Below are 72,089 nucleotides of genomic sequence, written 5' to 3'. Positions count from 1 at the left end.
TCCTCCACCTTCCAAAAATTCCTGTGAAGCACTTGAAGGGTTAATAAACTTCTTGAATGTGGTTTTGAGCACCTTTAGGGGTGCAGTTTTTAGAATGGTGTCACTTTTGGGTATTTTCTGTCATAAAGACCCCTCAAAGTGACTTCATATGTGATGTGGTCCCTAAAAAAAATGGTTTTGTAAATTTTGTTGGAAAAATGAGAAATCGCTGGTCAACTTTTAACCCTTATGGCTCCCTAATAAAAAAAAAATTGTTCCAAAACTGTGCTGATGTAAAGTAGACATGTGGTAAATGTTATTTATGAAATATTTTGTGTGACATATCTCTCTGATTTAAGGGCATAAAAATCCAAAGTTTAAAAATTGCTAAATTTTTGCCAAATTTCCATTTTTTTCACAAATAAACGCAAGTGATATCGAATTATTTTTGCCACAATCATGAAGTACAATATGTCATGAAAAAACAATCTCAGAATCAGGGGGATCCGTTGAAGCGTTCCAGAGTAATTACCTCATAAATTGACAGTGGTCAGAATTGTAAAAATTGGCCTGGTCATTAACGTGCAAACCACCTTGGGTAGTAAAGGGGTTAAGTGTAGCAAGAAGAAAGACATTTTTAAAAGCAAGCCATAAGAAATCCTATTTGAAGTTTGCCAAAAGCCATGCAGGGGACAAAGCTGGCATGTGGGAGATGGTCTGGTCATATGAGATCAAAGTAGAGCTTTTGGGCAAAATGTAAACTACTATGTGGGGCAGTAAACTAAAACTGCACATCACCCTGAAAAAAACATCTCCATCTTCAAACACTTGGTAGTGCCAGCATCATGCTGTGTGGATGCTTTACTGAAGAAGGGACAGCAAAGCTAGTCAGACTTGATGAGAAAATGGATGGAGCTAAATACAGGGCAATCCTAGAGGAAAACATGTTAGAGGCTACAAAAGACTTAAAAGACTTGAGACCGGGGCATAGGTCCACCTTCTAGCATGACAAAGACCATACTGCCAGAGCTACAATGGAATTGTTTATATCAAAGCATATTTATGTATTTTAATGGCCCAGTCAAATTCCATAACTGAATCCCATTGAGAAACTATGGAAAGACTTGAAAATTTCTGTTCACAGACACTCTCCATCCAATCTCACTGAGCTAGAGCCAGTTTGCAAAGAAGCATGGGAATTTTTTTTAGCAGCAGCAGTAATTGCAGTGAAAGGAGGTCCTATAAAGTATTAACTAGGGGGACTGAATACAAATGCACGTGACAATTTTCATATTTATATTTTTTAAATATTTACTGTAGAAAACCACATATTCTTTCCTTTAGATTTCACAAATACTTGCTACTTTGTGTTTGTATATCACATAAAATCCAAATAAAAAATATTTAAGTTTGTGGGTGTAACATTAAAAAATGTGGAAAAGTTCATGGGGTATGAATACTTTTTCATGCACTACGTATATATTATTTAAATGTTCGAGTTCCTGTGCCTGCTCTGTACGAGCAGAGTGCAAATAAGCCATAAATGTTCAGTGAATGTCCCCAAGGAGTTAAAAATATCTTCTGTATGCTTTCCTGTATTGAAAGGATCTGAAAGCTGATGCTTTTGGCTTTGTGTTCAACTAGTACAAAAATACAGTATACTGTGTAATGCTAGAATATACATTTAAGGCAAATCTCCAAACATAAATAGCATCCTAATTACAATTATATTAATACACTTTCTGTCCCTGACTTCAAATCACAATCACTCATTGCGATGGCTGTCCACCAGCTTTCCAATTTGGCACTAATTCATAAGGGGTCTTGATACGCCACCCCTACCATTGTCTTCCCTATGCTGTCAAGTTCACTTTAAGATGATACTACACAGGGGCGGACACTAACAGTTTTGGGGTACCTGTGCAAGAAATGTGTCTGGGTCCCTCTCCTTTTACAGCAACAAAGATACAGATTACATATACTGTATTCAATATATACAGTGAAGGAAGTAAGTATTTGATCCCTTGCTGTTTTTGTAACTTTGCCCACTGACAAACACATGAGCAGTCTATAATTTTAAGGGTAGGTTAATTTTAACATTGAGAGATCAATGCTTTCATCAGAAAATCACATTGTATAAATTAGATACATTTATTTGCACTTTGCAGTGAGAAATAAGTATTTGATCCCCTACAAACCATAATGAGTTCTGGCTCCTACAGACCAGTTAGATGCTCCTAATCAACTCGTTACCTGCATTAAAGACAGCTGTCTTACATAGTCACCTGTATAAAAGACTACTGTCCACAGACTCAATTAATCAGTCAGACTCTAACCTCTACAACATCGGTAAGACCAAAGAGCTTTCTAAGGATGTCAGGGACAAGATCATAGACCTGCACAAAGCTGGAATGGGCTACAAAGCCGTAAGTAAGATGCTGGGTGAGAAGGAGACAACTGTTGGTGCAATAGTAAGAAAATGGAAGAAATACAAAATGATTGTCAATCTAAATCGATCTGGGGCAACCATGCAAAATCTCACCTCGTGGGATATCCATGATCATGAGGAAGGTGAGAGATCAGCCTAAAACTACATGGGGGAACTTGTTAGTGATCTCAAGGCAGTTGGGACCACATTCACCAAGAAAACCATTGGTAACACATTATGCCTTAAAGGTTTAAATATCTGCAATGTCCGCAAGGTTCCCCTGCTCAAGAAGGCACATGTACAAGCCCGTCTGAAGTTTGCCAATGAACACCTGGATAATTCTGTGAGTTATTTGAAGAAGGTGCTGTGTAGAGATGAGCGGTGTTCGACTCGAACTGTTCGCCAATCTCAAATTCGAGCTGTTTTGGGCGGTGTTCGAGCCGTTCGGCGAACACAAACAATTTGAAAAAAATTCGGCTGTTCGAGGTTATGTTCGATAACTGTTCGTGCACCAAAATCATGACTGGATTTTTTCTCAGTAATGCTGAAAATTAATGTTAATACGCAGTTTGAGTGTACAGCGGAGCGGGGGGAGGGGCAGGGGATGCAGAAATAATAAAGATCTCCATTTTTTTTTCTCTTTCCCGCATTTACAGTGGGGAGGTGCAATCTGTCAGCCTATCAGCAGCGCACACACGGAGTGAACTGCTTTTTTTCACACAAGCAAGGGCATGTGTCATTGGCAGTGTATGTCACATGTCCTTGCCCTATAAGATCCAGCCATTTTCCCCGTCGCCACCATTTTTCTCACTGCTGCAGCTGCGTGTTAGACGGCACCGCTGTTGCTGTGTGCGCTATACTTGGTTCATTTCAAGCCAATTTTCGCACAAATCTACAGATAGCTTGGGAGTAGGGAATAGTTGTGATTGCAGTCCTAGGACTAGGTTACATCATTTTCTACGACTTTGATCAGGCAGGTCTGTGCTCTTAAATAGATAGGTTGGGAGTAAAGACTAATTGTAATTGCAGTCCTTTTCATGGCTAGGTTACATCAGTTCCTATCACTTTTATCAGGCAGGTCTGTGCTCTTAAAAAGATAGGTTGGGAGTAAAGACTAATTGTAATTGCAGTCCTTTTGAGGGCTAGGTTACATCAGTTCCTATCACTTTTTGCCAGGCAGGTCTGTGCCAGTGCTGTGCAAGTTTTTTTCACAGCATTTGGCTAAATCTAGCAAAGCAAATCCTTTTTGGCCTCTTGCAGTGTGTGTTAGTCAGTGGAGTAGCCTATCTGTGTTGCAAGCTACACAACCTGTGTATAGAATACAATTTTTTTTACTGCACCTAGTGAAGTAAAACCTTTTGGGCATAGCATCATTCTAATAGTCCATCTATACTAACCTCCACCAGGTTGCAAATTCAATATAATTTTTATCTGCATCTAGCTCTGAAAAAATATTTTGGCTTGTAGCAGTGTGTGGGACTTGTTCTATTAGTCCATCTATACTAACCTTCACCAGGTTGCAAATTCAATATAATTTTTTTCTGCATCTAGCTCTGAAAAAATATTTCGGCTTGTAGCAGTGTGTGGGACTTGTTCTATTAGTCCATATATACTAACCTCCACCAGGTTGCAAATTCAATATAATTTTTATCTGCATCTAGCTCTGAAAAAATATTTTGGCTTGTAGCAGTGTGTGGGACTTGTTCTATTAGTCCATCTATACTAACCTCCACCAGGATGCAAATTCAATATAATTTTTTTCAGCATCTAGCTCTGAAAAAATATTTCGGCTTGTAGCAGTGTGTGGGACTTGTTCTATTAGTCCATCTATACTAACCTCCACCAGGTTGCAAATTCAATATAATTTTTTTCTGCATCTGGCTCTGAAAAAATATTTCGGCTTGTAGCAGTGTGTGGGACTTGTTCTATTAGTCCATCTATACTAACCTCCACCAGGTTGCAAATTCAATATAATTTTTTTCTGCATCTAGCTCTGAAAAAATATTTTGGCTAGTAGCAGTGTGTGGGACTTGTTCTATTAGTCCATCTATACTAACCTCCACCAGGATGCAAATTCAATATAATTTTTTTCTGCATCTAGCTCTGAAAAAATATTTCGGCTTGTAGCAGTGTATGGGACTTTTTCTATTAGTCCATCTATACTAACCTCCACCAGGTTGCAAATTCAATATAATTTTTTCTGCATCTAGCTCTGAAAAAATATTTCGGCTTGTAGCAGTGTGTGGGACTTGTTCTATTAATCCATCTATACTAACCTCCACCAGGTTGCAAATTCAATATAATTTTTTTCTGCATATAGCTCTGAAAAAATATTTTGGCTTGTAGCAGTGTGTGGGACTTGTTCTATTAGTCCATCTATACTAATCTCGTCCAGGTTGCAAATTCAATATAATTTTTTTCTGCATCTACCTCTGAAAAAATATTTCGGCTTGTAGCAGTGTGTGGGACTTGTTCTATTAGTCCATCTACACTAACCTCCACCAGGTTGCAAATTCAATATAATTTTTTTCTGCATCTAGCTCTGAAAAAATATTTCAGCTTGTAGCAGTGTGTGGGACTTGTTCTATTAGTCCATCTATACTAACCTCCTCCAGGTTGCAAATTCAATATAATTTTTATCTGCATCTAACCCAGCCAATACTTTTGGGCTAATACCACAGTTTGGCCTCTCAGCTCTGCTCGGTTCCCATCCATTGTTTTTTGTGCAAACAACTCCAGAGTTGTGAATTAGTTAACCACCAAAATGAATGGAAAAAGGCCTGCTGCTGGTGGAAAGGGGAATAGGCGTGTTGGGAAGGGAAAAAAATGTTGTGTCCGTGGGGTAGGTGTTAAAGCAACAGTAACATCTGCAGAAGAAAGATCATCTTCCAGCCAAACTAAGATGTCTACTTCTTTTAGCGGACAATGTGATAAGATCCCTTTCTTACGGCCACGCCAATCTCTACAAATTCCAGATGAGGCACAAAAACAGCAGGTGCTTCAACGGATATCAAGTGCTCCTTTAAGTGGGCTCTCCTCCACCTCAACTTCAACATCACAAATACTCCAGTCCTCAGAGGTGTCACCCCAATCGCACTTGCTTCCTCACAGCTCCCAAGTCTCCAGCTGCCCATCTGAGTATGGGGTAGAACAGATGGTTGAGTATGCAGAGCTGTTTACTCATACTATAGCCTGGGAATCAGAGGTCGGCTCTGAGCCCAGAGCTTCTGTGAATCCAGACGAGGAAATGATCTGCACTGATGCCCAGAATCTTTATGAGTCAGATCCAGGACCAGACGCAGAAGGTTCTGAGCATAATGTAGACCCTCATTCCCAAACTGTAACTCCTGTTGGTGGAGACAATGAGGAAGATGATGATGAGATTCAAATACCTGATTGGAGCGACAACTTTAGTTTTATGTCAGGGCAGGAAGAGGTTGGCTCTGAGGACGACGGGTGTGATAACACACAGGGTGATGATGACGAGGTTGGAGATCCCACTTACTGTCAACCCACAGTCAGCCAGTCGATGAGGTCAGCAGAGGAGGTGGAGGAGGATGCTAGTGATGACGAGGTCAGGTTGCGCGTTCCTGGACAGAGACGTTGTACTGGAAGCACGTCAACAACTGCATCCTCAAACACAACTCTGCCTCTGACCACAAGTCGTGGTGGCTCTTCAGGTCGCATGGGTCCTAAGCCTTGCATAGCCTGGGCATTTTTTCAGATCGATAAAGATGACCCAACTCGTGTTATCTGTAACATTTATCAGCAAAAGCTAAGTAGAGGCCAAAAAATACATCGTTTGAGTACTTCATGCATGAACCGGCACATGGATATGAAGCATAAGTTGCAGTGGGAAGCTCACTGTGCTACAATGCGGCCTAGCCGGCCGGGCCAACCACCGTCTGCCACATCTTGTGCATCCTTTGTGACTGGGGGGACAGCAGTCACACCTGTTTTGGGACGCAGACCTGCCACCTCTTTACCAGCAACAGCCAGCGTGGTTGACAGGTCATCATTTTCTTTGGAGGTGAAAACACCAGCTGGTGTTCAGCGCTGTCCGACATCGATAGCACCACCTTTGGATCAAGGCAACCTAACATGTCTGCCTGCATCTTCCTCACAGACCGGCAGTTTGCCGGGGCCACCCTTCTCATCCCCGTCTAAGCACAACAGCCAGCCCTCGGTCCCTCAGATGTGAACAAGTAAAAGACCATTTCCTTCTTGCCATGAGAAAGCTAAGAGGTTGAATTTCACCATCTGCAAGCTCTTGGCTACAGAAATGCTGCCTTTCCGCCTGGTGGACACAGAGGATTTTCGAGACCTTATGTCCGTCGCAGTGCCCCAGTGCCAGATGCCCAGTCGGCACTACTTCTCAAAGAAAGGTCTGCCTGCGCTCCACCAGCATGTTGCACAGAACATCACGGCTTCTTTGAGAAACTCTGCGTGTGACAGGGTGCATTTCACCACAGACACTTGGATGAGTAGGCATGGACAGGGGCGTTACATGTCGCTGACTGAGCACTGGGTAACTATGGTGACAGCAGGACAAGGGGCTGCTGTCCAAGTCTTGCCGTCCCCACGAGTTGTGCGTCAATCCTCTTTATCTAGAAGTTCCTCCACTGCTACTGCCTCCTCAACCTACTCTCGGTTCTCTACCTGCACCCAAAGCCTGTCTGGTCATGCCACAAGCTGTCTAACTGCGCAGAAGGGATCCTGCACACCTCCTTACTATGCTGGCAGCAGGGCTCAACGTCATCAGGCGGTTTTTACATTGAAATGTCTGGGAAATGTGAGTCACACAGCTGAGGAGTTGTGGTCAGCTCTGGAGAACCAGTTTCATGAATGGTTGTCTCCACTGGACCTGAAACCAGGGAAGGCCATGTGCGACAATGCTGCAAACCTGGGTGCGGCCCTTCGCCAGGGCAATGTCACACACGTGCCTTGTATGGCTCACGTGTTGAACCTGGTTGTCCAGCAATTTTTAGCCCACTATCCCGGACTAGATGGCCTTCTGCAGAGGGCACAGTCGCTGTGTGCTCACTTCCGCCGTTCGCATCCAGCAGCTCAGCGACTTACATCTCTACAGAAGTCGTTGGGCCTGCCACTGCAAGGGCTAAAATGCGATGTGCCTGCCTGGTGGAATTCAACTCTGCACATGTTGCAGCGACTGTGGCAGCACCGACAAGCACTGGTGCAATACGCTGTGACGTATAGCCTGGTCCAACGAGATCCAGAGGTGGAGAAAATCACGCTGGAGGAGTGGTCTCGGATCAGGGACCTATGCACCCTTCTGCACAGTTTTGAAATGGCGACGAAGATGTTTAGTGCTGACGATGCCATTATCAGCATGACTATTCCGGTGATTTACATGCTGGAGCACATGTTAAACAGAATTCGGAGTCAGGTGGTGGCACAAGAGGAGGTGGAGGAAATAGAGGAGGAGGAGTTGTATGCGGAAGGGCTAACATCTGCAAGGTCCAGACGGTCGGCAGCACCAAGGCGGCAGGCATGTGAGGTTGGGGGAGATGGTTTTACCAGGGCGCATGGAAAGCAGCCAAACTAGTGAGGAAGGTGCAGGAGCCCAGGAAGAAGTGGAGGACGAACTAATGGAAGACTCATCAGATGAGGGAGACCTTGATCACATTTCTATTGTGCGAGGTTGGGGGGAGAGGGCAGAGGAAGGAAGCATGATTGTTACCTCGCCACCAACACAACAGGGACTTGGTGCTCCTGGATGCGCAAGACACATGAGTGCCTTCTTGCTGCACTACCTGCAACATGACCCTCGAATTGGGAGAATTAGAAATAATCCTGACTACTGGGTTGACACACTGTTAGATCCGCTGTACAAAAGTAAATTTGCAGAAATTATTCCTGCCATAGAAAGAGATGCACGCATGCAGGAGTATCAGCAGAGACTGTTGCAGAATCTTACATGTGCTTTTCCACAAAACACTAGTGGTGCACGTAGTGAATCTCACAGTTCCAACTTGCCAACCGTGGGACTGTCGAGTGTTCAGCACTCAAAACGTAACAGAAACACAGTATCTGCTGGTAACATCAATTTTGCGGAATCATTTCACCACTTTTTTAGCCCATCCTTTGCAAGGCCACAGGAGACAAGAAGTCTGACACATAGTCAACGCCTAGAGACGATGGTACAGGAGTATCTCGAAGTAAACATTGAAGCCATGACTGTGTCACTGGACCCTTGCTCTTTTTTGGCTTCCAATCTGGATAAATGGCCGGAGCTCGCCACTTACGCCTTGGAGATCTTGTCATGACCCGCAGCCAGCGTTCTGTCTGAACGTGTGTTCAGCGCTGCTTTTGGTATGCTGACAGGTAAGTGCACGCGGCTCTCCACTGATAACGTAAACAGACTCACGTTCATAAAGATGAACAAATCATAGATCCAAAATGACTTTTCTACCCCTGTGTCATCCTGGGGAGAGTAAAAGCTTGATGATTTGTTAAAATCACCTCACTAACCGTTTTAAGCTTTCAAATTACTAATCATGTTTATCTGTATCTTGGCTGGAAAATAATTTGGGCCTTGTAGCAGTGTGCAGTACTGATTCTATTAGGCCATCTATACTAAACTCCACCAGATTTAAAATTACTAATCATGTTTATCTGTATCTTGGCAGGAAAATAATTTGGGCCTTGTAGCAGTTTGCAGTACTGATTCTATTAGGCCATCTATACTAAGCTCCACCAGCTTTCAAATTAAGAATAATTTTTAGCTGCATCTAGCCCGGAAAATAATTTTGGCGCTCCTAGATGCGCAAGACACATGAGTGCCTTCTTGCTGCACTACCTGCAACATGACCCTCAGATTGTCAGAATTTGAAATAATCATGACTACTGGGTTGCCACACTCTTAGATCCGCCACACTCTTCGATCAACCTTTTCATTTTAATAAAGAACAAAAAAATGGTCATTTTTGAAATTATAAGCATTAGCAGGTTATTAGAAACTGAAATCAAACAGTTTTCAACTCAAAACTTTATTCTAGGTGATGTTACATTTGCACATAGGACCCCTTGTTCGAAAGGAGTTTCTCAACTCTCTCGTCCATTGAAATTGTCAGGTTTTGGATGGTTTCTGCTTCAATTGTTTTGCATAAGGACAGAATACCCTCCCAGAGCTGTTGCTTAGATGTGAACTGCCTCCCGCCATCATAGACACTCCTTTTGATGATGCTCCAGAGGTTCTCAATGGGGTTGAGTTCAGGGGAGCATGGAGGTCACACAATAAGTTTGTCCCCTTTTATGTCCATATCAGCCAGAGATGCAGATGTGTTATGTGCAGCATGAGACGGTGCATTATCATGCATGAAAATGATCTTGCTGCGGAATACATGGTTCTTCTTCTTGAACCATGGCAGGAAGTGCTGTTTGAGAAATTCCATATACATTATGGAGTTCATCTTTACCCCTTCAGGGATCCTAAAGGGGCCGACAATCTCTCTCCCCATGATTCCAGCCCAAAACATTACTCCACCTCCTCCTTGTTGGCGCCATAGCCGTGTTTGCATGGGGTGTCCATTAAACAGCCATCCTCCACTCCATCCATCTGGACCATCGAGCGTGGAATGGCACTCATCGGTGAACAAAACAGTTTTGAAGTCAGTCTTCATGTATTGTTTGGCCCACTGGAGCCATTTCTGCTTGTGTACAGTGGATAGAGGAGGTCGACAGGATGGCTTACGCACAGCTGCAAACCTCTGAAGGACCCTGCATCTTGTTGTTCGAGGGACGTTGGAGGCACCAGCAGCTTCAAAAACTTGTCTGCTGCTATGACAAGACTCTTTTGCCGCTGCTCTTTTAGCCTGACGTAATTTCCTGTAGGAAAGAGTCCTCAATTTTCCCTTATCAGCACGCACACGTGTGTACTGTGAATCAGCTACATACTTCTTGATTGTGCGATGATCAGGATGAAGTGTATTGGCAATGTTGATTGTAGTCATGCCTTGACCTAAACACTCCACAATTTGTTGCGTCTCAGCAGCCGACACATCGTTTTTCTTTCCCATTTTGGCAGAAAATGTAGGCTGCTTGATAATGTGGGACAGCCTTCTTAAGTAGTCTTGCCTTTCATTGGACACACCTGCCAAACTAATTTGCACAGGTGTCTGCAATTGCTTACAGTGATATAAAGAGCCCTGACAAACATCACCATCAATGAGTTTAACTGACAGACCAAAAAATTCTTACCTTATCACTCCTAAACACTTTTTTCATAATAATTTGGAACACAGTGTACATGTGCTTTTCCACAAAACACCAGTGGTTCACGTAGTGAATCTTACAGTTCAAACTTGCCAACCGTGGTCTGTATGGAGTTGTTCAATAAAGGGCCCAAAATTAAGATAACATAGACGGGAGAGGTCTCTATGAATATGAATTCCTAAGTATTTGATACCCTGTGAGGGCCAGGCAAAGGGAAAGTTGGACTGGATGGAATCCTGTATGGATTTGGGGAGGGAGACATCGAGGGCCTCAGACTTCGCTGCATTGATTTTAAAATTTGACCATGTAACAAAGTGATCTATTTCAGCCATAACAGCAGGGATGGATATATGTCATTGAGTGATATATACTAGGACATCATCAGCAAATGCAGAGCATTTGTACTTGGTGCCTCCCACCTCAATCCACCTAATATTGGGGTTATGGCGAATTGATGGGAGCAAGTGCTCCGTCACTAGGATGTATAAGAGAGGGGACAGAGGACACCCCTGCCTTATCCCATTGGTGATTATGAAAGGTGATGAAAATGTTCCACTTATCTTCAGCCTAGGTGACGTATTGCGATACAGCGCCGTGATTTTGGCTATAAAAGGGTCCCCTAGACCCCTACCCCAAGCTTTTTGAGAGAATAATATATGGCGTGCAAGGAGACTCTATGGAATGCTTTCTCAGCATCCAACGAGAATAATCTAATTACAAATTTTTAACTGCATCTAGCCCAGGAAATACTTTGTGCCTAGTAGCAGTGTCTACTAGTCAGCGGATTATCCCAGCTGTTAAGCAAGCTACACCACCTGTAGTTTAGGCACTTAATTTTTTCAAAGGAAATGGTTCGGGCCCCCGGGACACTCAGTGAAGAGCATCAGGGACGCACCCCAAGGCATAGGGGCTGGGACTGGCGGTAGGACGACTTGTGGTGGACCGCCAAGCTCGATCCTTATAAAAGCTTTTTAACTGCAGCAGCTTTAGTGGATGCTACTGGAGCTGGAATTACCGCGGCTGCTGGCATGAGACTTGCCCTTCAATAGGTCCTGGTGAGAGGATTTAAAGTGTACTCATTCAAATTAGAGAGACAATTTAAATTAAAAAGATTAGACCTGCCTCCACCGCAGGGGGGCTCGTTCGACCCACCAGCGGACAGGCACTAGTATTGGGAGAGGGGGGCTGGCCGTCAGGGTCCACCGCGGCTCTGGCACAAACCCGGCGACACGGAGGTCGCACGGGCAGGAACGGACTGGCTGTGTCGGCTTCGCACTTTTTGGGTTTTAGAAGGGCATGACATGCCTATATCTGTGTCTCCCCCTCCTTTTACTCCTCCACCTCTTTTCTTTTTGCATGACTATATGTACTTGTCACTTTTAAATTTGTTAGTTGTGTCTTTTGAGCAGTTTGTCAGCTTTTGGACACCTTTGAAGGTGTTTTCTATGTATTTCTATGTGTTTTTGTTTGCCTGCCATTGGTTTTAACAGTGTTCGAAGGTGTTCGATGAACAGTACGACGAACAGTTCGTCGAACATACGGGTGTTCGACGAACCGAACCGAACTCAAACACTACGGGGGTGGCTCAACACTAGTGCTGTGGTCCGATGAGACAAAAATTGAGCTCTTTGGCATTAACTCAACTCGCCATGTTTGGAGGAAGAAGAAGGATGAGTACAACCCTAAGAACATGGTCCCAACCATGAAGCATGGTGAGGGAAACATTATACTTTGGGGGTGCTTTTCTGCAAAGGGTACATGACCACTGCACCGTACTGAAGGGAAGATGGATGGGGTCATGTATCGTGAGATTTTGGCCAACACCCTCCTTCCCTCAGTAAGAGCATTGAAGACAGGTCGTGACTGGCTCTTCAAGCAAGACAATGACCCAAAACATACAGCCACGGCAACAAAGGAGTGGCTCAAAATGAAGCACAGTAAGGTCATGGAGTGGCCTAGCCAGTCTCCAGACCTTAATCCCATAAAAAACTTATGGAGGGAGTTGAAGCTCCGAGTTGCTATGTGACAGCCTCAAAATTTAATGATTTAGAGATGATCTGCAAAGAGGAATGAACCAAAATTCCTCCTGACATGTGTGCAAACCTCATCATCATCTACAAAAAATGTCTGACTGCTGTGCTTGCCAACAAGGATTTTGCCACCAAGTATTAAGTGTTGTTTGCCAGAGGGATCAAATACTTATTTCTCACTGCAAAATACAAAAAAATTATCTAATTTATACAATGTGATTTTCTTGATTTTTTTTCAATATTCTAGCTCTCAAAGTTTAAATTACATACCCTTAAAATTATAGACTGTTCATGTCTTTGTAAGTGGGAAAACTTACAAAAACAGCAAGGGATCAAATACTTATTTCCCCCACTGTATATACAGTACAGACCAAAAGTTTGGACACAACTTCTCATTTAAAGATTTTTCTGTATTTTCGTGACTATGAAAATTGTACATTCACACTGAAGGCATCAAAACTATGAATTAACACATGTGGAATTAAATACTTAACAAAAAAGTGTGAAACAACTGAAAATATGTCTTATATTCTAGGTTCTTCAAAGTAGCCACCTTTTGCTTTGATGACTGCTTTGCACACTCTTGGCATTCTCTTGATGAGCTTCAAGAGGTAGTCACCGGAAATTGTCTTCCAACAATTTTGAAGGAGTTCCCAGAGATGCTTAGCACTTGTTGGACCTTTTGCCTTCACTCTGCATTCCAGCTCACCCCAAACCATCTCGATTGGGTTCAGGTCTGGTGACTGTAGAGGCCAGGTCAGTTGGCGTAGCACCCTATCACTCTCCTTCTTGGTCAAATAGCCCTTACACAGCCTGGAGGTGTGTTTGGCGTCATTGTCCTGTTGAAAAATAAATGATGGTCCAACTAAACGCAAACTAGATGGAATAGCATGCCGCTGCAAGATGCTGTGGTAGCCATGCTGGTTCAATATGCCTTCAATTTTGAATAAATCCCCAACAGTGTCACCAGCAAAGCACCCCCACACCATCACACCTCCTCCTCCATGCTTCATGGTGGGAACCAGGCATGTAGAGTCCATCCGTTCACCTTTTCTGCGTCGCACAAAGACATGGTGGTTGGAACCAAAGATCTCAAATTTGGACTCATGAGACCAAAGCACAGATTTCCACTGGTCTAATGTCCATTCCTTGTGTTCTTTAGCCCAAACAAGTTTCTTCTCCTTGTTGCCTGTCCTTAGCAGTGGTTTCCTAGCAGCTATTTTACCATGAAGGACTGCTGCACAAAGTCTCCTCTTTACAGTTTTTGAAGAGATGTGTCTGCTGCTCGAACTCTGTGTGGCATTGACCTGGTCTCTAATCTGAGCTGATGTTAACCTGCGATTTCTGAGGCTGGTGACTCGGATAAACTTATCCTCAGAAGCAGAGGTGACTCTTGGTCTTCCTTTCCTGGGGCGGTCCTCATGTGAGCCAGTTTCTTTGTAGTACTTGATGGTTTTTGCAACTGCACTTGGGGACACTTTCAAAGTTTGCCCAATTTTTTGCACTGACTGACCTTCGTTTCTTAAAGTAATGATGGCCACACGTTTTTCTTTACTTAGCTGCTTTTTTCTTGCCATAATACAAATTCTAATAGTCTATTCAGTAGGACTATCAGCTGTGTATCCACAAGACTTCTGCACAACACAACTGATGGTCCCAACCCCATTTATAAGGCAAGAAATCACACTTATTAAACCTGACAGGGCACACCTGTGAAGTGAAAACCATTTCCGGTGACTACCTCTTGACGCTCATCAAGAGAATGCCAAGAGTGTGCAAAGCAATCATCAAAGCAAAAGGTGGCTACTTTGAAGAACCTAGAATATAAGACATATTTTCAGTTGTTTCACACTTTTTTGTTAACTATATAATTCCACATGTGTTAATTCATAATTTTGATGCCTTCAGTGTGAATGTACAATCTTCATAGTCATGAAAATACAGAAAAATCTTTAGATGAGAAGGTGTGTCCAAACTTTTGGTCTGTATTGTATATATATATATATATATATATATTGTAGGGTCTCATGCTCTCAGGTAGACATTAGGTAGCGTTCACACAGAAAAAACAAACAGCATAGCCAGAACAATAAACAGAATTTTTTAAAATTCCAAGATCAAATTAGAAAACAGCAAAAAGGCAATGGTACTCACCAGCCAAGGGTACAAGAAAAATGTACACCAGGACGCAGCCGGCCCCCTTTTGTAAGAAGGAGGTAACACAGGTGCAGAATGCTGATAAACAATCACTCTCAACCTCTCACTGGAGGAGCGACTACCCAGCATTAAAACTGCACAAGATGAAACTTGCAATAGGGTGCAATTCACACACTCACGGCACCGTGCCTGGTCAGCATCCTATTACACGCCCCTCCTATTCGATTAGGCGGGATGCCCGGCACCCTATCCGTGCATCGCAGAGGTGCAAAGCCCCCATTCACAAGGTCACCATTAAATGGGCCTGGCTGCGCCCTGGCAGATAAAAAAGTGCAAAAATATCATATGAGGTATTAGTTGATATTTTGGCCAAAATACTTAAGCTCGCAACCCAAACGTCAAGGGTCCTCATGATTTTGTGAGTCCCTACTCTATCATTAAAAACAAACTGCATAGCCAGAACAAAAAACATATTTTTTAAAATTCCAAAATCAAATTAGAAAACAGCAAAAAGGCAATGGTACTCACCAGCCAAGGGTTCAAGAAAAATGCACACCAGGATGCAGCCGGCCCCTTTTTGTAAGAAGGAGGTAACACAGGTGCAGAATGCTGATAAACAATCACTCTCAACCTCTCACTGAAGGAGTGACTGCCCAGCATTAAAACTGCACAAGATGAAACTTGCAATAGGGTGCAATTCACACACTCGCGGCACCGTGCCTGGTTAGCATCCTATTACACGCCCCACGCCCCTCAAATACTTATTTCCCCACAGTATATATATATATATATATATATATATATATATATATATATATATTGTAGGGTCTCATGCTCTCAGGTAGACATTAGGTAGCGTTCACACAGGCAAAGCGGTTTGGACCAAACATGCAGTTTTATTGCTTTCATAAAACTTTAAGGGATTCAAAACCAAAAATAGCCTTTGGGCACAAAGGTCACACTGAAAAGGCTGCAGCTTCCACACAGTTCTCTGCAGCTCCAACACACTGACTGCTCAGCTTTCCTAGCTGACCGATGCAGTCTCCATTCAGAGAGAGACTTTGACATGTCTCTCTCTCAGTTACAGCTCACATTTTGGCTGGTCACTCACCAGCTGCAGCATACTTGACTTTGCTCACCATCCAGCAGACTGACACACCCAGTGAACGGCCCTGGTTCTTAGTCAAAACTAGGCAGGTGCATCTAATCAAGACCCTTAGTGCTAGGATTTAATCCTGACCTACCCGGCTTAGCTACATATCCTTGGCTACATATCCATGGCTGGTGTCTAGTCGAGGACCAAGTGAGTACCTCTGCAAGAACCCCAGGAAGTGAAAGAAGAAGAGAAAATGAGAAAACCCCTGAAAAGAGAGCAAAACCTAATGCTAGCACCAGTCACCACCAAGCACATAGGGAACCTCAAACTGCAATAAACAGCAAAGAACTGAGCAGGGAGCAAGGTCAAATAGCCTGCCTAATGATCAAGTGTTGATTACCTCCCAATCATCTCCAAACAGCCACTCCCTGCTAGTTTCAGCAGCAGACTGAACATAATCTCACCACTGCTCAATACCAGACACAACAGTGTCCTGCGTCCTCACACATCCCACAACATGAGAACGCTATGCTCCACAAGATTGGAACTGTTTCCCTGCACGCATAGTAGCTCTGCTTCCAGGGTCAGGACAATGGCGGCGCTTGCGATCAGAGTAGCATAGCACCGGACCTGCTCCATTTCCAGGTGGGAGCACAGAACCATGATTTGTGACAGTACACCACTCACCACCCACCTTGTCCAGAAACCTCTTATGGAACTCATCAATAAGACGATTGGCATATATATTACCTCTCGAGTGCCAGGACCTCTTCTCAGGACCGCACCACTTCCAGTAGATCAAATATTGAATGGAGTTCTGAACTCTACTTTCTATCTTAAATAGTGTTGAGTGGTACTCGCCCGAGCATCACGCTACTCAGGATGTTCGGCGAGCACCGAGCATTTCCGGGTTACTCGAGCGGGAGCTCGGGTCTCCGCCTTGCATGTTTGTCGCTCTTTACAGAGCCAATGAACATGCAGGGATTGCCAGCCAGTCACTGTAATGCCACAGCCATGTTGTTTGTGGGCATTACAGTGTTTGGCTGGCCGCACAGCGTCACCTCGAGTATTTAAAACCGGGCGCCGCCATCTTGGACACAGTCGCTCCAGATTAGACAATGTAGAGACCGCGCTGCTGAGCTAGGGAGAGATTTTTCCTGCGAAATAGTTAGTGTAGGGTCTGTAAAGGCTGCCGGATCAAACAAACAGTCCTTCTCAGGACTAATATCCATCCCAGATATCAGGCAGGCAGGCTGTATAGAAGACGCAGTGGTTATACCAGAAAACGCTGCATTACAGTCCTGTGTGCTCCTGTTTCTGAAATTGCTGGACTTAGCTGCAGGTCTCGAGGGCCAGTAAAAATCCCTTTTTTTTCATCTAAATCCTCTTTTTTTTTCCTCCTTCACACTGTACAAATACCCATCTTATTAACATATTGCTGTCCCCCCCCCTCAAAAAAGTGTGTCTCTGATTTTTCAGACACAAATATATCTGTTGAAAAGATTCTGGTATAGGCTACAGAAACAGAAGTGTGGTTTTGCATTTCCACGGGTCGAATCTCTGTTGTATCCATTTTTGGGCCTTTTATATCGAAAAAAAAACAGTTTGAGTGTGTCGCTCACTGTTCAGCCGCAAATATATACATTTAAAAAAGTCTGGTATACACCAGTAAATTATAACTGTGGGTTTGCTGTTCCACGGTAAAAAATCTCTATTATCCTGCTTTTCGCTTTTTTGCCTTTAAAAAAAACAGTAGTGTCTCCTGACTGTTCTGACTAGTGTTGAGCGATACCTTCCGATATCGGGAAATATCGGATGGGATTGGATCGGACCGATACCCAAAAAGTATCGGATATCGCCGATTCCGATACCGGAAACCAATTAAAGTCAATGGGACAGAAATATCGGACTGAAAATAAACCCTTTCTTTCCTTGTAGGTTAATTCTACATGAAGGAAAACAACTAAGAATAATGTAGAATGTATTGGGGGAGGTGGGGGAGACAATAAAGGCATAGAGGTTTAGCCCAATCAAATGGAATAGCAGGAATTAATATTTTTTTTAAGACGTTCTGAGTTACGGAAATATTGACTATGTTAAGTATTTTTAAATTTTGTCAGATATTTATATTTCACTACTTCCATGCTCTTCACCTTCTTTTTTACTTCTCCCACACTTTCTCCTTCATCATCCTCAGCATCAGCATCTTTTTCATCAACTTCTTCTTCACCTTCTTCATCTTCTTCTTCTTCACCTTCTTCGTATTATTCTTTTTTATTACATTCTTCATATTCTTCTTATTCAACTATTATTCTTCTTCATATTCTACTTCTTCATCTTCTTCATATTCTTCTTCTTCATCATATTCTTATTTGTGACAGGCATTCCTGTAGTTGTTATCTATAAAAGTTTGAACATTACACCTTTCGTTCTGCCCGTCACAAAAGATTTACACAGGATTTGTCTGCGTTCAGTTTGGCCTGCAGCAGCAGGTCTTTTCCAGGGGCACCACGAGGAGGAACGGACTCACCCCCATACACTGCTTAGTCATCTTCTGCTTATAATTTAGATATTATCTTTTGCTCTGATTTTTAGTCTTATGCTTAATGTTCTTCCGCTTTTTGTTCTGCAGCTTCTTGTACTTCTGCTTCTTGGTTTTCTGTCTTTTGTTCTTCTGCATCTTGGTGGTTGTCTTCTCTTCTTTGTCCTCTTGGTCAACTTCTTCAGGGTCATCTTCTTGGTCTTCTTCGGGGTGGTCTTCAGGGTCGTCATCTTCAGGGTCCTCGTCTTCAGGGTCGTCGTCTTCGGGGTCCTCGTCTTCTTCGGGGTGGTCTTCAGGGTCCTCGTGTTCAGGGTTGTCGTCTTCAGGGTCCTCGTCTTCTTCAGGGTGGTCTTCAGGGTCCTCGTCTTCAGGGTCGTTGTCTTCGGGGTCCTCGTCTTCTTCGGGTTGGTCTTCAGGGTCCTCGTCTTCAGGGTCCTCGTCTTCGGGGTCCTCGTCTTCTTCGGGTTGGTCTTCAGGGTCCTCGTCTTCAGGGTCCTCATCTTCGGGGTCCTCGTCTTCTTCGGGTTGGTCTTCAGGGTCCTCGTCTTCAGGGTCCTCGTCTTCGGGGTCCTCGTCTTCTTCGAGGTGGTCTTCAAGGCCGCGAGCCGGCCGCAGTTACCAAAACCCACAGTCCTACAGGGGGTGCTTGTCCTATTGGCACTATGGAACCAGCCTTCATTGGCAGATACCGCAGCCCACATTGGAGTCACCTAAACTGCAGGCACCATAAAGTCGGCTAACCCGACCGCAACACGACAGGACAACGCATTGGAGGCAAAGTGACGTTGACACTACCCGGAAACAGCTGGCATGCTGGAACCAGGCTGGGCAGGAGGGAGTACCCGTGCCAAAGACACTGCCGAGAATCAGCTGACGGTGCTGGAACCGAGGGTAAATACTAAAAACAGAGTGGAGCCAGAGGCGTAATTGGAGCAATTTTAAAATCTGTAGTAGTGTGAATGTGGACAGAGCTGGAGAAATTGCCAGACACACAACTGGGGATCAGCTGACGTTACTGAACCCCAATAACACGGCAGCAAGTGTTGACTGTGCAGACGGCACTTCCGAGCGCCAACTGGCAGTGTTGGAGCTCAGGGATAATACTGAAAACAGAGGAGCCAGAGGTGTAATTGGAGCAACTTTAAAATCTGTAGTAGTGAGAATGTGGACAGAGCAGGAGAAATTGCCGTCCGCACAGCAGGGGAACAGCTGACGTTACTGAACCCCAATAACATGGCAGCAAGTGTTGGCTGTGCAGACGGCACTTCCGAGTGCCAACTGGCGGTGTTGGAGCTCAGGGATAATACTGAAAACAGAGGAGCCAGAGGTGTAATTGGAGCAACTTTAAAATCTGTAGTAATGAGAATGTGGACAGAGCAGAAGAAATTGCCGTCCGCACAGCAGGGGAACAGCTGACGTCACTGAGCCCCAATAACACGGCAGCAAGTGTTGACTGTGCAGACGGCACTTCCGAGCGCCAACTGGCGGTGTTGGAGCACAGGGATAATACAGAAAACTGAGGAGCCAGAGGTGTAATTGGAGCAACTTTAAAATCTGTAGTAGTGTGAATGTGGACAGAGCAGGAGAAATTGCCATCCGCACAGCAGGGGAACAGCTGACGTTACTGAACCCCAATAACACGGCAGCAAGTGTTGACTGTGCAGACGGCACTTCCAAACGCCAACTGGCGGTGTTGGAGCTCAGGGATAATACGGAAAACAGAGGAGCCAGAGGTGTAATTGGAGCAACTTTAAAATCTGTAGTAGTGAGAATGTGGACAGAGCAGGAGAAATTGCCGTCCGCACAGCAGGGGAACAGCTGACGTTACTGAACCCCAATAACACGGCAGCAAGTATTAACTGTGCAGACAGCACTTCTGAGTGCCAACTGGCGGTGTTGGAGCTCAGGGATTACAGTTCAGGTGGTAGAAACATGAACACAACAGGAGACCTGGACACTGTTGCCAACCAATTATTTATTCTGGAAGAGGACTGGCAAATTCATGAGAGATCCAGGCCTTGTTCATTTTGAGAAAAGTAAGCCAGTCAACGTTATCGGAGGATAGTCGCATGCGACGGTCTGTTAGTACACCACCTGCGGCACTAAAGACGCGTTCCGATAATACACTAGCAGCAGGGCAAGCTAGCACCTCCAATGCATACTGACTAAGCTCTGGCCATGTAACCAGCTTACAGACCCAAAACTTGAAGGGAGAAGAGCCGTCTGGGAGTACACTAAGAGGGCAAGACATGTAGTCTGTCACCATCTGATGGAAACGTTGCTTCCTGCTGACTGGAGCCGTCTGTGATGGTGTAGACATTTGTGGCGGCGGGGACACAAAACTTTGCCACATTTCGGCCATACTGGTCTTGTCTTGTGCTGAGGCGCTGCTTCTGCTCCCTCTTTGTGCAGAGCTTCCTCCACTGCCTAGACGCACTGAGCTGCTTTGTAAAGCACTAGCAGCACTGCTCTCGGTTGGAATGGAGAACATGATGGAATGCACCAGTGCGTCTTGGTACTCCCGCATTTTACGCTCCCGGTTCAATGGTGTTATGAGGCTTTGTAAGTTGTCCCGGTAGCGAGGATCTAGGAGGGTGGACACCCAATAATCAGCCGTGTTGAGAATGTGGGCGATGTGGCGGTCATTTCTCAGGCACTGCAGCATGAAATCAACCATGTGCTGCAGACTGCCAACTGGCCATGAAACGCTGTCCCCTGCTTGAGGCGTGATCTCTGCCTGCTCTACATCACCCCACCCTCGCTCTTGATATTGACTACTAGAGCATTGTGTACCTCCCTTCTCTGGACAGATGTCTTCCTCATCCATTGACTCCTCCTCATCCTCCTCACAAAGTGTCCCCTGCCTAGGCCTTTGTGAGGAACCACGTTGCGCAGACTGTAGAGAAGCAGATGGCATTTGTGACTCCTCATCCTCCACCTCTTCCAAAACCTCGTCCCTTAGTGCTTGCAGTGTTTTTCCAAGCAGGCAGATAAGGGGGATAGTCATGCTGACTAGTGCATCATCTGCACTCGCCATCAACGTGGAATAATCGAAGGCACGCAAAACGTGGCAAATGTCCTTCATAGAGGCCCACTCAGTGGTGGTGAAGTGTGAACGGCGCGCACTGCGACTTGTTTGCGCCTGCTGCAGCTGGTACTCCATTACTGCTGCCTGCTGCTCACACAACCTCTCCAACATATGTAACATTGAATTCCACCTGGTGGGTAGGTCACATATGATGCGATGCTCCAGAAGACGTAATCGCGCTGCAGAGCTGCAATGCGTGATCCTGCGTTGCTGGAACGCCGCAAGTGAGCGCACTCTATGCGGACCTTGTGAAGCAGTGTATCAAGATCCGGATAGTCCCTCAAAAAACTCTGCACGACCAAGTTGAGCACATGTGCCAGACATGGGATGTGAGTGAGGTTGCCTAGGCCCAGAGCTGCCACCAGATTTCGGCCATTGTCACACACTACCATGCCTGGCTGGAGATTCGCTGGCACAAACCACACGTCGCTCTGCTGCTTGATGGCATTCCAGAGCTCCTGCGCTGTGTGGCTTCGATTCCCCAAAGAAATTAATTTTAATACGGCCTGTTGAAGTTTGGCCACGGCTGTGCTCATATCGGTCATCATAACAGGTAACCGTTCACGGGTCGATGTGGAGGTAGACCGTGACGGCTCCTGCAGCGCTGATTCAGAGGAACTGGAGTATGAAGAGGAGTCAATGTGTACAGACTGGATTCCTGCAATCCTTGGAGTTGGCAGAACATGTACAGCGCCACTCTCCAGATCTTTACCCGGCTCCACAACATTTACCCAATGGGCAGTGAGGGAAAGGTATCGTCCCTGTCCATGCTTACTGGTCCACGCATCGGAGGTCAGGTGGACCTTGTTACTGACGGCGTTTTGTAGCGCATGTTTAATTTTTCCCTCCACATGATGTTGCAGGGCAGGGACGGCTTGCCTGCTGAAATAAAAGCGGCTGGGCAAGTTGTATTGTGGGACTGCCAATGCCATAAAGTTACGGAAGGTGTCAGTCTCCACCAGCCTGAATGATAGCATTTCAAGGGCCAGTAGTTTAGCAATGCCAGCATTCAGAGCCTGTGCTCGGGGGTGGTTTGCCGAGTAAGGGCGCCTTTTCTCCCATGCCTGTGCTAACGATGGCTGTAGACTGGCCTGGGAGTGTGAGGATGACTGGGAAAGTGGTGCTGTGGGTGGAATTACACTGTGTCTCTGTACAACAGTGCCAGAGATTCTTCCATGGCGATCCTGTGAGGAAGCCGAACCAGCTGTTTGTAAGCTGGAGGAAGAGGCTACAACACGAGCTGAAGAGGTGGTAGGTGGCGCTGTAGGTTGGCCTAGGTCTTCAGTGTGTTTTTGTAACTCCACCACATGCTTGGTCCGCACATGTTTCCACATATTTGTGGTATTGAGGTTGCTGACACTTTTCCCTCTTTTCACCTTCTGATTACACAGCTTGCATTTGACAATGCAAATGTCATCTGCAACTGTGTCACAAAAGGACCAGGCACTGCAAGTCTTGGGAGCACCCGCTTTGGATTTTGGAAGAGCCATGCTCCTAATGGGTGCCGAAATGGAGGCAACAGGCAACCAAGTCTGCCCCCTCCCTCTCCCTCCTTTTTGGGCTGTTCGGGGAATCTCTTCCTCAGAGCTTCTCCCACGACCTTCCTGTCCCTCACGCCATGATGGGACAAGGACCTCATAATCTACACCACCCTCTTCAAACAACTGCTTCTCCTGGGTAGTCTCGACAGCACAGTATGCACCAGAAAGTGGCACCTGAGTCTCATCATCAGATGCGTACTGAGGTGTGCTGCTGACTATAGGCACTGGCCCACCCGCCTCTTCAGATTCAGAGAGACAAAACGGTTGCACATCACTGCATAACACCTCTTCTTCAAATTCTCGAATTCTGCTTGGCTGGCCCCCTCTTTCCAAGCCAAGAGATTCAGAGAACAGAAGTAGAAATGGCTCCTGTCCAGGGCTCTCTGACTGCCTGGGCAATTTGGCAGGTGGTGAAGAGACAGATGGGTGCTCTTCAGTGCTCAGGACCTGAGAGGATCTGTAACTAATTGAAGTCGATGCGTTAGCTGCCATCCATCCGACAACGGCTTCAATTTGGCCCTCCCGCAGCAGTGGGGTACGGCTAGCTCTAACAAAGCTGCGCATAAAGGACTGTTCCCTGGTAAAACTGGGGGATGCTGAGTCACTGGTGCCCGCAGCAGGCACAGAATCCCCACGTCCTCTCCCTGCAGGCACAGAATCCTCACGTCCTCTCCCTGCAGAAGCTCCACGCCCACGACCACGACCACGACCACATGCCTTACTCCCTGCCTTCTTCATCTTGGTAGACTGAGAAAGATAGGCAGAAAAGAACTAAAGGCCTAGTGTGCTTATTCCTGAACAGCTGCTAACAGGTATAAGAAACACTAATTTTATAAAGTGTGGACTAGACTTTAATATGAGCTAATGTGGCCTACACAACTGTAAAGTGGAGTGTTTGGTGAACTTTATTTAGGTTTTTTTTGTCACAAAAATACACTGGATGTGCCCAAAGATGTAATACCGATAGTATCACAAACTTTTTGTAGCTATTACAATGTAGGAAGGTAACCTACAATGCAATAGATGACGCTACAAAAAATAGGCTAATACTAATCTGGCTGGGGCTGCAGGGCACAATGCTGCAGAAAGGCTCCTCTAACTACTCCTGTATAGTGTGTTTGGAACCAATGTAGCTGAATACGGATGGAACCACCACACTAATAGGAGAAATCAGGAAAAATTATGAATTGGCAAAAAAGGACAATGTATGAGGCAGTGACACACACTGAGTGCACTACAACCAGACGTGGCTGAAGCACACACTACAGGGTGAGCTGCACTCACACACACAGACCTTGCAGACAGCGGTGAACAGTGCAGATGCAGAGCACTGTGCACTAACGCTGCAAGACAAAAAAGAATTCTCTATCTACTCCTATATAGTGTGTTTGGAACCAATTTAGCTGAATACGGATGGAACCACCACACTAATTGGAGATATCAGGAAAAATTATGAATTGGCAAAAAAGGACAATGTATGAGGTAGTGACACACACTGAGTGCACTACAACCAGACGTGGCTGAAGCACACACTACAGGGTGAGCTGCACTCGCACACACAGACCTTGCAGACAGCGGTGAACAGCACAGAGAACTGTGCACTAGCGCTGCAAGGCACAGCGATTTATAAAGTAGCTTGGGTAAAGCAGAATAGACCAAATAGGTAGCTAAAACTGTCCCTCAAAACAACAGTGTCCTATCCCTAACTGAATTCACAGCAGAGTGAGCTCAAAATGGCGGCGGCGGCTTTTATAGTGCATCATGACATCATTTCAGCAGCCAATCACAGCCATGCCATAAGTTAAGATGCCTACATGCCTAACAGGATGTGCCCACACTTCTTAGGATCCTCATTGGCTGAATAAAATTAAACTGGCTCATTGCATTATGGGAACTTCCGATTCCGGTATACGATATTGCAAAAGTATCGGAATTAAGTATCGGAATTCGGATACTGCGAATATCGGCCGATACCCTATATTTCAGTATCGGAATGCTCAACACTAGTTCTGACACAAAAATATATCTGTTGAAAATAGTTTGTTGTAGGCCCGACAAATCCCAGTGTGGTTTTGCATTTCCACGGGTCAAATCTCTGTAGTATCCAGTTGTGGGCCTTTTGTATCTAAAAACACCTGTTTGAGTGTGTCGCTCACTGTTCAGCCGCAAATCTATATATTTAAAAAAGTCTGGTATACGCCAGTAAATTATAACTGTGGGTTTGCTGTTTCACGGTAAAAAATCTCTACTATCCTGCTTTTCGCTATTTTTGGCTTAAAAAAAAACAGTAGTGTCTCCTGACTGTTCTGACACAAAAATATATCTGTTGAAAATAGTTTGCTGTAGGCCCTACAAATCCCAGTGTAGTTTTGCATTTCCACTGGTCAAATCTCTGTAGTATCCAGTTTTGGGCCTTTTGTATCTAAAAAAAAAACAGTTTGAGTGTGTCACTCACTGTTCAGCCGCAAATCTATATATTTAAAAAAGTCTGGTATACACCAGTAAATTATAACTGTGGTTTTGCCATTCCACGGTAAAAAATCTCTATTATTCAGGTTTTGGTATTTTTTCCGTAAAGAAAAACGGTAATACTTTATCCCTGATTGCTCTGTTTGTTTAAAAGAGTCGGGTGTACACCAGAGAAATAGAACTGTGGTTTTCCTCTTCCACGGTTCTAATCTCCTTTTTATTACCCTTTTTCCATTGATAGTGCAAGTGTAAACTATTTTACTTCCTTTACAATGGGCAAGTCGCGTGACAAGGGACATGGAAGTGGACGTTCTGGTGATGGTGCGTGCAGAGGACGGGGTCGTGGCCAAGGTGAAAATGTGCCACAACCAACAGCCACATCTTCTCGCTCCCACTTCTTGACCGAATTACTAGGGAAGCACAGAACAACACCAGTATTGCGAACTGATCAGTGTCAACAGGTTATTAATTGGATAGCAGATAATACTTCCAGTTACCTGAGCACCACCACCTCCGATCAGTCTTCCACACGGTCAAATGTTAGTAGCCGTGAGTCTCGGCCGCATACTCCTCCTCACCCTGATGCTACTTCCTCCCACCATGCCGAGTGTCGTCAGACAGCAACTGATCCCACACTTGGACACTCTGAAGAGCTGTTCACTGGTCCATTTTCATATTTGTGCCCCTCGCCTGCTCCGCTTGAAGTGGTGGAAGAGGAGAACCCATGTAGCGATGCTCAAATATTTGAACAGCCATGGCCACAGGAAGTCGACGCTGGCAATTTGTCACAAGAAGTGGATGATGACGAGACACAATTGCCAGGAAATGAGGAGGAGGATCGTGGTGCGCAAGTGGAAGAGGAGGAGGTGGTGGATGATCTAGTAACTGACCCAACGTGGCAGGAGGAAATGCAGAGTGAGGCCAGCAGCACACAGGGGGAGGGAGGCAGAGTACCCCAACAGGCAGGATGAAGCAGTGTGGTGGCCGCAGACAGAAGGCGGGCAACCGTTCCCTGTAACACCAACACGAGGGACGTTGCCAGTACAAGCGGTAGGTCTTCCAGAGTCTGGAATTTTTTTAAAGACTCTGCTGATAACCCCAAAAAAGGCCATTTGTACCACCTGCCATGCCAGCATCAGCAGGGTGACAAAACTACGAGCCTGACCACCACCAGCATGATCAGGCACATGGCAGCAAAGCACCCGACTTTGTCGGGCGAACCCCAGGGTCCACGACCAGTGTCAGCGGGTGTCACCACTGCTTCTTCCGCTGTTGTGCGTGCAATAGAACCCCCTGTTGTGTGTGCAAGGCAATCCCCTGTCCATACTGCATGTAAAGATGCCCCCTCCTCTCAGTCTTCACTTTTTATGGCAGTTTCTCAAGAACAAGCATCAACGTCCACGTCCACGTCCCACCGCAGCGCTCAATTGTCCATATCCGAGACCTTTGAACGAAAGCGGAAATTCGCAGCTAACGCCACACAGGCCACAGTCCTAAATTCGCACATTTCACGACTGCTTGCGTTGGAAATGCTGCCTTTTAGGCTGGTGGAGACGGAATCCTTCCGCAACCTTATGGCATGGCGGTGGCCGTCCCTCGGTACTCGGTCCATAGCCGACACTATTTTGCCCAGTGTGCCATCCCCGCACTACACAAGCACGTGTTCCAAAACATCTGCCATGCCCTCAACAACGCAGTTACTGGGAGAGTCCACCTGACAACGGACACGTGGACAAGTGCTTGTGGCCAGGGACGGTACATCTCCCTGATGGCACACTGGATAAACATAGTGGAAGCGGGGACCCAGTCGGACCTTGGGACGGAACACATCCTCCCCACACCGAGGATTGCGGGCCCTATGTCAGTCAGAGTTGCCCCCACAGTGTACAGCTCCTGCACATCATCCTCTTCCTCATGCTCAGCCTCCATTTCAGATATCACCACATCAGTTACAAGCTGGAAGCACTGCAGCACTGCCTCTGCCAAGCGGCAACAGGCTGTGCTGAAACTCATAAGCTTAGGTGATAAACCTCACACTGCTTGTGAGTTGTGGACAGCTGTGAAAGAGCAGGCAGATCTGTGGCTGAGACCGCTGAACCTCCATCCAGGCATGGTCGTGTGACAATATCCGTAACCTGGTGGCGGCTCTGAGGCGAGGCAAGATCACACACGTACCATGCCTGGCTCATGCGCTTAAGCTCATGGTTCAGCGGTTTCTTAAATCGTACCCCGAGTTGCCAGATCTGCTCGTGAAAGTATGCCACCTGTCAGCTCATTTTCGGAAGTCGGCTACAGCTTCTGCCGCCCTTGCTGTGTTGCAGCAGTGTTTGCAGCTTCCGGCACACTAACTGGTGTGTGATGTCCCCACACGTTGGAACTCTACCCTCCACATGTTGCTAAGGATTTGTGAGCAGAAGAGCAGGAAGAGGAGGTGGAGGAGAGCATGGTCTGTTGTCATCTTGGTGAGGACACGGAAGTCTTGCCTGTTACCAGTCTGGCACGCATGGCTGACTTTATGTTACGCTGCCTTAACCGTGACCCTCGCATTGTCAAAATGTTGGGTGACAGTCATTACTGGTCGGTGACACTTGTAGACCCCCGCTACAAGGAGAACTTTCACTCTCTTATTCCTGAGGTGGAGAGGTCTACAAAAATGGGGCAGTACCAGAAGGCCCTTGCTGCAGAACTGTTAAAAAATTCCCATCTGAACACGCTAGCGGCAGAGGTCACAGTTCGTTGCTGCTCAACCAAGGCGTACATGCGAGAGAGATGCAACTCCAATCCAGCAGAGGCAGGGGAACACTGTCAACATTCTGGGACAGTTTTCTCAGACCCTCCCTTCGGACAGACCCTGAGGCGCGGGTACTCTCACAAGGAGTGGAAAGTTTCAATAGATGGTGAGGGAGTACCTTGCCGACCGTACCAGCGTCCTCCGTGATTCCTCTGTGCCTTTTAATTATTGGGTATCCAAGCTGGACACTTGGAATGAACTCGATCTGTACGCCTTGGAGGTCCTGGCCTGCCCTGCTGCTAGCGTGTTATCGGAGCGTGTTTTTAGTGCCGCTGGGGGAATTATAACTGATAAGTGCACTCGCCTGTCAACTGACAATGCTGACAAGCTGACCCTTATCAAAATGAACAAGGGCTGGATTGGGCCAGACTTCTCATCACCACCAAATGTCAGCAGAGTAACATAAAGTCAAATCCACTGTGTTATTTCGGGAGGTGTATTCCCATGCATCCCTTCACACCCACACACGCTTCCTCATTTCGGCTGTTTTATGTTCTTCTCCTTATCCTCAGACTCCACCACCACTATACCACCAGGGTGACCGTGGTCCGTGTTGCCATTATTGAACGTTACTCCATCCTGATTTTTGTCAGTTTTTGCTTGGAAGGCATAAGCAAAGACTGTGGGAGACCCACTCCCCAATAATGGGAATAATATTTTTAAGATGCTGTACTGTATGGCTCTTCCAAAGGCCATTAAAAGCGTCTTGTTATACCACTCTGACCTCCACGTCTTTTCCGAAGGGCATTAAAAGTGTCATGTTATACCACTCTGACCGCCACGTCTCTTGTAAGGGGCATTAAAAGTGTCTTATTATACCACTCTGACCTCCACATCTCTTGTAAGGGGCATTAAAAGCATCTTGTTATACCACTCTGACCTCCACTTCTCTTGTAAGGGGCATTAAAAGCGTCTTGTTATACCACTTTGACATCTACGTCTCTTGTAAAGGGGCATTAAAAGCGTCTTGTTATACCACTCTGACCTCCACGTCTCTTGCAAGGGGCATTAAAAGCGTCTTATTATAGCACTCTGACCTCCACGTCTCTTCTGAGGGGCATTAAAAGCATTTTGTTATACCACTATGACCTCCACGTCTCTTGTAAGGGACATTAAAAGTGTCTTGTTAAGCTACTGGGACCTCCACGACTCTTCAAAAGGGCATTGCATTTCCTCAAAATTTTTGGAAGCTTTTGCTTGGAAGGCATAAGCAAATACTATGGGACACACAATCCCCAATAACGTGACTAATGCTTGTAGCATGCTGTACTGCATGGCTCTTGTAAGAGGCATTGCAAATTGCTCCGTCCTAATTTTTGGAAGCTTTTGCTTGGAAGGCATAAGCAAATACTATGGGAGACCCACTCCCCAATAATGGGACTAATTTTTGTAATATGCTGTACTGCATGGCTCTTGTAAGAGGCATTGCAAGTTGCTCCGTCCTAATTTTTGGAAGCTTTTGCTTGGAAGGCATAAGCAAATACTATGGGAGACCCACTTCCCACTAATGGGACTTATATTTGTAATATGCTGTACTGCATGGCTCTTGTAAGAGGCATTGCAAGTTGCTCCGTCCTAATTTTTGGAAGCTTTTGTTTGGAAGGCATAAGCAAATACTATGGGAGACCCACTCCCCAATAATGGGACTTATGCTTGTAATATGCTGTACTGCATGGCTCTTGTAAGAGGCATTGCAAGTTGCTCCGTCCTAATTTTTGGAAGCTTTTGCTTGGAAGGCATAAGCAAATACCATGGGAGACCCACTCCCCAATAATGGGACTTATGCTTGTAATATGCTGTACTGCATGGCTCTTGTAAGGGGCTTTAAAAACATCTTGTCAAGCTACTGTGACTTCCACGACTCTTCCGAGGGGCATTAAAACCGTCTTGTTAAGCTACTGTGACCTCAACGTCTATTCCACGGGGCATTAATATTGTCTTTTTATTCCACTGTAACTTCCACCACTCTTCCAAGGGGCATTAAAACAATCTTGTTAAGCTACTGTGACCTCAACGTCTATTCCACGGGGCATTGATATTGTCTTTTTATTCCACTGTAACTTCCTCCACACTTCCAAGGGACATTAAAACCGTCTTGTTAAGCTACTGTGACCTCCACGTCTCTTCCAAGGGGCATTGAAATGTTGGTTTTAATTACCTTACCTCTAATCTTCATTACTCTTCCAACGGCCATTGCATTTCCTCCTAATTTTAGTCAGCTTTTGCTTTTCAATGCAAAGGTGAAAACTAAGGGAGACACACTCCCCAATAATGGGTAGAAGGTTTTTAGTACGCTATAATCCACGTCTGTTTCAAGGGGCATTGCAGTTCCTCATAATTTTTGGAAATCCTTCCATTCACTGCTTAGGCCAACAGTGCACATGAGTCCCAGTTGCTATAAATGGAAAAAAAGGTTTAGTTAAGGCCCTCTGACCTCCATGTCATTTCCAAGGGGCATTGGAATGCCTCAAAATTTTTAGTAGGCATTGCACTCACTGTATGCCCTATAACTGTGTAGCCGAACTGCTCCTTTTGTTACAGAAGCATATCCTACAAGACATATGTGGTTGAATGGCATGATATTGATGTGAATGGTCCCTGTTCCTCCTGCTCTTTCTCCTTTGCCACTACCTCATCCATCATTTATCACCTGAAGCTTTGTTTTAACGGGAGTCATAGAAATTGGATAGTAGCAGGAAAACATCCAGCAATCCTCGGAGGAGGTAGGATATGCGCCAAAACGCTGACCACCTCAGGCCTAGCCGCTACTACATACATGCGCTTGCATTCCTTGAAAACAAAGCAGATGCTAACTTCTATCATCCTCATCATGCTCCTCACCTTGACACTCTCAACTCCCCTGATGGAGAAGCCAGGGCCCACTGGAGGAACCGAGTTCTCTGGTGGGCTCGTCCAATGCTGCCCGAAAGCAGACCAGTCTAATAAAAGTGTGTGGGGATGTTCCGCGGAGAAATCGGGGCTGCTGGGGACCGTTTAAGGACACCTGGCCGCCCCCAGGCGGCTGGGGACCGTGTGTGGACACCCGGCCGCGGGGCGGCTGGGGACCGAGTGTGGACACCCGGCCGCCGGGCGGCTGGGGACTGAGTATGGATAAAAGGGCCGCCGACGCAGCCATGACATGGTGGCCGGCGCCTGCCTCCACATGCCTAAAAGGCCCAGTTTCAAGTGCAAGCAAGCTAGCAGTATTGTATTGCAGTCTGGGAGTGGGTGGGTGGCAGGTTGCACACTTACGCTTGCATTCCAAGAAAACATAGCAGATGCTAACTTCTATCATCATCATGCTCCTCACCTTGGCACAAACAACTCCCCTGATGGAGAAGCCAGGGCCCACCGGAGGAGTCGGGTTCTCTGGTGGGCTCGTCCAATGCTGCCCTAAAGCAGGCCAGTCTAAGAAAAGTCTGTGTGGATGTTCCGCGGAGAAATCGGTGCGACTGGGGACCGTTTATGGACACCCGGCCTCCCCCAGGCGGCTGGGGACCGTGTGTGGACACCCGGCCGCCAGGCGGCTGGGGACTGAGTATGGATAAAAGGGCCTCCGACGCAGCCATGACATGGTGGCCGGCGTCTGCCTCCACATGCCTAAAAGGCCCAATTTCAAGTGCAAGCAAGCTAGCAGTATGGTATTGCAGCCTGGGGGTGGGTGGGTGGCAGGTTGCACACTTACGCTTGCATTCCAAGAAAACAAAGCAGATTCTAACTTCTATAATCATCATGCTCCTCACCTTGGCACAAACAACTCCCCTGATGGAGAAGCCAGGGCCCACCGGAGGAATCGGGTTCTCTGGTGGGCTCGTCCAATGCTGCCCTAAAGCAGGCCAGTCTAAGAAAAGTCTGTGTGGATGTTCCGCGGAGAAATCGGGGCACCTGGGGACCGTGTGTGGACACCCGGCCGCCCCCTGGCGGCTGGGGACCGAGCGTGGACACCAGGCCGCCGGGGCGGCTGGGGACTGAGTATGGATACCTCGCTGCCGAAGCAGCCATGAGGTAGTGGCCAGCTTCGGCCTCCTCAAAACTAAAAGGCCCCATTTCAAGTGCAAGCTAGCAGTATGGTATTGCAGCCTGGGGGTGGGTGGGTGGTTGGCTGCATATTTGCGCTTGCATTGCAAGGAATGGGGGAGGTACAATTGAACACTGCCCTGGGACAAGGACTTGCACAGGGATAGTTGCAAGTCTGCATACTCTGATGCGGCAAGGATCACTTCTGATGGGCACAATTTTAGGCAGTGACCCGGGAGTCAGACATGCTTACAGGGGTCTTCCCCTTGCTGTCCCCATGTCTTTTCAGCACTGTATGCATGTGTCACACAGCACATGGCCAGATAAGGTTGCAAAATGTTAAAATTACATTTCCCGGTGAATGCATTTGTCACAGTTGAAAGCAATACAAAAGTGCAAAAACGCATAAAAAATGCTACTTGTGAACATAGCCCAAGGTGTGGAGGAATATTTTTGTTTTTGGTTATTTATTTTACCTTATACACAAGTCTTTACCCTGGAAAAGAAATTCCTTCACATATTTCACAGGAAAAAAGTTTCACTTTCGTTTTTGAACGTTTTATTATGAGCCTGTAAAAGTGGCTTAATACCTCTGAACATATTGCTGACAACAGTGACCTGGGGGTCAGAAATGCTTCCTGGGGCGATCCCCATGCTGTCCCCATGTCATTTGAGCACTGTCACTATCGCTTTGGGCACTTTTTAGGCTTTCTACTGACTGCCAGGGGTGCCATCGCAAAAATGCTCGGGTCTCCCATAGACTAACATTGGGCTCGTTGCTCGAGTCGAGCACCCGAGTATCATGGCGAGCTCGGGCTGAGCTTCGAACACCGAGCATTTTAGTGCTCGCTCAACACTAATCTTAAATTCTTTAGTATTATCAACCAGAATAGGAGGAGGAGGACCCTTGGTCAAAGGCAGAGTAGCCACCTTCTTTAATAATGTTTTGTGAAAAACATTGAGAACTCACATAGAGAAAGGCAAATTTGAATCTGCAGCATGTCGATTCTTGCAACATTTTTTGCAGTGCATTTCACTCATACTAGTGAGTAGAGGAAAAATACTCAACAAAAAGAGGATGTAAAAAAACACAACAAAAAAGCATAATTTATTCAGTGTTTTTTTCTGCTAACTGGTGATGAGCGAGCGTGCTCACCAATGCTCAGTACTCAACTGAGCATCACGGTGATTGACAAGCTCGGCGCTCATCGAGTATTTCTGGGTTGCTAGGGCGGGAACTCGAGTCCCCTCCCTGCATGTTTGGCGCTCTTTAGAGATTGCCTGCCACGCACTGTAATGTTATAGCCATGTTGATTGTGGGCATTACAGTGATTGGCTGGCCGCACAGCGTCATCAGGTCTATATAAGACCCGGCGCCGCTATGCTAGTCACAGTCTACCCCGGAATCAGGCAGAGTAAGGAGAGGTGCTGCTATATCAGGGAGAAATGTGTTTGTTTATAGTTAGTACTAACTATTGAACCCGTTCTACACCCAGGTGGCGAGCATTTTTATTGGTTTATGGTCTTCCATGATGGCATGTGCTGCCCCCCTCCTGGTATTTGTGCTGCCCCCATCCTGTACCCATCATCCTATCCTGGTATGCATGGCACCCCTCATCCCTATCTTGGTATGCATGGCACCCCTCATCCCCATCCTGGTATGCATGGCACCCATCATCCCCATCCTGGTATGCATGGCACCCCTCATCCCCATCCTGGTATGCATGGCACCCCTCATCCCCATCCTGGTATGCATGGCATCTATCATCCCTATCCTGGTATGCATGGCACCCCTCACCCCCAATCCTAGTATGCATGGCACCCTTTACCCCCAATCCTTGTATGCATGGCACCCCTCACCCCCAATCCTAGTATGCATGGCATCCTTCATCCCCAATCCTGGTATGCATGGCACCCCTCACCCCCAATCCTGATATGCATGGCACCTCTCACCCCCAATCCTAGTATGCATGGCATCCTTCATCCCCAATCCTGGAATACATGTCACCCCTCACCCTCAATCCTGGAATGCATGGCACCCCTCATCCCTCATCCTGGTATGCATGTGCCCCTCACCCCCATCCTGGTATGCATGGCACTCCTCATAACTATCCTGGTATGCAAGGTACCCCATTGCTCATCCCTATCCTGGTATGTATGGTACACCTCATCCCTATCCTGGTATGCAAGGTAACCCATCCCTCATCCTGGTATGCATGTTACCCTTCATACCCAATCCTGGTATACATGGCACCCCTCATCCCCAATACTGGTATGCATGGCCCCCCTCATCCCCAATCCTGGTATGCAAGGCAACTCTCATCCCCCAATCCTGGTATGCATGGCACCCTTCATTCTCAATCCTGGTATGCATGGCACACCTCATCCCCAATCCAGGTATGCATGGCACACCTCATCCCCAATCCTGGTATGCATGGCACACCTTATCCCCAATCCTGGTATGCATGGCTGCCCTCATCCCCAATCCTGGTATGCATGGCACCCCTCATTCCCAATCCTGGTATGCATGGCACCCCTCATCCCCAATCCTGGTATGCATGGCACCCCGTCTCTCATCCTGGTATGCATAGCCCCTCATCCCAAATTTGGTATACATGGCACCCCTGATTTCAAATATGATATACATTACACCCCTCATTCCAATCCTGGTATGCATGGCACCCCTCATCCCCATCCTGGTATGCATGGCACGCCTCATCTCCAATACTGGTATGCATGGCACACCTAATCCCCAATCCTGGTATGCATGGCACACCTCATCCCCAATCCTAGTATGCATGGCACACCTCATCCCCAATCCTGGTATGAATGTCACACCTCATTCCCAATCCTGGTATGTATGGCACCCCTCATCCCCAATCCTGGTATGCATGGCACCCCTCATCCCCAATCCTGGTATGCATGGCACCACTCATCCCCAATCCTGGTATGCATGGCCCCCTCATCCCAAATTTGGTATACATGGCACCCCTCATTCCAAATCTGGTATACATTCCACCCCTCATCCCAATCCTGGTATGCAAGGCACCCCTCATCCCAATCCTGGTATGCATGGTACCCCATCTCTCATCCTGGTATGCATGGCCCCCTCATCCCAAATTTGGTATACATGATACCCCTCATCCCCAATCCTGGTATGCATGGCAGCCCTCATCCCCAGTCCTGGTATCCATGGCACCCCTCATCCCCAATCCTGGTATGCATGGCACCCCTAAACCCCAATCCTGGTATGCATGGCACCCCGTCTCTCATCCTAGTATGCATGGCCCCATCATCCCAAATTTGGTATACATGGCACCCCTCATCCCAATCCTGGTATGCCTGGCACCCCTCATCCCCAATCCTGGTATGCATGGCAAGCCTCATCCCCCAATCCTGGTATGCATGGCACACCTCATCCCCAATCCTAGTATGAATGGCACACCTCATCCCCAATCCTGGTATGCATGGCACCCCGTCTCTCATCCTGGTATGCATAGCCCCTCATCCCAAATTTGGTATACATGGCACCCCTCATTTCAAATCTGATATACATTACACCTCTCATCTCCAATACTGGTATGCATGACACACCTAATCCCCAATCCTGGTATGCATGGCACACCTCATCCCCAATCCTAGTATGCATGGCACACCTCATCCCCAATCCTGGTATGAATGGCACACCTCATTCCCAATCCTGGTATGTATGGTACCCCTCATCCCCAATCCTGGTATGCATTGCACCCCTCATCCCCAATCCTGGTAAGCATGGCACCCCTCATCCCCAATCCTGGTATGCATGGCCCCCTCATCCCAAATTTGGTATACATGGCACCCCTCATTCCAAATCTGGTATACATTCTACCCCTCATCCCAATTCTGGTATGCAAGGCACCCCTCATCCCAATCCTGGTATGCATGGTACCCCATCTCTCATCCTGGTATGCATGGCCCCCTCATCCCAAATTTGGTATACATGATACCCCTCATCCAAATCCTGGTATGCATGGCACACCTCATCCCCAATCCTGGTATGCATGGCAGCCCTCATCCCCGGTCCTGGTATCCATGGCACCCCTCATCCCCAATCCTGGTATGCATGGCACCCCTTAACCCCAATCCTGGTATGCATGGCACCCCGTCTCTCATCTTGGTATGCATGGCCCCATCATCCCAAATTTGGTATACATGGCACCCCTCATTCCAAATCTGGTATACATGGCACCCCTCATCTCAATCCTGGTATGCATGGCACGACTCATCCCCAATCCTGGTATGCATGGCGCGCCTCATCCCCCAATCCTGGTATGCATGGCACCCCTCATCCCCCACTCCTGGTATGTATGGTACCAAATCCCTCTTCATGGTATGCATGGCGCCACTCAACCCCCAATTCTGGTATGCATGGCACCCCATACCTCATCCTGGTATGTATGGTACCCCGCATCCTGGTATGCATGGCACACCATCCCTCATCATGGTATGCATGGTACCCCGCATCCCTCTTCTGGTATGTATGGTACCCCTCATCCTGGTATACATGGCACCCATCATCCCAATTCTGGTATGTATGGCAGCACTAATCACCCAATCCTGGTATGTATGGCCTCCTCATCCCCAAATCTTGTTATGCATGGCACCCCAAGCCTCATCCTGGTATGCAGGGTACCCCACATCCATATTCTGGTATGTATGGTACCCCTCATCCTGGTATAAATGGCACCCCTCATCCCAATTCTGGGATGTATGGCCTCCTCATCCCTATCCAGGTATGTATGGCACCCCTCATCCCCATCCTGGTATGCATGGAATCCCTCATCCCCAATCTTGGTATGCATGGTACCCCTCATCCCTATTCTTTTATGCATGGTACCCCTCATCCTGGTTTGCATGGCACCCAATCCCTCATACTGGTATGCATGGCTCCCTCATCCCCAATCCTGGTATGTATGGCCCACTCATCCCTATCCAGGTATGTATGGCACCCCTCATCCCCATCCTGGTATGCATGGAATCCCTCATCCCCAATCTTGGCATGCATGGTACCCCTCATCCCTATTCTTTTATGCATGGTACCCCTCATCCTGGTATGCATGGCACCCCATTGCTCATTATGGTATGCATGGTACCCCAGATTCCTATCCTGGTATGCATGGTACCCCTCATTCCTATTCTGGTATGAATGGCACCCCTCATCCCCCAAACCTGGTATGCATGGTCCCCTCACCCCCCAAACCTGGTATGCATGGTCCCCTCACCCCCCAATCCTGGTATGCATGGTCCCTTCACCCCCCAATCCTGGTATGTGTGGCCCCCTCAACCCCCAATCATGGAATGCATGGCACCCCTCACCCCCAATCCTGGTATGTATGGCATCCTCATTCACCAATCATGGTATGCATAGCACCCCATCCCTCATCCTGGTATGCATGGTACCACACATCCCTATTCTGTTATGTATGGTACCTCTCATCCTGGTATACAAGGCACACCTCATCACAATTCTGGTATGCATGGCCTCCTCATCCCAGAAACCTGGTATGCATGGCACCCAATCCCTGATCCTGGTATGCATGGCTCCCTCATCCCCAATACTGGTATGTATGCCCCCCTCATCCCTATCCTGGTATGCATGGCACCCCTCATCCCCATCCTGGTATGCATGGTACCCCTCATCCCTATTTTGGTATGCATGGTACCCCTCATCCCTATTGCTGGTATGCATGGCACCCCTGATCCCCCAATCCTGGTATGCATGGCCCCCTCAACCCTCAATCATGGTATGCATGGACCCCTCACCCCCCAATCCTGGTATGCATGGCCCACCTCATCCCCCAATCCTGGTATGTATGGCCCCCTCACCCCCAATCCTGGTATGAATGGCACCCCTCACCCCCCAATCCTATTATGTATGGCCCCCTCATCCCCCAAAGCTAAAATGAATGGCTTTCTCATCCCCCATCCTGGTATGTATGTCTCCCTCATCCCCCAATCCTGGTATGTGTGGCCCCCTCACCCCCATTCCTGGTATTCCTGCCCCCCCTCATCCGCGAATCCTGGAATGCATGTCCCCCTTATCCCCCAATCTTGGTATCTATGGCCCCCTGATCCCCCAATCCTGGTATGTGTGGCCCCCTCATACCTAACTCCTGGTATTCATGGCCTCCTGATTCCCCAATCCTGGTATGTGTGGTCCCCTCATCCCCCAATCCTTGCATGCATGGCCCTCTTAATCCCCCAATCCTGGTATGTATGGCCCCCCTCATCCCCCAATCCTGGTATATATGGCTCCCTCATCCCCCAATCCTGGTATGTGTGGCCCTCTCACCCCCCAATCCTGGTATGCATGGCCCCCCTCATCCCCCAATCCTTGTATGCATGGCCCCCCTCATCCCCCAATCCTGGCATGTATGGCCCCCTCATCCCATATCCTGGTATGTGTGGCCCCCTCACCCCCGATCCTGGTATGCATGGCCCCCCTCATCCCCCAATCCTGGTATGCATGGCCCATTCACCCCCCAATCCTGGTATGCATGGCTTTCTCATTCCCCAATCCTGGTATGTGTGGCCCCCTCACCCCCATTCCTGGTATGCATGGCCTCCTCATCCCCCAATCCTGGTATGTATGGCTCCTCATCCCCCAATCCTAGTATGTGTGGCCCCTTCATCCCCCTTTCCTGGTATGTATGGCCCCCCTCATCCCCCAATAATGGTATGCATGGTCCCCTCACCCCCCAATCCTGGTATGTGTGGCCCCCTCAACCCCCAATCATGGTATGCATGGCACCCCTCACCCCCCAATCCTGGTATGTAAGGCATCCTCATCCACCAATCATGATATGCATAGCACCCCATCCCTCATTCTGGTATGCATGGTACCCCACATCCCTATTCTGTTATGTGTGGTACCTCTCATCCTGGTATACATGGCACACCTCATCACAATTCTGGCATGTATAGCCTCCTCATCCCAGAAACCTGGTATGCATGGCACCCAATCCCTCATCCTGGTATGCATGGCTCCCTCATCCCCAATCCTGGTATGTATGCCCCCCTCATCCCTATCACGGTATGCATGGCACCGCTCATCCCCATCCTGGTATGCATGGCACCCCTCATCCCCAATCCTGGTATGCATGGTACCCCTCATCCTGGTATGTATGGCACCCCATCCGTCATCCTGGCATGCATGGTACCCCACATTCCTATCCTGGTATGCATGGTACTCCTCATTGCTATTCTGGTATGCATGGCACCCCTCATCCCCATTGCTGGTATGCATGGCACCCATGATCCCCCAAACCTGGTATGCATGGTCCCCTCACACCCCAATCCTGGTATGCATGGCCCCCTCAACCCTCAATCATGGTATGCATGGACCCATCACCCCCCAATCCTTGTATGCATGGCCCACCTCATTCCCCAATCCTGGTATGTATGGCCCACTCACCCCCAATCCTGGTATGAATGGCACCCCTCACCCCCCAATCCTATTATGTATGGCCCCCTCATCCCCCAAAGCTGGAATGAATGGCCTTCTTATCCCCCAATCCTGGTATGTATGGCTGCGTCATCCCCCAATCCTGGCATGTGTGGCCCCCTCACCCCCAATTCCAGGTATTCCTGGCCCCCCTCATCCCCGAATCCTAGTATGCATGTCCCCCTCATCCACCAATCTTGGTATCTATGGCCCCCTGATCCCCCAATCCTGGTATGTGTGGCCCTCTCATACCTAACTCCTGGTATGCATGGCCTCCTGATTCCCCAATCCTGGTATGTGTGGTCCCCTCAACCCCCAATCCTTCATGCATGGCCCTATTAATCCCCCAATCCTGGCATGTATCGCCCCCCTCATCCCCCAATCCTGGTATATATGGCTCCCTCATCCCCCAATCCTGGTATGTGTGGCCCTCTCACCCCCCAATCCTGGTATGCATGGCCCCCCTCATCCCCCAATCCTTGTATGCATGGCCCCCCTCATCCCCCAATCCTGGTATGTATGGCCCCCTCACCCCCCGATCCTGGTATGCATGGCCCCCCTCATCCCCCAATCCTGGTATACATGGCTTTCTCATTCCCCAATCCTGGTATGTGTGGCCCCCTCACCCCCATTCCTGGTATGCATGGCCTCCTCATCCCCCAATCCTGGTATGTATGGCTCCTCCATCCCCCAATCCTGGTATGTGTGGCCCCCTCATCCCCCTTTCCTGGTATGTATGGCCCCCCTCATCCCCCAATAATGGTATGCATGGCCCCTTCACCCCCCAATCCTGGTATGTGTGGCCCCCTCAACCCCCAATCATGGTATGCATGGCACCACTCACTGCCCAATCCTGGTATGTAAGGCATCCTCATTCACCAATCATGGTATGCATAGCACCCCATCCCTCATTCTGGTATGCATGGTACCCCACATCCCTATTCTGTTATGTATGGTACCTCTCATCCTGGTATACATGGCACACCTCATCACAATTCTGGTATGTATGGCCTCCTCATCCCAGAAACCTGGTATGCATGGCAACCAATCCCTCATCCTGGTATGCATGGCTCCCTCATCCCCAATCCTGGTATGTATGCCCCCCTCATCCCTATCCTGGTATGCATGGCACCGCTCATCCCCATCCTGGTATGCATGGCACCCCTCATCCCCAATCCTGGTATGCATGGTACCCCTCATCCCTATTTTGGTATGCATGGTACCCCTCATCCTTGTATGTATGGCACCCCATCCGTCATCCTGGCATGCATGGTACCCAACATTCCTATCCTGGTATGCATGGTACCCCTCATTGCTATTCTGGTATGCATGGCACCCCTCATCCCCATTGCTGGTATGCATGGCACCCATGATCCCCCAAACCTGGTATGCATGGTCCCCTCACACCCCAATCCTGGTATGCATGGCCCCCTCAACCCTCAATCATGGTATGCATGGTCCCCTCACCCCCCAATCCTGGTATGCATGGCCCACCTCATTACCCAATCCTGGTATGTATGGCCCCCTCACCCCCAATCCTGGTATGAATGGCACCCCTCACCTCCCAATCCTATTATGTATGGCCCCCTCATCCCCCAAAGCTGGAATGAATGGCCTTCTCATCCCCCAATCCTGGTATGTATTGCTCCCTCATCCCCCAATCCTGGCATGTGTGGCCCCCTCACCCCCCATTCCTGGTATTCCTGGACCCCTCATCCCCGAATCCTAGTATGCATGTCCCCCTCATCCACCAATCTTGGTATCTATGGCCCCCTGATCCCCCAATCCTGGTATGTGTGGCCCCCTCATACCTAACTCCTGGTATGCATGGTCTCCTGATTCCCCAATCCTGATATGTGTGGTCCCCTCAACCCCCAATCCTTGCATGCATGGCCCTCTTAATCCCCCAATCCTGGCATGTATGGCCCCCCTCATCCCCCAATCCGGGTATATATGGCTCCCTCATCCCCCAATCCTGGTATGTGTGGCCCTCTCACCCCCCAATCCTGGTATGCATGGCCCCCCTCATCCCCCAATCCTTGTATGCATGGCCCCCCTCATCCCCCAATCCTGGTAAGTATGGCCCCCTCATCCCATATCCAGGTATGTGTGGCCCCCTCACCCCTCGATCCTGGTATGCATGGCCCCCCTCATCCCCCAATCCTGGTATGCATGGCCCCCTCATACCCCAATCATGGTATGTATGGTCCCCTGATACCCCAATCCTGATATGCATGGCCCCCTCATTCCCCAGTTCTAGTATGCATGTCCCGCCTCATCCCCCAATCCTGGTATGTGTGGCCCCCTCATCCCCCATTCCTGGTAAGTAAGGCCCCGCTCATCCCCCAATCCTGGTATGCATGGCCCCCTCATCCCCCAATCTTAATATGCATGGCCCCCCTCATCCCCCAATGCTGGTATATATGGCTCCCTCATCCCCCATTCCTGGTATGTGTGGCCCCATCTCCCCCAAACCTGGTATGCATGGCCCCCCTCATCCCCCAATCCTGTAATGTATGGCCCCCTCACCCCCCAATCCTGGTATTTATGGCCCCCTCACCCCACTATCCTGGTATGCATGGCACCCCTCACCCCCCAATCCTGGCATGCATGGCCCCCCTCATCCACCAATCCTGGTATGCATGGCCTCCTCATCCCCTAATATTGGTGTGTATGGCCCCCTCATCCCCCAATCCTGGTATGTGTGGCCCCCTCATCCCCCAATCCTGGTATATATTGCACCCACATCACCCAATCTTGGTATGCATGGCCTCCTTCATCCCCCAATCCTGGTATGTATGGCCCCCCTCATCCACCAATCCTGGAATGCATGGTCCCCCTCATCCCCCAAACCTGGTATGTGTGGCCCCCTCATCCCCCAATCCTGGTATACATGGCACCCCTCACACCCCAATCTTGGTATGCAGGGCCCCTCTCATCCCCCAAGACTGGTATGTATGCCACCCTACATCCCCCAAACCTGATATGCATGGCACACCTCATCCCCAATCCAGGTATGCATGGAACACCTCTTCCCTAATCCTGATATGCATGGCACACCTCATCCCCAATCCTGGTATGCATGGCTGCCCTCATCTCCAATCCTGGTATGCATGGCACGCCTCATCCCCAATCCTGATATGCATGGCACCCTCATCCCCAATCCTGGTATGCATGGCACCCCATCTCTCAGAACTGGTATGCATAGCCCCCTATTCCCAAATTTGATATACATGGCACACCTCATTCCAAATCTGGTATACATTACACCCCTCATCCCAATCCTGGTATGCATGGCACAACTCATCCCCAATCCTAGTATGCATGGCACACATCATCCCCAATCCTGGTATGCATGGCAAACCTCATTCCCAATCCTGGTACATATGGCACCCCTCTTCTCCAATCCTGGTATGCATTGCACCCCTTCTCTCATCCTAGTATGCATGGCCCCATTCATCCCAAATTTGGTATACATGGCACCCCTCATTCCAAATCTGGTATACATTCCACCCCTCATCCCAATCCCGTTATGAAAGGCACCCCTCATCCCATTCCTGGTATGCATGGTACCCCATTTCTCATCCCAGTATGTATGGCCCCCTCATCCAAAATTTGCTATACAAGGCACCCCTCATCCCAATCCTGGTATGTATGGTACCGAATCCCTCATCATGGTATGCATGGCACCACTCAACCCCCAATCCAGGTATGCATGGCACCCCATACCTCATCCTAGTATATATGGTACCCCTCATCCTGGTATACATGGCACCGCTCATCCCAATTCCTGTATGTATGGCACCCCTCATCCCCCAATACTGGTATGTATGGCTTCCTCATCCCAAATTTGGTATACATGGCACCCCACATACCAATCGTGGTATGTATGTCCCCCTTCATCACCCAATCCTGGTATGTATGGTACCGAATCCCTCATCATGGTATGCATGGCACCACTCAACCCCCAATCCACGTATGCATGGCACCCCATACCTCATCCTGATATGTATGGTACCCCTCACCCTGGTATACATGGCACCCTAATCCCAATTCTGGTATGTATGGCACCCCTCATCCCCCAATCCTGGTATGTATGGCCTCCTCATCCCCCCATATTGGTATGCATGGCACCCCATCCCTTATACTGGTATGCATGGTACCCCATATCCATATTCTGGTATGAATAGTATCCCTCATCCTGGTATACATGGCACCACTCATCCCAATTCTGGTATGTATGGCCTCCTCATGCCAGAAACCTGGCATACATGGTACCCAATCCCTCATCCTGGTATGCATGGCTCCCTCATCCCCAATCCTGGTATGTATGGCCCCCTCATCCCTATCCTGGTATGCAGGGCACCCCTCATCCCCAATCTTGGTATGCATGGTTCCCCTTATCCCTATTCTGGTATGCATGGTACCCCTCATCCTGATATGCATGGCACCCCATCCCTCATCCTGGTATGAGTGGTACCCCTCATTCCTATTCTGGTATGCATGGCACCTCTCATCCCCATTGCTGGTATGCATGGTCCCCTCACCCCCCAATCCTGGTATGCATGGCCCCCTCAACCCCCAATCACGGTATGCATGACACCCCTCACCCCCCAATCTTGGTATGTATGGCCTCCTCATCCCCCAATCCTGATAAGCATGGCACCCCATCCCTCATCCTGGTATGCATGGTACCCCACATTCCTATTCTGGTATGCATGGTACCCCTCATCCTGGTATACATGGCACCCCTCATCCCAATTCTGGCATGTATGGCCTCTTCATCCCAGAAACGTGGTATGCATGGCACCCAATCCCTCATCCTGGTATGCATGGCTCCCTCATCCCCAATCCTGGTATGCATGGCCCCCTCATCCCTGTCCTGGTATGCATGGCACCCCTCATCCCCATCCTGGTATGCATAGCACCCCTGATCCCCAATCCTGGTATGCATGGCACCCCTCATCCCTATTTTGGTATGCATGGAACCCCTCATCCTGGTATGCATGGCACCCCATCCCTTATCCTGGTGTGCATGGTACCCCACATTCCTATCCTGGTATGCATGGTACCCCATATTCCTATTCTGGTATGCATGGCACCCCTCATCCCCATTGCTGGCATGCATGGAAACCCCTCATCCCCCAAACCTGGTATGCATGGTCCCCTCACACCCAATCCTGGTATGTATGGTGCCCTAACCCCCAATCCTGGTATGGATGGTGCCCTCACCCCCCAATCCTGTTATGTGTGGCCCCTCAACCCCCAATCATAGTATGCATGGCCCCCTCAACCCCCAATCCTGGTATGCATGGCCCTCTTCATCCCCCAATCCTGTTATGTATGGCCCCCCCACCCCCCAATCCTGGTATGTATGACCCCCTCACCCCCAATCCTGTTATGCATGGCATCCCTCACCCCCCAATCCTAGTATGCATGGCCCCCCTCATCCCCCAAAGCTGGTATGAATGGCCTCCTCATCCCCCAATCCTGGTTTGCATGGATCCCTCATCCTCCAATCCTGGTAGGTGTGGCCCCCTCACAGCCCCATTCCTGGTATGCATGGCCCAATTCATCCCCCAATCCTGGTATGCTTGTACCCCTCATCCCCCAATCTTGATATGTATGGCCCCCTGATCCCCAAAATCCTGGTATGTGTGGCCCCCTCATCCCCCAATTCTGGTATGCATGGCCCCCTGATCCCCCAATCCTGGTTTGTGTGGCCCCCTCATCCCCCAATCCTGGTATGCATGGCCCCCTTCATCCCCCAATGCTGGCATGTATGGCCCCCTCATCCCCCAATCCTGGTATGCATGGCCCCCCTCATCCCAAAATTCTGGTTTGTATGGCTCCCTCATCCCCCAATCCTGGTGTGTGTGGCCCCCTCACCCCCAATCCTGGAATGCATGGCCCCCCTCATCCCCCAATCCTTGTATGCATGACACCCCTCATCCCCCAATCCTGGAATGTATGGACCCCTCCTACCCAATCCTGATATGTGTGGCCCCCTCATCCCCCAATCCTGGTATGCATGGCCCCCATCATCTCTCATTCCTCGTATGCATGGCCCTTCACTCCCCAATCCTTGTATGCATGGCATCCCTCACCCTCCAATCCTGGTATGCATGGCCCCCCTCATCCACCAATCCTGGTATGTATGGCTTCTTCATCCCCCAATCCAGATATGTATGGCTTCCTCATTCCCCAATCCTGGTATATGAGGCCCCCTCACCTCCATTCCTGTTATGCATGGTCTCCTCATCCCCTAATCCTGGTATGTGTGGCCCTTTCATCCCCCAATCCTGGTATGTAGGCCCCCCTCATCCCCCAATCCTTGTATGCATGGCCCCCATATCCCCCAATCCTGGTATGCATGGCCCCCCTCATCCCCCAATCCTGGTATGTATGGCTCCCTCATCCTCCAATCCTGGTATGTGTGGCCCTCCCACCCCCAATCCCGATATGTATGGCCCCCTCATACCCCAATCCTGGTATGTGTGACCTCCTCACCCCCCAATCCTGGTATGCATAGCACCCCTCATCCCCCAATTCTGGTATGTATGACATGTTCACCCCCCAATCATGGTGTGCATGGCCCCCTCACCCTGCAATCCTGGTATGCAAGGCATCCCTCATTTCCCAATCCTGGTATGTATGGCCCCCATCCTCCCCCAATCCTGGTATGCATGGCCTCCTCATCCCCCAATCCTTGTATGTATGGCTCCCTCATCCCCCAATCCTTTTATGTGTGGCCCCCTCAGACCCATTCCTGGTATGCATGGCCCCCCTCATCCCCTAATCCTGGTATGTATGGCCCCATCATCCCCCAATCCTGGTAAGTGTGGCCCCCTCATCCCCCAATCCTGGTATAAGTGGCCCCCACATCCCTCATCCTGGTATGCATGGTACTCCACATTTCCATCCTGGTATGTATGGTACCCCGTATTCCTATTCTGGTATGCATGGCACCCCTCATCCCCATTGCTGCTATGCATGGAACCCTTCATCCCCCAAACCTGGTATGCATGGTCCCCTCACCCCCAATCCTGGTATGCATGGACCCCTCACCCCCCAATCCTGGTATGTGTGGCCCCTCAAACCCCAATCCTGGTATGCATGGCCCCCTTCATCCCCCAATCCTGTTATGTATGGCCCCCTCACCCCCCAATACTGGTATGTATGGCCCCCTCACCCCCCAATCCTGGTATGCATGTCACCCCTCACCCCCCAATCCTAGTATGCATGGTCCCCTTCATCCCCAAAATCTGGTATGAATGGCCTCCTCATCCCCCAATCCTCATATGTATGGCTCCCTCATCCCCCAATCCTGGTATGTGTGGCCCCTCACCCCTCATTCCTGCAATGCATTGCCCCCTTCATCCCCCAATCCTGATATGCATGTCGCTCTCATCCCCCAATCTTGGTTTGTATGGCCCCCTGATCCCCAAATCCTCGTATGTGTGGCACCCTCATCCCCCAATCCTGGTATGCATGGCCCCCTTCATCCCCCAATGCTGGCATGTATGGCCCCCCTCATCCCCCAATCCTGGTATGCATGGCCCCCCTCATCCCCCAATCCTGGTATGTATGGCTTCCTCATCCCCCAATCCTGGTATGAGTGGCCCCCTCACCCCCCAATCCTGGTATGCATGGCCCCCCTCATCCCCAATCCTGGTATGCATGGCCTCCCTCATCCCCCAATCCTGGTATGTATGGTCCCCTCATCCCCAATCCTTGTATATGTGGCACCCTCACCCCCATTCCTGATATGCATGGCCTCCTCTTCCCTCAATCCTGGTATGCATGGCACTCCTAATCCCCCAAACCTGGTATGCATGGTCCTCTCACCTCCCAGTCCTGGTATGCATGATCCCCTCACCCCCAATCCTGGTATGTGTGGCCCCTCAACCCCCAATCATGCTATGCATGGCCCCCCTTAGCCCCCAATCCTGGTATTCATGGCCCCCTTTATCACCCAATTCTGTTTTGTATGGCCCCCCCACCCCTCAATCCTGGTATGCATGGCACCCCTCACCCCCCAATCCTAGTATGCATGGCCCCCCTCATCCAACAAATCTGGTATGAATGGCCTCCTCATCCCCCAATACTGGTATGTATGGCTCCCTCATCCCCCAATCCTTGAATGTGTGTCCCCCTCACCCCTCATTCCTGCTATGCATGGCCCCCTTCATCCCCTAATCCTGGTATGCATGTCCCCATAATCCCCAAATCTTGGTATGTATGACCCCTTGATCCCCAAATCCTGTTATGTGTGGCCCCCTCATCCCCCAAGCCTGGTATGCATGGCCCCCTTCATCCCCCAATACTGGCATGTATGGCCCCACTCATCCCCCAATCCTGGTATGCATGGCCCCTTTCATCCCCCAATCCTGGTATGCATGGCCCCCCTCAACCCCCAATCCTGGTATGTATGGCCCCCTCATCCCCCAATCCTGGTATGTCTGGCCCCCTCATCCCCCAATCCTGGTATATGTGGCCCCCACATCCGTCATCCTGGTATGCATGGTACTCCACATTTCCATCCTAGTATGCATGGTACCCCGTATTCCTATTCTGGTATGCATGGCACCACTCATCCCCATTGCTGGTATGCATGAAACCCTTCATCCCCCAAACCTTGTATGCATGGTCCCCTCACCCCCAATCCTGGTATGCATGGACCCCTCACCCCCCAATCCTGGTATGTGTGGCACCTCAACCCCCAATCATGGTATGCATGGCCCCCTCACACCCCAATCCTGGTATGCATGGCCCCCTTCATCCCCCAATCCTGTTATGTATGGCCCCCTCACCCCCCAATACTGGTATGTATGGCCCCCTCACCCCCCAATCCTGGTATGCATGTCACCCCTCACCCCCCAATCCTAGTATGCATGGCCCCCTTCATGCCCAAAAGCTGGTATGAATGGCCTCCTCATCCTCCAATCCTGGTATGTATGGCTCCCTCATCCCCCAATCCTGGTATGTGTGGCCCCTCACCCGTCATTCCTGCTATGCATTGCCCCCTCATCCCCCAATCCTGGTATGCATGTCCCCCTCATCCCCCAATCCTGGTTTGTATGGCCCCATAATTCCCAAATGCTGGTATGTGTAGCCCCCTCATCCCCCAATCCTGGTATGCATGGCCCCCTTCATCCCCCAATGTTGGCATGTATGGCCCCCCTCATCCCCCAATCCTGGTATGCATGGGCCCCTCATCCCACAATCCTGGTATGTATGGCTTCCTCATCCCCCAATCCTGGTATGTGTGGCCCCCTCACCCCCCAATCCTGGTATGCGTGGTCCCCCTCATCCCCCAATCCAGGTATGCATGGCCCCCCTCATCCCCCAATCCTGGTATGTATGGTCCCCTCATCCCCAATCCTTGTGTATGTGGCACCCTCACCCCCATTCCTGATATGCATGGCCTCCTCTTCCCTCAATCCTGGTATGCATGGCACTCCTAATCCCCCAAACCTGGTATGCATGGTCCTCTCTCCCCCCAGTCCTGGTATGCATGGTCCCCTCACCCCCAATCCTGGTAAGTGTGGCCCCTCAACCCCCAATCATGGTATGCATTGTCCCCCTTAGCCCCCAATCCTGTTATGCATGGCCCCCTTATCACCCAATTCTGTTTTGTATGGCCCCCTCACCCCCCAATCCTGGTATGCATGGCACCCCTCACCCCCCAGTCCTAGTATGCATGGCCCCCCTCATCCAACAAATCTGGTATGAATGGCCTCCTCATCCCCCAATACTGGTATGTATGGCTCCCTCATCCCCCAATCCTGGTATGTGTGTCCCCCTCACCCCTCATTCCTGGTATGCATGGCCCCCTTCATCCCCTAATCCTGGTATGCATGTCCCCATAATCCCCAAATCTTGGTATGTATGACCCCCTGATCCCCAAATCCTCGTATGTATGGCCCCCTCATCCCCCAAGCCTGGTATGCATGGCCCCCTTCATCCCCCAATGCTGGCATGTATGGCCCCCATCATCCCCCAATCCTGGTATGCATGGCCCCCTTCATCCCCCAATCCTGGTATGCATGGCCCCCCTCATCCCCCAATCCTGGTATGTATGGCCCCCTCATCCTCAATTCTGGTATGTGTGACCACCTCACCCCCCTATCCTGGTATGCATGGCCCCCCTCATCCCTCAATACTGGTATGCATGGCCCTTCACCCCCAATCCTGGTAAGTGTGGCCCCCTCATCCCCCAATCATGGCATGCATAGCCCCCCTCATCCCCCAATCCTGGTATGTATGGCCCCCTCACCCCCCAATCCTGGTATGTATGGCCCCATCACACCGCAATCCTGGTATGCATGGCACCCCTCACCCCCCCAATCCTGGTATGCATGGCCACCATCATACCCCAATCCTGGTATGTATGGCCTCTTCATCCCCCTATCCTGATATGTATGGCTTCCTCATTCCCCAATTCTGGTATGTGTGGCCCCCTCACCCCCATTCCTGGTATGCATGGCCTCCTCATCCTCAATCCTGGTATGTATGGCTCCCTCATCCCTCAATCCTGGTATGTGTGGCCCCCTCATCCCCCAATTCTGGTATGTAAGGCCCCCCTCATCCCCCAATCCTGGTATGCATGGCCCCCTCATCCCCCAATCCTGGTAGGGATGGCCTCCTCACCCCATAATACTGGTATGCATGGCACCCCTCACCCCCCAATCCTGGTATGCATGGCCCCTATCATCCCCCAATCCTGGTATGCATGGCCTCCTCATCCCCCAATCCTGGTATGTATGGCTCCCTCATCCCCCAATCCTGGTATGTGTGGCCCCCTCACACCCATTCCTGGTAATCATGGCCCCCCTCATCCCCCAAGCCTGGTATGTATGGCCCCCTTATGCCCCAATCCTGGTATGTGTGGCCCCCTCATCCCCCAATCCTGGTATATGTTGCCCCCACATCCCCCAATCTCGGTATGCATGGCCCCCTTCATCCCCCATTCCTGGAATGTATGGCCCCCCTCATCTGCCAATCCAGGTCTGCATGGCCCCCCTCATCCCCCAAACCTGGTATGTGTGGCCCCTTCATCCCCCAATCCTGGTATGCATGGCACCCCTCACCCCACAATCCTGGTATGTATGGCACCCCTCATCCATTTCACGCTGCACACATACAAAAAAAATAAACACTTATACTCACCTTTCTTCCCTGTCTTCCAGCGCTGCTGTGTCCTGTCCTGCCGGAGGCCGGGGGAGGACTGCGGCGCTGGAGTACGCGCATGCCCATACCGCGCTGTCCGGCGCCATTTTGCTGAATACACACTGCAAATGAGTATTCAGTAAAATGGCACCAGATAACGCTATGTGCATATGCCGAATCTGACGCATCACTCCTTCCCCGGTCTCCGGCAAAGAGAGGTACCGAGGCAACGCTCCTCCCAGTCAGCTAAGTATGTAATTATGGCACCGGAGATCGCGATATGCGTTCAGTGTCTACGCGTACCGTGATCTCCGGCGCCAAACACTCTCCTCTTACCTGTAACAGCTCGATGCGTTCTTCTGTCTGAAGCCAGACTGTGCAGGTGTGCTGCACTTGTGCAGTCTATAAAGGCTTCAGACAGAGACACGCATCTCCGGTTATATTATAGATAGGTATTCCACTACATATATAAATCCAACTGAACTAACAGTCCTTCTGAGGACTAATCCAGCTGCATATATTCATGGTGATAGCAGGAGTTAGGCAGGTAGGGTATGTGGCAGACTGCAGTGCATATTGTGCAAGAGGGTCCATTGAACATTCTGTCAGTATAGGTATTCCATAACATATACAGTATATATATATATATATATATATATATATATATTCATCTGAACTAACAGTCCTTCTGAGGACTAATCCAGCTGCATATAATCAGTGCTAGCAGGAGTTAGGCACGCAGGCTATGTATGTGGCAGACTGCAGTGCATATAGCGCAAGAGGGTCCATTGAACGTCCTGTCTGCTGCTGCTGTAATAATTACAGATATTTGTAGACATAGCCCAAGATATCAGGGGCCAGGACAATTTTTTTTTTTACCTTAATCCTTGTTTTTTGCTCAAAAAGCAATCCAGTGAACACCATTTTTCTGCTCAATTTGCTTGTTAGCACTGCAGAATACAACAAGATCTGTTCCATATTTCAGCAATAAAAGAAATTCAGAAATGTGAACTGAACGTGCTAAATATTGGCCTCCTGTTTCATTCTGTTGCAGTGAGTCGGTCAAGCTATTCACACTAGGTGTCTGTGAAGAATAGTATTAGTAAATTACAGGCCTGCTATTTAAAATCGTTGTTCTCTGTCAGACATAACATCTATAAGAGTGTTCCAAAATCAGCCATTTCTTCCATTTTCAAATCGTTGCAGTGTGTCGTTCAAGCTATTCCCACTGGGTCTTCGTGTAGAATAATATTAGTAAATTACAGGCCCACTATTTAAAACCGTGGTTCTCTGTCAGACATATCACCTATAACACTGTTCCAAAATCAGCCATTTCTGCCTTCCATTTCGTTGCAGTGTGTCGGTCAAGCTATTCTCACTAGGTCTCTGTGTAGAATAATATTAATAAATTACAAGCCTGCTATTTAAAATTGTGGTTCTCGGTCAGACGTATCACATATAAGCGCGTTCCAAAATCAGCCATTTCTCGTGAACTTGGAAAATATTGTCCTCCATTTAAAGTGGGCAAGGTGCATGGCAAGGGAAAGGGAAGTGATCGTGATGGTGATGGTGCATGCAGAGGCTGAGGACATGGCCGTGGGCAAGCTGAAATTGTGCCATAACAAACACCCACATCTTGTCGCTTGACCTTTCTGTCCCAATTACTAGGGGACCGCAGTACACCAGTATTGAACCCAGAAAAGTGTCAAATGTTGTTGGCTGGATAGCAGATAATGCTTACAGTCACTTTGCCACCACCACCATGCAGTCTTCCACACAGTCAAGTCTCAGTAGGCATGAGTCTGGACCGCATATTCCTCACCCTGATCCTCCTTCCTTCCACCGTACCGAGTGCCCGGAGACAACTGATCCCACACTTGGACACTCAGAAGAGCTGTTCAATTTTCCATTTGTAGATTCGGGCCTCTCGCCCGGCCAGCTTCAGGCCTGTTAAGAGGAGAACGCGTGTAGTGATGCCCAAATATTGGAGCAGCCACGGTCACATGAAAGAAACGGTGGGAAAGTGCAATTACTGTCGCAAGAGGTGGATGATGATGATGATGAGACACAATTACCAGAAAGTCAGGAGAAGGACAAGGGTGCGGAAGTGGAAGACGAGGTGGAGGATGATATAGTAGCTAACCCAACCTGGCAGGGGGACATACAGAGCGAGGGCAGCAGCACATAGGAGGAGGGAGGTGTAGCACCACAACAGGCAGGAAGAAGCAGTGTGGTGGCCGCAGACACAAGGTGGGAAAGCATTCCTCATAACGTCAACACGACGGAAGTTGCCAGTACAACTGTTAAGTATTCCCGAGTCGGGTTGTTTTTTAAAGACTCTGCAGATAACCCCAAAATAGCCATTTGCACCACCTGCCAGGCCAGCATCAGCAGGGGTAGCAAAACTACCAGCCTGACGACCACCAGCATGATCAGGCACATGGCAGCAAAGCACCTGACTAAGTGGGCCGAACCCCAGGGTCCAGCAACAGTGTCTGCGGGTGACACCACTGCTTCTTCCACTGTTGTGCATGCACGCTCATGCCCTGTCCATGGCACATGCCAAGATGCCTCCCGCCCTGCACATGTCATTGCACATTCTCAACTAGCACCATCAGAAAGCACATCCACATCCTTGTCCCAGGGCAGCGTTCAGTTGTTCCTACCCCTGTCCTTGGCACGTAATCGTAAATACGCAGCCAACGCCCCACAGGCTATATTATTTAATTCACACATTTCACAAATGCTTGCGCTTGATATGTTGCATTTTAGGCTCGTAGAGACGGAAGCTTTCCGCAACCTGGTGGCGGAGGCCGTCCCTTGGTACTCGGTCCCCAGCTGCCACAATTTCTTCTTTCGGTGTGCCGTCCCCACATTACACGAGTACGTGTCCTACAACATTATCCGAGCCCTCAACAACGCACTTACTGGGAAAGTCCACCTAACCACGGACACTTGAACAAGTGCTTGTGAGCAGGGACGGTACATCTCGCTGATGGCACACTGGATTAATATAGTGTAAGGCGAGATCCAGTCAGACCTTGGGACGGAACACGTCCTCCCAACGCCAAGGATTGCGGGCCCTGGGTCAATCAGTAGTACGTGAGTTTCCAAAGAACAAGCATTATTAAAAGATACATAGGCAGTCAATGGGATTCAAAGAAATGTAGATTTTAAAGTTCACATTACACACACAGCACATCTCATAAAGACTTGTCACTAGTGTTGATCGAGCACTAAAATGCTCGGGTGCTCGAAGCTCAGGCCGAGAACATTGTGATACTCGGGTGCTCGACCTGAGAGTCGATCCCAATGTAAGTCTATGGGAAACTTGAGCATTTTTCTGGCGGTTTCCCCCGCCGGTCTGCAGAAGGTCAAAAATTGCCCAAATCGATGGGAACAGTGCTCAATGAAACATGTCAGGCAGGTAGAATATATTGGCAGACAGACAGGCAGGGTATATAGGAGAGAGCATGAAAAGCATAGCAGGGCACTCTGAACACTAGTGCCCTCCGATTTTCACGCACCAGTCTCTTTAAAAAAGCCGGCAATTCAGCAGCCGCATACAGTTATAGCATCGGTACCCGACAATTTAGAACAGAAAGAATAGAGCATCACACATAGATTAGATAGATAGAAACATGTCAGTCATATATATGAGTACAGTGACAGTGTTGGTTACTTTACTTGTCATTTAGCTTTAAAATAAAGGATTTCTAAAAAAAAAATTGGCGTGGGGTCCCCCGTAATTCTAGTCTCTAGTGGAGGTTAAGCAGACGGCTGGGGCAGATGTTTGAAGCCAGCGAAGGGGGTAATACCCACGAAGCTTCCCAGGCTACTAATATCAGCCCCCAGCTGAATACCTAGCCTTTACTGGCTATTAAAATGGGGGACCCAAAAAAAATGACGGGGGGTCCCTATATTATAATAGCTAGCAAAGGCTAGGCACACAGCTGGGGGCTGATATTAATAGCCCAGGAAGGGTGCCATGAATATTGGCCCCTCCCAGGCTAGAAACACCAGCCCTCAGCCGCCCCAGAAATGGCGCATCCATAGGATGTGCCAGTTCTGGCACTTGGCCTCGCTATTCCCACTGCGCTGTGGTGGTGGCGGCAATGGGGTAATAGGACTGGGGTTGATGTTAGCTTATAAAACCAGCTGACATCAAGCCCAGGTTAGTAATGGGGAGGCGTCTATAAGACGCCCCCATTACTAACCCCATAGTGAAAGTGAAAAAAACCACCAACACCCAGAATAAAATCTTTTATTTGAAATAAACACACAATACTTTAATATTCTAAATTAAACTCTACTTACCATATCGCCCAATCCACCTGAAGCCAATGTCTCCTGCAATAAAAGTAAAATAATTAACCAACCTCATCCTTCCCTTTCCATGGTTCCCACGACCGCTCCAGCTCTGCTACATGGAGATGGCAGGCTGGATCGTAGCAGAACGCTGCCATCCAGCTTGCCATGCCGCAGAGACACTGAGAAGTGCAAGCTGCAACGGCATCCAGATGAGCTAAGTTCATGTCAAATGAACTCGGCTCACCTCATGCACGTTACTGACAGCATGAGAGAATTCACCTGCTCACCCGGTGACATCATTTGCCGACACCGCATGCGCAGGAGAATTCTCCCATGCTCTCAGTAATGTGTATGAGGTGAGCCGAGTTCATTTGACATGCTTACTCGTCCAGGTGTCTGTGATGAAATTTACCCTGGCAAGCATAGATTAGTCAAGGAAAGGGTGATGTTGTCACATGCTGGTGTAGCAAAGGCACAGCTTTCTTAGAGAAGTAATGGTGACTGGGAAACTGGTACTGGTGGACTGCAACGGCCATCATCTTTTGGAAACCATTTGCATCTACCAGGCGGAAAGGCAGCATTTCTGTGGCCAACAGATTGGAGATGATGGAGTTCAATCTCTTAGCTTTTGTCATGTGTAGGAGGAAATAATCTTTTACGTGACCACAACTGCGGGACTGAGGTTTGGCTGCAGTGGTGAGAGAGGGCAGAGTACGGTGAAAGGGACAAACTGCTGGACGGTGAATAAGGTGCAGGCGGAGATGTTATGGTGGATTGATAAAGTTGTGGTGTGCTCGTTCTCTGAGATCAGTCCAAAGCAGCAGGCATGTCCGCTTCCATTACAGCTAATGGGCTCTCACTCAGCCTGACTGGAGCAGTTAAATAATTGGAGGTTCTGCAGTCGGAGACCTGTGTGACAATTCTTGGCACAATAACAGAGGAGGAGGAAGAAGCAGCAGGTGCGGTTGATGGAGCAACTGATGGTTGTTGAGGTCCACTGGTCTGCATTTTATCGCAATGAGATTGCCAGAGTAATGCATGTTGATTGCACATGTGAAGGTTCATGCATGTAGTAGTCAAAGTATTGCACTTTTTCCCTCTACTAAGTTTTTTCTTGCAAAGTTGGCAGATAATGTGAGCTGGCTCATCCTTTGCCGTGTCAAAAATGGCCCAGGCTAGGCAACCCTTGCCATGCCTACAAGCCACAGACCCACGACTGCTGCTGGACACAGCAGTGCTCATTGTGGTTGCATCACTCCTTGTCTGCCCCTTAGTGCACAACGTAACCTTCTCATCTTCCTCCTCCTCCACCTCCTCAGATGACCTACTCAGCTGCGTGCCTCTGGGTTAACACCAAGTGGGATCTACAACCTCATTACCATCCTCTGTGCTATCCCATTCCAGATTCTTAGAGTCACCCTCCTCTTCTTCCTGCCCTGACAGCACAGTACAGTCCGCGTGAGCCTCAGGTATCTGAGTCTCAACAGGATCACCTTCCCCTGGGAGTTAACGTCTGGTGACGAGGGTCAGGATGCTGCTTGAAACCTATTACGACCTGCCCCAGATCCAACCTGAAAAAATGTTGAGCATCGGTGCAGATGCTTTCCTTCCTCCTCTTGACTCTGTGAATCTTTAGAGTACACTTCTGATGCCCATGGCATAGAATGTGTGAACAGTTCTGCAGACTCACCCATCTGTGGTTCAATACAGTCAGTTGGACGGTTGGACAGTTGTGACGTGGGGGGAAGCAAGGGTAATTGGGGTGCCACCTCTGTGGACTGTACTGTGTCCGATGTTGAGGTGGAGGAAGACGAAGAGAGGCCACTTAAAGCAATGCTTGCCATCCACTGGAGCCCATGCTCTTTCTGACCCTCATCAACAAGGCATACCACTGTGCAGCTGCCAAAGAAAGGGAGTAGAGTAGTTTGTCCAGTAACAGAAGTTTTCAGTTGTGTTTGGATAGGACGTGATGGTGTTGGTTCACACTAGTGCTTTCACTAACATTACCACCTACCCCACATAAACCTTAAACACCAAGCCTATTCCTCCTTCCACCACGACCTCACTTTTTCCCACTCATGTTGCTCAGATAGTGTGGTAGGAGCACGCTATCAGCAACAAAAAAATATTTTTTACTCTGCACAGCTCTGCACACAGATGAATTTCAGTGGCACTAAATGACAAGGTGAGATACGGTGTACTGAATCACGTTAGATACTGAAAAAAATAGTTTTTTTTATGCTGTACACTGCTGAATTTCAGCGGCACTAAATGACAAGGTGAGATACGGCATGCTGTATCACATTAGCAATGGACAAATATTTGTTTTTTACTCTGCAACAGCTCTACACACAGCTGAATTTCAGTGGCACTAAATGACAAAGTGAGATATGGCATGCTGAATCATGTTAGCAACTGAAAAAAATATTTGTGTTTACTCTGCACACAGCTGAATTTTACCATCACAAAATGAAAAGGTGAGATATGATGTGCTGAAACATGTTAGTCACAGAAAAAAAATAACTTTTAATGGTGTACTCGTGCATGGAGTACAATGGAAGCAGTGCAGAAGAGAGTTGTATGCTGAAATATGCCCTGCTATCTTTGTCTGTACCTCACTAATGGCACAAGAAAAACAAGATCTGCTGGAAGGTCGATGTCACAGCCACAGAGGACACTAGCTATGTAAACTATCTGACTTAGAAGCAACCGCCTAGCTAACTGACTAAAATCTCTAATGAATCCAGGAGCAGACCTGGAGCATCCTCTCTGTGCTGTTACACTGACAAAATGGCGCTAAACAACATGTCTGTTCTTTATATAGAGAGGGACATGTAATTTAAGCAGCCAGTGGCACAAGCCCTTGTGTCTCGACATTGTGGATGGTTCCTGCGCTCTGATTCGCTAGCCACAATTTGCACACATAAAGTTAGGGGGAAAAAAATTACAAGCACGCCGCTCCGCTGAGCTCTCCACACCCCCTCCCCTCATCAAACACGTCCCTCTCGCTCATCATACACCACCACTATCCTAGCCAAAGTGCTAAAAAACTTTAGTGGCAATGCAATAATTTCCCGCACCTTTACCGACATTTTACTGAATTTTGCAGATTTTAAGAAAAAGTGTGTCCGATCACGAATCCGAATGTGCCATATTCGTGCCGAATTTGAAATTGGTCAAACATATTCGCTCATCTCTAGTCACTAGTCCCACCCATGAGCGCCTGTGTCACATGACAGCAGGTCATTGATGGGCTGGCATGACATCCCGGGGTCTGCAGGTTGTCATTGCCGGGATGCTATGAGCGCTGCCCACCAGTCTGACTGAAGCCCTGCTGTATGTAGCACAGGCAAACTGAAGATTGCAGCTTCTAGTCTTCCATGGAGACTATTGAAGCTAGTGTAAAGTTAAAAAAATAAGTTTTTTAAACATAGAAAAAAAAAATATATATACAAAAATTCAAATCACCCCCCTTTGTCCATTTCAAAACAAAACAATAAAAAATCAAATAGACACATATTTGGAATTGACCTAGCAATATATAAAATTAATTAATCGGTAAACAGCATAATGAGAAAAATCAAATGCCAGAATTACATTCTTTTCTTCGCCGCAGCATTGCAAAAAAATGCAATAACAGGCAATCAAAAGAAAATATCCACCTCAATATGGTATCAATAAAAACATCACCTTGGAGCGCAAAAAATAAGCCCCCACCTGGCCACAGATCTTGAAAATGGAGACACTACGTGTCTCGTAAAATGGCAACTTTTTATTTTTTTTGCAAAATTTGGATTTATTTTCATCACTTAAATAAAAAATATATACATATTTGGTATTTATAAACTCATAATGACCTGGGGGATCATAATGGCAGCTGAGTTTTAGCATTTACTGGACATGGTAAGAAAAACAATTGTGGAATTGCACTTTTTTTGCAATTTCACCGCACTTTGAATTTGTTTTCCAGCTTTCCAGTACATGACATGGTAAAACCAATGGTGTCGTTCAAAAGTACAACTCGTTCCGCAAAAAAAACAAGTCCTTACACGGCCATAATGACAAAAAATAAAAAAAGGTTATGGCTCTGGGAAGAAGAGGAGCCAAAAACAAAAAAGCAAAAATGGAAAAATCCAAGGTGGTTAAAGGTTTAAATAAGCACTATTCTATTAGTGCTCATTAAAGGGAACCTTTCAGTTGATTCGTGCGGCGCAATATGTGGGCAGTATGAATCAGAGCCTGGCTGCACTACTGCAGCCAGGTATATTTTTCTCTGAAACATGTCAACATTTCAGAGAAAATATTGTTGGAAAAATTGGGCTATTGTCATCTCTGCTTATGGTCCTCGGCAAAAATTTCCCAGCTCAACTGCAGGTGATTGAAAGATCTTTTCCAAGGTCTCTTTCTATTAGTATGCACTTTTTTGATCCGTTACACTTTTGATTTTGTAACATCTTCTCCTAGCTAAAAAATGACTGCACCAAAACTACCATAAACTCATCTGACCTAAAGGAAGAAACACATATTCATTATAGCTTATCAGCACATTCAGTCATCTGATTGTTATTTATCTGTGTTGTTATATACAGCACATGCCGTTGTCTATTCTTTCCATTTTTCTGTGCGATTAAACAATTACAATTTTCAGAAGCATAATGTGTCCACCTTATCATAACACGTCTTAAGCTCTTGGAGTTTGTTTATCTAGATACTTTTGCATCCTTTCTCTGATATGATATATACACAAACATACGCAGTTCAGTTTATCGAACCAGGCAAAACACAGAATGCCTCTGTTTATGCAGCTTGTGGGAATTCCTGTTATAGGAGGAGCCATCATAACAATCAGAAGCACATCCTTTGGCCTGGGAAAAAATCATCTCCCACATGCTTTTTACTTTAATTTTATCAAAATATTTGACACAAGGAAATGAAGTGCAGTGAACCTTTCATAACCATCCATAGAAAGAACATAATGACAAGTTAGTTCCATAAACACAAAATGTTCATAACTTAATAAAATTGCTCATTAATGTACCTGTGCTCTAAATACTTATACCTTACAAGTGGCAACCGAGACATATACATGTATAAAAAAAATGTGTTCATTGTGTTTCATTTGTTGCCACTAAGGTGCCAAAAACTATACTATTTGAGGTTTAATGGAGTTTCCCTCCCTACATTTTCGATATAGCATCTGGAAATGGCTAATAGTCATTCAATTGCAGAAGATTTTTTTGGAAAAGGCACAAAAGGAGATAGGGAATGAGAAAGAAAAGAAAGAAAATTGCTGGCCAAGGATACTTATTTTATGTTTTGCCTGTATTATACTCTGTGTGAGTGGCTTTTTTTAATATGGTGTATAGGTGACTATAGAACATATTGGAGAATATTTAATAAGACTAGCGATGTTTGAATCAGTATTAACAAAAAAGCATGCTGGAGTAGGATGGACCTAATTTATTAAGAGATGCATGACTCCTAATAAATGAAACCCATCTCTTCAGGTAAATAGTTAAAATGTAGATTTCCACTAAAATTTATGCCACTTTCTGGTGTAAATTTTAGTAATTTTTTGTGGCCACATGTGGCCCAGTCTCCTTACATCGGGTTCTACTAACTTTTTAGAAAACCTGTGTGGGTGGTGGAAAAAGAAAAATGATGTCATAAATATGGCATGCGACATAATTTGTGAGGTTTTTTTACTGCAGAATACTGGCATACGGGCAAGGATAAATGTACTCTTCTATCTCTGCATGCGCACCTGTAATGTAGCAATGAAAACCAAAGGCAGCTTGGCACAGGCTAGATTGGGTGTGAACAAAGAAAATGACGGCACTTCCACTACAAGAAATAGGTGTGAACAGGTGCTTACTAAGAGGAGCTACCTCCATGTACAATGAACAAAGTAGCACTCTGTAACGCTGAGCATGTAAATATGAAGTATGAAATATGAATAGCATTACTGCTGTAGAAGATAGAAATAAATGAGAAATTTTAGCGCATGTAAATATGAAGTATGAAATATGAATAGCATTACTGCTAGAGAATATAGAAATAAAGGAGAAATCTTAGCGCATAAATTGGCCAATTCATGTGTAACTGACAGCCGCGATAAGGCGTTTCTCGAGGTCAGGACCTAACAATGTGAATACCTCTCTAAGGGACATCCGTCTGCTTATGTGTGGGAAAGTAAGATCCTCATGCAATTAAAACCATCTGCGGCAATGTTGTGGAGCGCTCAGTCAAAGCTTAAAACTAGTAGCAAAGAAAATGCATTTCCACTACAAGAAATACACTGTGTTCCAAATTATTATGCAAAAAGTGTTTAGGAGTGATAAGGTAAGAATTTTTTTGTTTGTCAGTTAAACTCATTGATGGTGATGTGTGTCAGGGCTCTTTATATCACTGTAAGCAATTGCAGACACCTGTGCTAATTAGCTTGGCAGGTGTGTCCAATGAAAGGCAAGACTACATAAGAAGGCTGTCCCACATTATTAAGCAGCCTACATTTTCTGCCGAAATGGGAAAGAAAAAGGATGTGTCGGCTGCTGAGAAGCAACAAATTGTGGAGTGTTTAGGTCAAGGCATGACTACAATCAACATTGTCAAGACACTTCTTCGTGATCACCGCACAATCAAGAAGTATGTTGCTGATTTACAGTACACACGTGTGCGTGCTGATAAGGGAAAATTAAGGACTCTTTCCTACAGGCAATTACGTCAGGTTAAAAGAGCAGCGGCAAAAAAGCCTTGTCATAGCAGCAGACAAGTTTTTGAAGCTGCTGGTGCTCCAACGTCCCCCGAACAACAAGATGCAGGGTCTTTCAGAGGTTTGCAGCTGTGCGTAAGCCATCCTGTCGACCTCCTCTATCCACTGCACACAAGCAGAAATGGATCCATTGGGCCAAACAATACATGAAGACTGACTTCAAAACTGTTTTGTTCACCGATGAGTGCCGTGCAACGCTCGATGGCCCAGATGGAGGGAGTGGAGGATGGCTGGTTGATGGACACCCCATGCAAACATGGCTACGGCACCAACAAGGAGGAGGTGAAGTAATGTTTTGGGCTGGAATCATGGGGAGAGAGATTGTCAGCCCCTTTAGGATCCCTGAAGGGGTAAAGATGAACTCCATAATGTATTTTGAGTTTCTCAAACAGCACTTCCTGCCATGGTTCAAGAAGAAGAACCGTGTATTCCGCAGCAAGATCTTTTTCATGCATGATAATGCATGTCTCATGCTGCATGTGGCACCCCAGGTGTCTGGTTTCCACAGTAACAAGCAATGTTATGTCTGAGAGCCGGTGGGAGGTCTCTTGGTCAGGAATCCTATGCATGCCACACCTCCTGCCCAGTCCTGGGAGGGGAAGAACTTCCCCTGTATAAACCTGGGGCTGAGGCAGGGTTAGAGAGTTGAGAGGGAGAGTTCAGCCAGGAGGGCTGACAGGGAGCTGTGGCTCCGGCTGGGCCCAGCTCCTGGGCCATGCCAGAAGTAGAAGAAGAGAAGCAGCATAGGAAGAAACAACAGGATCTCTGTGGGAGCAGTGTTACAAAGAGTCAGGGGCTGGTAGCTGCAGAGCTCGCCCTGACTGAGAAGATTTCTTACCGGACCCGGAGTCCGAGGCTGTGGGGACTAACTCCTACCCAGCAGCAGAATCCGTCAGGCAGGGGATTCCAGGTCCTCTGGCCAAGAAACTCGAAGGCACGGTCACACGCGTGGGACCAGCACTGCCGTCGTGGAGCGGAAGCCACTAGAAGGCCCCGAGTCACCGGCCATACGGGTGAGCACCACACGGTACACTCAGGGACGTGGGCTACTTTTACCCGCCTCTAGCAAGGTAGCCAGAAGAGTACGATTAGTTGGGGAGGCCTACAACTCCGCCTGGCCAAGGGGGATCCCATCTGCTCAAGGACTGACCAGGCCCCGACCGCTAGCCAGTACTCCGGGAGGGTCTATCTTTGTCACCAGTAAAGACCCTGAACTACACCGCATCGTCTCTGAGTGGTTCCTGCTACCCCCATCATCCACGTCGGCTGCCCTGAGGCCATACCCCTCCCGTTGGGGGTTATACCATCTACGCTGCACTATCCTACCACCGGCCTCAGCGGTCTGCCCTGCAGCGGCAGCTCCATAGCTGCATTCAACGGGTGGCGTAGTCGTCCTACATCTACTGCTAATATACCGCCACTTAGTCTGACTCCCTGGGCACGGACCGGGTCTCCGCCACGAGACTACTACCCCCAACAGGCCCGGCTCCGGGTAGTCCCCGCGTGCGCAACGCTACACCAAGTAGGCCCAGGGGTGCGTCAACTTTTGGCGTAGTCGGCAGGATCTCGTGCCCGCAACCACCGGGTACTGCGTGCCTGAAAAAGACTGTTCAAACTTACCAGTGGTGAAGATTCCCGCCATCCGGCGCCATCTTCTGTCTTCTTCCCGCCATCCGCGAAGTTTTCCCGCCATCCGGCGCCATCTTCTGCCTTCTTCCCGCCATCCGTGGAGTTTTCCCGCCGTTGGACGCCATCTTGAAGACGCCGCGCGGGAAGAAGAGGGGCGTGGACTCCGAAAGCGCGCGAGAACTGAAGCCCCGCCTCACGTCCGGACGTTGCGTAAGGTCCTGGAAGGAGCCCAGCAGACGCCGACGTCACAGGAGCGCGACGGAAGGTCCTCAACCCTGACGATCCACTGCGGAGCCGCGGCCTACGGAAGAGGATCATCGCAAGGTAGGCCACGGTCCACTAGGGGGGAGAAGGATGTCGGATACGTAGGAGAGCTTCACCGCTTCAACCCCCGCCAGCGCCACCGCCGTTGCGGTCATGCCTTTCACCATGCCCTATATCCCGGGGGCAGCCTGGCTACCCCAGTACTCAGGGAAGTCACATACCCTGCATGACTTTAGAGAAAAGCTGGATAGCCTCTTCCAGGTGTACCCCCTCACAGAGGAGCAAAAAGTGAGCATCCTGGTGGCCCAATTAACCGGGGCAGCCCAAAGGGAGGTAAAGTCCTGGCCACCTGGGAGGAGGACTGTCGCAGAGATACTAACCCAGCTAACCGAGGAGGAGCTGCAGTACTACCAATACGAGGAAAGCCAAGAGGACCCGGACGGGTCTGAGGACTACCCTCAGGAGGGAGCACAAAGAGGACATAGCTACTGAAGGGAAGTAGCGTGAATAAAGAGCTGTAAATAGTTACCCGTAAGGGTACAAGGACTGCTGCTAATTAAAATATGGCCCCCGTTGGGATTAGTGAATTGTTCCCCGTGTGTCCCTATCCCTTACCAGGCTGAGGACTGTGAGCAGCCATCCCCTATCCCTTACCAGGCTGAGGACTGTGAGCAGCCAATCCTTATCCCCACTGGCTGAGGACTGAGAGCGGCCATATCCTGTAAATAATTATGTGTTTCTAGTAATTCATAGGAGTCCTTGGTGTATTTACCGGCAATCCTTTGTACAGTTAGTGGAGCGTAACCCAGGATGGACTAAAAGACTGTTAAGGACTCGGGGAGGACAGACCCCTACCTGGTTACGTCTCCCTGTTTTGGTGAAATGGACACCTTTGTTTCCTTCAAAGACTGCACCCGGTTGCGGACATGCCGTGACCAACTTTATGTGTTTCTTTATTGTATTATTATTGTTTATACCTTGTTATGTTTTTCTAAAAATATGTTTAGTCCCGGAGTACTAAATTTCACTAGGGGGGAATGTGGCACCCCAGGGGTCTGGTTTCCACAGTAACAAGCATTGTTATGTCTGAGAGCAGGTGGGAGGTCTCTTGGTCAGGAATCCTATGCATGCCACACCTCCTGCCCAGTCCTGGGAGGGGAAGAACTTCCCCTGTATAAACCTGGGGCTGAGGCAGGGTTAGAGAGTTGAGAGGGAGAGTTCAGCCAGGAGGGCTGACAGGGAGCTGTGGCTCCGGCTGGGCCCAGCTCCTGGGCCATGCCAGAAGTAGAAGAAGAGAAGCAGCATAGGAAGAAACAACAGGAGCTCTGTGGGAGCAGTGTTACAAAGAGTCAGGGGCTGGCAGCTGCAGAGCTCGCCCTGACTGAGAAGATTTCTTACCGGACCCGGAGTCCGAGGCTGTGGGGACTAACTCCTACCCAGCAGCAGAATCCGTCAGCCAGGGGATTCCAGGTCCTCTGGCCAAGAAACCCGAAGGCACGGTCACACGCGTGGGACCAGCACCGCCGTCGTGGAGCGGAAGCCACTAGAAGGCCCCGAGTCACTGGCCATACGGGTGAGCACCACACGGTACACTCAGGGACGTGGGCTACTTTTACCCGCCTCTAGCAAGGTAGCCAGAAGAGTACGATTAGTTGGGGAGGCCTACAACTCCGCCTGGCCAAGGGGGATCCCATCTGCTCAAGGACTGACCAGGCCCCGACCGCTAGCCTGTACTCCGGGAGGGTCTATCTTTGTCACCAGTAAAGACCCTGAACTACACCGCATCGTCTCTGAGTGGTTCCTGCTACCCCCATCATCCACGTCGGCTGCCCTGAGGCCATACCCCTCCCGTTGGGGGTTATACCATCTACGCTGCACTATCCTACCACCGGCCTCAGCGGTCTGCCCTGCAGCGGCAGCTCCATAGCTGCATTCAACGGGTGGCGTAGTCGTCCTACATCTACTGCTAATATACCGCCACTTAGTCTGACTCCCTGGGCACGGACCGGGTCTCCGCCACGAGACTACTACCCCCAACAGGCCCGGCTCCGGGTAGTCCCCGCGTGCGCAACGCTACACCAAGTAGGCCCAGGGGTGCGTCACTGCACATAACACATCTGCATCTCTGGCTGCTATGGGCATAAAAGGGGACAAACTTATGGTGTGGCCCCCATGCTTCCCTGACCTCAACCCCAATGATAACCTCTGGAGCATCATCAAAAGGAGTGTCTATGATGGCGGGAGGCAGTTCACATCTAAGCAACAGCTCTGGGAGGGTATTCTGTCCTCATGCAAAACAATTGAAGCAGAAACCATCCAAAACCTGACAAATTCAATGGACGAGAGAGTTCAGAAGCTCCTTTCGACAAGGGGTCCTATGTGCAAATGTAAGATCACCTAGAACAAAGTTTTGAGTTGAAAACTGTTTGATTTCAGTTTGTAATAACCTGCTAATGCTTATAATTTCAAAAATGACCATTTTTTTGTTCTTTATTAAAATGAAAAGGTTGAAATCTCTGCTGTGCATAATAATTTGGAACATGCATTTTGAGTGCAGTTTGAGATTTTTATTTTTTAAAAAATATACTGTTATCATAGGCAGTTTGTACAAAAACCTTTCAATTGTACTCTAATAGTTATTTGACAGGAAAATTACAATGACTGCAATTCATATAGGTAATTTTGGAAAATCTGAGAAAATATTATTTGCATAATAATAAATGAGAAATCTTAGCGCATAAATTGGCCAATTCATGTGTACCTGACAGCCGCGATAAGGCGTTTCTCGATGTCAGGACCTAACAATGTGAATACCTCTTTAAGGGACATCCGTCTGCTTATGTGTGGGAAAGTAAGCTTTGACTGAGCACTCCACCCCCATGCCGCAGGTGGTTTTAATTGCATCAGGATCTTACTTTCCCAACACATAAGCAGACGGATATCCCTTAGAGAGGTATTCACATTGTTAGGTCCTGACATCGAGAAACGCCTTATCGCGGTTGTCAGGTACACATGAATTGGCCAATTTATGCGCTAAGATTTCTCCTTTATTTCTATATTCTACAGCAGTAATGCTATTCATATTTCATACTTCATATTTACATGCGCTAAAATTTATCATTTATTTCTATTTTCTACAGCAGTAATGCTATTCATATTTCATACTTCATATTTACATACTCAGCATTACAGAGTGCTACTTTGTTTGTTCATAGATTGGGTGTGAAGTCATCAACTGACACTACATGGTGACTTTGATTGTGACACTTTTCACATGCCAAAAATCATGCACCCTTGCAGCATTAGAAAGCTAATATGGAGCACTAAACTCAAAAGGTAGCCAGACACTGACATACAACTCACAAAAAATACAAATCATTTGCATTTTTGTGACATGCCAATTTGCTCAATTCAACCTTATTTATATTATACTGTGAGGCAACAGTGAGATCTTTGGCTATGCAGCGGGTGTCGTGGGCAAAGTCACCATGTCACCCCAGCCTAATAGATTTTATCATCTTTAGGGTTCGCTCACATCTGCGTATATAAACTTGCTGAGTTTCTCAGCCAGAAAAGTTCACGAGTGTCAAACGAGTGTCAGGCATTTTTTTTCTCAACTTGCATCCGTATGTCATGCGTGTGCTATGCGAGTGTGCGTTTTTTCCTTACCTCCCATCCATATGACATCCGTATGACATGTGTATGCAATACGTTCTCAACATAATCTTTAACATACAGTAATTCTCTGTTATTTCAAGCTACTTTTCTAACTAATAAAACAAGCTTATATACAGTTTTAGATAGATAGATGTTACTGATATACAGTTAGGTCCATATATATTTGGACAGAGACAACATTTTTCTAATTTTGGTTCTAGACATTACCACAATGAATTTTAAACAAAACAGATGCAGTTGCAGTTGAAGTTCAGACTTTCAGCTTTCATTTCAGGGTATCCATCCACAATAAAATTGGATGAAGGGTGCCACCCTGTTTTTAAAGGGACCAAAAGTAATTGGACAATAGACTCCAAGGCTATTTCATGGACAGGTGTGGGCAATCCCTTCATTATGTCATTCTCAATTAAGCAGATAAAAGGCCTGGAGTTGATTTGAGGTGTGGTGCTTGCATTTGGAAGGTTTTGCTGTGAAGTAAACATGTGGTCAAAGGAGCTCTCCATGCAGGTGAAACAAGCCATCCTTAAGCTGCAAAAACAGAAAAAACCCATCCGAGAGATTGCTAAAATATTAGGAGTGGCAAAATCTATAGTTTGGTACATCCTGAGAAAGAAAGAAAGTGCTGGTGAACTCATCAATGCAAAAAGACCTGGGCGCCCATGGAAGACAACAGTGGTGGATGATTGCAGAATAATCTCCATGGTGAAGAGAAACCCCTTCACAACAGCCAACCAAGTGAACAACACTCTCCAGGAGGTAGGCATATCAATGTCCAAATCTACCATAAAGAGAAGACTGCATGAAAGTAAATACAGATGGTTCACTGCACGGTGCAAGCCACTCATAAGCATCAAGAATAAAAAGGCTAGACTGGACTTTGCTAAAAAACATCTAAAAAAGCCAGCACAGTTCTGGAAGAACATTCTTTGGACAGATGAAACCAAGATCAACCTCTACCAGAATGATGGAAAGAGAAAAGTATGGTGAAGGAGTGGTATAGCTCATGATCCAAAGCATACCACATCATCTGTAAAACACGGCGGAGGCAGTGTGATGGCTTGGGCATGCATGGCTGCCAGTGGCACTGGGTCACTAGTGTTTATTGATGATGTGACACAGGACAGAAGCAGCCCAATGAATTCTGATGTATTCAGAGCCATACTGTGTGCTCAGATCCAGCCACATGCAGCCAAACTGATTGGTCGTCGTTTCATACTACAGATGGACAATGACCCAAAACATAAAGCCAAAGCAGCCCATGAGTTTATTAAAGCAAAGAAGTGGAATATTCTTGAATGGCCAAGTCAGTCACCTTATCTCAACCCAATTAAGCATGCATTTCACTTGTTAAAGACTAAACTTCAGACAGAAAGACCCACAAACAAACAGCAACAGAAAACCACCGCAGTGAAGGCCTGGCAGAGCATCAAAAAGGAGGAAACACAGCGTCTGGTGATGTCCATGAGTTCAAGACTTCAGGCAATCATTGCCAACAAAGGGTTTTCAACCAAGTACTAGAAATGAACATTTTATTTACAATTATTTAATCTGTCCAATTACTTTTGGTCCCTTTAAAAATAGGGTGGCACATGTTAAGGAGCTGAAACTCCTAAACCCTTCATCCAATTTTAATGTGGATACCCTGAAATGAAAGCTTAAAGTCTGAACTTCAACTGCATCTGAATTGTTTTGTTTAAAATTTATTGTGGTAATGTCTAGAACCAAAATTAGAAAAATGTTGTCTCTGTCCAAATATATATGGACCTAACTGTATGTAATCAGTGCTTTGCGTGTGTAGTTTTCTTTACTTGCTTTTAGCTAATAAATAAATAAAAGAAAGAGGCCTGTGGTCCCCTTTATTTTTAATAACCAGCTAAGGGAAAGACAGTTTGGGGCTGGTCTTATTAGTCTGGTAAGGGGCCAATATCCATGCATCTTCCCGCAGCTCACAGCTGTCAGCTTAGCCTTTACTGGTTATTAAAAAAGAGGGACCCAAAAAGAATTATGTGGGTTCCCTCCAATTTTTAATAACCAGCAAAGGCTAAGCAGACAGCTGCGGGATGATATTAATAGGCTGGGAAGGAGTAATGGATATTGGCCCCTTTCCAGACTAGTAACACGAGCCCTCAGCCGCCCCAGACATGGCGCATATATTAGATGCACAAATTCTGACTCTTAGCCTTAGCTTTTCCCGATTGCCCTGATGTGTGGGCAATTGTGGTAATGGTTTTGGGGTTGATGTCAGCTTTGTAATGTCCACTGACATCAAGCCCAGGGGTTAGTAATGGTGAGGCATCTGTCAGACACCATTACTAACCCTGTAAATTAAAATGATTAAACACAAACACAGAAAAGTCCTTTAATTGTAAAAAGCACTCTCTGACAATTATCGTCTTTTACCCATTTAATATTATCAAAAAAGTAATCCAAACAGTCCGCCGTAATCCATAATATGGACATCACATGCCAATCCATAACTCTGATGCATCCCTGCTATGATCCCTGCGATTCTGCTAAGCTGTGATGAGCACTGACATCAGAGCAGATGAGAGTACATACTGAGAGTAGCGTGTGAATGAAGCTGTTATGAAGAACGCTGACGTCAGTAAGGTTATTGCAGTTCACAACCCATGAACTGCGGTAACATTACTGATGTCACTGCTCGCAGAGTGTTAGCTTATTGCGGGTTCTCAAGCTGCGAGCAGTGACATCAGTAAAGCACTGGAGTTCATTGGCTGTGAACTGCGATAACCTTACTGACATCAGCGCTCATCATAGCAGCCAGATTCACACGCTCTTCTCAGTGTGTTCCATCAGACGTGGTGAGCGGAGTCGGGGATCGTCATGGGATGCCCATATTATGGATTACGGTGGACAATTTTGATCACTTTTTTTATGATATTAAATGGGTAAAAGAGGGCAATTGTCAGGGAGCACTTTTTTACAGTTACAGAACTTTTTTCTTTTAACTTACGGGATTAATAATGGGGGGTGTCTAAAAAACACCATTCCATTACTAATACATGGGTTTGATGTCAGCGGACATTACAAAGTGGACATCAACCCCAAACCCATTACCCTGATTGCCAACACATCAAGGCAAGTGGGAAAAGCTGAGGCCAAGCACCAGAATTGGCACATCTAATGGATGCACCTTTTCTAGGGTGGCTGAGGGCTGGTCTTATTAATCTGGGAAGGGGTCAATATCCATGGTCCCCTCCCAGCCTATTAATATCAGCCTGCAGCTGTCTGCTTAACATTTGCTGCTTATTAAAAATAGGGGGGATATAATTTTTTTGGGGGGAGTCCCTTTTTTAATAACCAGTAAAGGCTAAGCAGACAGCTGTGAGCTGATATTAATAGGCTGGGAAGATCCAAATACAGTGCATTGTGAAAGTATTTGGCCCCCTTGTACTTTTCTACCTTTTGCCACATTTCTGGCTTCAAACATAAAGATTAGTGATGAGCGAGCATGCATGCCACTGCTCGGTACTCGCCAGAGCATCTCAGTACTCGAGACGCTTGGAGCTCGCCGAGTACTTTCGAGATGCTCGGGCGGGATCTCGGGTCCCCGTCCTGCATGTTTGGCGCTATTTAGAGCACCAATCATGCAGGGATTGTCTGCCACTCACTGTAATGTCACAGCCATGGTGGTTGTGGCATTACAGTGATTGCCCAAATCGATGGGAACAGTGCTCACAGTGAAACATGAAAAGCCGGCAATTCAGCAGCGGCATACACCGCTACCCGACAATTTAGAACAGAAAGAATAGAGCATCACACATAGATTAGATAGATAGAAACATGTCAGTCATATATATAATGAGTACAGTGACAGTGTTGGTTACTGTTCTTGTTATTTAGTGTTAAAATAAAGGATTCATTAAAAAAAAATAATAGTGTTTTTGTCTCTTTAAAAAAGCCGGCCGGCAATTCATCAGCGGCATACACTGGTACCCGACAATTTAGAACAGAAAGAATAGAGCATCACATGTAGATTAGATAGATAGAAACATGTCAGTCACATATATAATAAGTACAGTGACAGTGCTGGTTACTGTACTTGTCATTTAGTGTTAAAATAAAGGATTTATTGAAAAAAAAATTGGCGTGGTGTTCCCCATAATTTCAGTCTCTAGCGGAGGTTAAGCAGACGGCTGGGGCAGATGTTTGAAGCCTGGGAAGGAGGTAATACCCACGGAGCTTCCCAGGCTACTAATATCAGCCCCCAGCTGAATACCTAGCCTTTACTAGCTATTAAAATGGGGGACCCAAAAAAAAATGACGTGGGGTCCTCCCTAATTTAATAGCTAGCAAAGGCTAGACAGACAGCTGGGGGCTGATATTAATAGCCCAGGAAGGGTGCCATGATTATTGGCCCCCTCCCAGGCTAGAAACACCAGCCGT

Source organism: Phyllobates terribilis, unplaced genomic scaffold (genome assembly GCF_046119375.1).
Source record: "Phyllobates terribilis strain yellow unplaced genomic scaffold, ASM4611937v1 Scaffold_4__5_contigs__length_816908805, whole genome shotgun sequence".
Classification (NCBI taxonomy): Eukaryota; Metazoa; Chordata; class Amphibia; order Anura; family Dendrobatidae; genus Phyllobates; species Phyllobates terribilis.
The sequence above is the reverse complement of the archived record's forward strand: the minus strand, read 5'-3'. Positions refer to the sequence as shown.